At 37.1% G+C, this 72089-nt stretch overlaps 2 non-coding genes across 2 annotated transcripts; one reads left to right on the plus strand and one right to left on the minus strand.

Moving 5' to 3' along the window:
* The first annotated feature begins 18904 nt into the window (after positions 1-18904).
* LOC121212910 (small nucleolar RNA R71) lies at positions 18905-19011 on the plus strand. Its single transcript, XR_005908281.1, has one exon. It is a non-coding gene; the product is annotated as a small nucleolar RNA R71 (small nucleolar RNA).
* Positions 19012-29342: 10331 nt separating this feature from the next.
* On the minus strand, positions 29343-29449 carry LOC121213194 (small nucleolar RNA R71). Its single transcript, XR_005908565.1, has one exon. It is a non-coding gene; the product is annotated as a small nucleolar RNA R71 (small nucleolar RNA).
* Positions 29450-72089: the final 42640 nt, after the last annotated feature.

A 72089-nucleotide genomic window follows, 5' to 3' on the forward strand; every position in this document is an offset into this window, starting at 1 on the left:
AAGACTTTATCTCTGATCTGAAACTCTATATCTTTACGTCTCAAGTCCGCATATGATTTCTGACAATCCAACGCTGCTTTCAGACTTTCACGGATCACTTTCACTTTCTGTTCAGTTTCTCTGATCAAATCGACCCCGTGTATCTTATTTTCACTGAGCTCAATCCAGTACAATGGCGTATGACATTTACGACCATATAAATCCTCATAAGGTTCCATTTTGATGCTCAATTGGAAGCTATTATTATACGCAAATTCAATCAGAGGTAGGTATCATTTTCATGTACCTTCAAACTCGAGAATACAACATCTCATCATATCCTCAAGTATCTGAATGATTCGCTCAGACTGACCATCTGTTTGCGGATGGAAAAGAGTGCTGAAATGTAATTTCGTACCTAGTGCATCTTGTAGTTTCTTCTAAAACCGCGATGTAAACCTCGGATCTCTATCCGAAACAATAGAAATAGGTACCCTATGTAATCTCACAATATGAGAAACATACAATTGAGCCAGGTTATCAAGCGAGTAGTCTGTACGTATCAGAACAAAGTGAGCTGATTTAGTCAATATATACACAGCAACCCAGATCACATCTTTCTTGCTTGGTGTCAGTGGTAAACCAGATACAAAATCCATAGTAACTCTGTCCCACTTCCACTCAGGTATCATGATCAGCTGAAGCATTTTAGAAGGTACCTAATGTTCAGCTTTTACTTGTTGACAGATTAAATATCTTGCAACAAAGTCAGAAATGTCTCGTTTTATACCATGCCACCAGTAAAGCTGTTTCATATCATTATACATCTTTGTACAACCTGGGTGAATAGAAAACCGATTGCTGTAAGCTTTATTCAAAATTATTTGAATCAATTTTTAATTCCTCAAAACGCATATTCGGTTTCTAAATTTCAAACAGTCATCAGCATCAACTCTGAATTCTAAATCAGCATCTATCTCATATTGAGCTTGTTTTGCTAATAATTTATTACCGACCTTCTGGGAATCAAATATTTGTTGAACAAATAACGATCTAGCTTTCAATTCAGTTACTATCGAACCATCATCAGACATGGCCATATGCACATTCATTGCACGCAAAGTAAATAGTGATTTTTGGCTTAAAGCATCAGCAACAACATTAGCCTTTCCCAGGTGATAGTCAATCACAAGCTTGTAGTCTTTTAACAATTCTAACCATCAGCGTTGTCTCAAATTCAGATCTTTTTGAGTCATCAAGTATTTCAGGCTTTTGTGATCAGAATAAACATGACATTTCTCACCGAACAGATAGTGATGCCAAATTTTCAACACAAACACAATAGTTGCCAATTCTAGGTCATGTGTCGGATAGTTCTTTTCATAAGGCTTTAACTGTCTCGAGGCATAAGCTATAACTTTACCTTCCTGCATCAAAACACAGCCCAAACCATTTAAAGATGTATCACTATAGATAACAAATTCTTTACCCGATTCTGGTTGAATTAGCGCTGGAGCTTCGGTTAAAAGGGCTTTCAACTGATCAAAACTTTTCTGGCACTTCTTTGACCACTCGAACTTAACATCTTTCTGTAATAGCTTCATCATCAGAGCTGCAATCATAGAGAAACCCTTCACAAACCGTCTATAGTAACCAGCAAGTCCTAGAAAACTTCAGACTTCAAAAACATTCCTCAAAGGTTTCCAATCAATTATAGCTGAAATTTTGCTCGGATCAACCCAAATACCCGCTGCTGATACAAAATGGCCCAGAAAATTGACTTCGCTTAACTAGAACTCACATTTACTGAACTTCGCATACAACTGCTTATGTCTCAAATGTTCAGCATGTTCAGTTTCATCATAAGAGTAGATTAAAATGTCATCTATAAACATGACCTCAAACCGATCCAGATACGGTTTGAAGATCCTACTCATCAAATCCATGAAAATAGTAGGTGCATTAGTAAGTCCTAATGGCATAACCAGAAACTCATAGTGTCTGTACCTCATTTGGAAAGCAGTCTTTGGCACATCGGAGTCTTTAACTCACAACTAATAGTAGCCCGATCTCAAATATATCTTTGAAAACACTATAGCCCCTTTCAGTTGGTCAAACAGATCATCAATTTGTGGCAATGGATACTTATTCTTTATAGTCACCTTATTAAGCTTTCTATAGTCAATGTACATTCTCATAGTTTCGTCTTTCTTTCTCACAAACAACACAGGTGCGCCCCATGGAGAGAAACTCGATCGTGCGAAACCTCTATCTGTCAACTCTTGCAACTGAGCTTTCAATTCTTTTAATTCTGTAGGTGCCATTCTGTACGGAGCTATGGATATCAGAGTCGTCCCAGTCATTAACTCCATACCAAACTCTACCTCCCGAATAGGTGGCAAACTCAGTAATTCTTCAGGAAACACATCTAGATACTCACATACAATTGGCACTAATTTAATGTTTCTTTCGGCCACTTTACTGTCATGCACATAGGCAAAATAAGCTTCACAACCTTTTCTCACATATTTCTGAGTTAACATCGAAGAAATCACTACTGGTAAACCATTCAAATCACTAGATTCAATCCAAATGACCTCATGATCCTAGCTCCGTAGATCGATGGTCTTTCTCTTGCAGTTCACAACAGTATCATGTAAAGTCAACTAGTCCATACCCAGAATTATGTCGAACTCATCAAATGACAGCAACATCAAATCAGCCGAAAAGCAGAAATCTCGAATCATCAAAGGATAATTCTTACATACCTTATCAACCATAACACACCGGCCCAAGTGGTTTGACACTTTAATCACAAACACAGTAGACTCAACAGGTAGAGTCTTGATAAATACTAAAGTCTCACAGACATTAGAATAAGTCGAACCAGGATCAATCAATGCAATTACATTAGTATCATAAAGAGTCAATGTACCCTTAATGGCATCTACGGATGAAGCCTACTCGTATGCGCGTATAGCATAGGCTCTGGCAGGTGCACGAGCCTCAGATCTGACTGTTGTATCTTTAATTCCTCTTTGACTGCCACTCGCATTACCCGTATTTCTAGGGGGTCTACCCCGAGATATAGTATTACCAAATCTCGTGTTCTGCACTGAATTCTCTTCAGCTAACCATGGACAATTCTGCACTGGCTTCTCTTCAGCTAACCCTGGACAATCTCAAATATAATGATCTATCGATCCGTATTTAAAATAGGCCCGATCATGCAATCTGTAACTACCAGGATGTCATTTACCATAGTGTTTACACTCGAGTTGATTTGATCTTACTTTATCCACACTGGCTATTGAGGTAGCTTTCGAACTCACCGGTGGTTTGTTCTGGTCTTGTCGAGAATAACCTTAAGTAGCTTTTGAACGGCTGAAATCATCTCGAAACTTCTTTGGTGTTGACTGAACTGACTTACTAAATGATCTCTTATGCGAGTCTCTAGCTTCAAAATCAACTTTCCTTTTCTCTTTCTCAAGCTTTTCAGCTTTGCAGGATCACTCAACAAGTACCACAAACTCTTTTATCTCAAGTATGCCAACTAACAGTTTAATGTCTTCGTTTAGCCCATCTTCAAACCTTTTACACATTATAGCTTCGGTAGAAACACACTCTCTAGCATACCAACTGAGTCTAACAAATTTTCGCTCATATTCTGTCAAGGTCATCCGACCCTGTTTGTAACACCCCGCACCCGAGACCGCTGCCGGAGTCGGACACGAGGGGTTAACGGCTTAAACCACTCATTTTCACAGTCCATTTTAAAAATTTCCAAGCAGTTGGCTAACTGCGTCACTGTCACTTTAAAAAATAATATCTTAAGTTCAAAAACTCAAAAATCAGTTTCGTAATTTTTCCCTGAAACTAGACTCATATTTCCATCTACATATTTTTTTCTAAAATTTTTGGTCAGGCCAATTAATACAGTTTATTAGTTAAAGTATCCCCTATTACAGGGTGTGACTACACTGACCTTCATGCATTACGACCTGGATATCTCCCTGTACAGGGCTTCAATACTGATGCCGTTTCTTTCTATAGAAACTATACTCAAAAAGGAATCTATACATATATGGCATGACTTCTAAATGCCTCTGGTTAATTTATAATGAATTTCCAAAGTCAGATCAAGGGATCCAGAAACCGTTCTGGCCCTGTCTCACGAAAACTTTAACATCTCATAATATACTGTTCATATTAACGTTTCGTTACTATCTTATGAAAATAGATTCATCAAGGTTCGATTACATAATTTATTCACTATTTAATTCCATTCCTACTATTTTTAGTGATTTTTCACATCCACATCACTGCTGCTGCCAGCATCTATTTTTAAGGTAAACTTTACCTATTTCATGATCCTCCATGGATCAACTAGAGTTTGTCATACATATTCCAAAAGTGATCATGAATAACCATTCCCATGGCTAACCGTTACCAACATTTCCATACGTCTCGACGGACAACATACAAAATGATTATAATGCTATGGTCAAAGTATATTTAAGCCATTTTCGCATGGCTATCCAAATTTACACAAAACCGAAGGGTACATGACCAACAACAAAAGGGTAGTCCTATACATGCCATTTCAAAGTTCAACCAAAAGTATACCAAAAGGAGCTTTGATAGTGTGGGCGACTTCGACTTCAAAATCCCGAGTCCGATAGCTGAAGAACCAAAATCTATAAAACAGAGAATTAAAGAAACGGAGTAAGCATTAAATGCTTAGTAAGTTTTGAGCAAAGAATTTAGACACAACCAAAGTATAGCATTCATGTAGCTAAACTGATAATTTCATATGCACAAATTTTCAATATCATACTTACTTCACATTACCAACCCTTTTATTCATACACAACGATCAACTTAGCCAAAGGTCGGTAGCTCATTTATCAACTGAGCGAATACTTATTTGTAAGGGCTCAACTAATTCAAAGCACATACGAAACATACCTCAATGTTGGGATGTTACAAGCGTATTAACTGAAATTTTTACAGCAAGATCGTTCATTCCCGAATCACGTACCTTCGGAATTTAACCGGATATAGCTACTCGTTCAAATTCCTTCGGGACATAGCCCGGTTATAGTAACTCGCACAAATGCCTTCGGGACTTTTCTGACCACCCAAATTTAACATCTTTTTGAAGCAATCGCGTCATCGGAGTCTTAATCATCGAGAAGCCTTTCACAAATCGTCTATAATAGCCGATTAGTCCCATTAAACTACAGACTTCAGATACATTTCTCGAAGGCTTCCAATCTATAATAGTAGAAATTTTGCTCGAGTCAACTCGGATACCCTCGGCTGAAACTATAAGTCCCAGAAAACTAACCTCTCGTAACCAAAACTCACATTTGCTGAATTTTGCAAACAACTGTTTATTTCTTAAAGTTTGTAACAGGATTCTCAAATGCTCGGCATGCTCAGATTCATCACAAGAGTAAATCAAAATATCATCAATAAATACAACTATGAATCAGTCTAAGTATGGCCTAAAAATCCGGTTCATCAAGTCCATAAAAATAGCAAGTGCATTTGTTAGTCCGAAAGGCATAACAAGAAATTTGTAGTGTTCGTACCTTGTTCTAAATGCAGTCTTTGGCACATCTGAGTCTTTAACTCGCAACTGGTAATAACCCGATCTCAAATCAATTTTCGAAAACATTGTCGCCCCTTTTAACTGATCAAACAAATCATCTATTCATGCTAAAGGGTATTTATTCTTGATTGTCACTTTGTTGAGTTGTCTATAGTCTATACACATTCTCATCGTGCCATCTTTCTTTTTCACAAATAATTGCACCTGAGAGAGAGAAACTCAGTCTAGTAAAACTTTTTTCTATCAACTCTTGCAACTGAGTTTTCAATTCTTTTAACTCTATCGGAGCCATTTTGTACGAAGCTATTGATATCGACATTGTTCCCGGTACTAATTCAATACCAAACTCAACCTTTCTGATAGGTGGTAAACTCGTTAACTTTTTGGGAAATAGATCTGGATACTCTCGCATACAATTGATACTAATTCAATCTTTGTTTCTATCACTTTCGTATCAAGTACATAAGCAAGATAAGCTTCACATCCCTTTCTCACAAATCTCTAAGCTAACATAGACGAGATCACAACTGGCAAACTATTCAGATCATCAGATTCAATCCTAATAGTCTCATTATTCTTTCATTTCAGTTCAATTCTCTTTCGTGTACAATTCACTATAGTATCATGCACCGTTAGCAAATCCATACCCAAATATACATCAAATTCATCGAATGGCAACAACATCAGATTAGCCGAAAAATAGAAATCTCGATTCATTAATGGAAAATTCTTGCAGACTTTGTCAACCAAAACACATTTGCCTAAAGGGTTCGATACTCTAATCACAAATTCAGTAGACTCTACAGGCAAAGTCTTACTAGATACTAAATTCATACATATATAAGAATGAGTCAACCCTGGATCTATCAATGCCATCACATTAGTATCATAGAGAGTGAAAATACTAGTGATAACATCTGGAGTTGATGCCTCCTCCTGTGCACGAATAGCATAAGCTCGAGCAGGTGCTTGTGCCTCAGACCTCACAGAAGAATCTCTCATCACACCTCTACTACTAGATATATTTCCCGTATTTCTTGGCATTCTCCCTATCGTTGTCATATTTCTCGATCTTGCATGCTGAGTTTTATCATTTTCATTTAACTCAAGACATTCTCGGATAAAGTGATCTCGTGAACAACATCTGTAACAAGCTCTATTATTATATTCCATCCAACAATCTCTAAAATGTCGTCTTCCACACTTTTGACATTCGGGTTTAACATCTTCCACGTTGCGAACACTCGATACCGATGTAGATTGAGCTTTAAGAGTAGTGTATTACTTTTCGCGATCTTTATTGGAATATCCCGTTGAAGTAATCTGTCGATTAAAATAATCTCTGGGTTTCTTCGACGAGGAAGGATAAGGTTTACTCATCGATCTCTTCCTCAAGTCTCTTGCCTCTGAATCAACCTTTCTCTTTTCTTTGCTAAGTTTCTCGGCTTTACAAGCTCTATATACTAAAACAACAAAATCCTTCAGTTCTAAAATTCCAATGAGAAGTTTAATGTCTTCATTCAACCCATCTACAAATCACTTGCACAAGATTTCTTTAGTGAAAACATATTCCCGAGCATACTTGTTCAACCGTACAAATTCTCTTTCATACTCTGTCACAGTCATTCGACCCTATTTCAACTCTAGAAACTCTTTATACTTTTGATCAAGGAACAACTGACTTATTTATTTCTTTCAGAACTTCGTCTGAAAGAATTTCCAAGTCACGCACTTTCTCGGTACTATAGACACCAAGGTATTCCACCATTGATATGTTGTGTCTCTCAACAGTGAAACGATACACTTTAAATATTCAACTGGCGTGCACGAAACTTCATCAAACACTCAAATTGTATTTTCAAGCCAAAACTCGGCTCGCTCAAGATCATCATCAACATTAGCTTTAAACTCTTCAGCCTCGTGTTTTTGAATCTTGTCAACAGGAGGTTTATTCAATCTTAAAAGCTCAACTCCTTGAGGAGCTACTAGAATCAATTGGGGATTAGGAGGGGTGGAGGTTGTTGAGCAGTCAGGTTCGTATGAATATATTGAGTGAAACATTCGTTCATCATTTGGAAGAAGGCTTCTTTAGCCTCTCCTCCCTAACTACTCGTCATGGGCCTAGAATCAGATGGAGCTGTCCCTTGCACGGGAGCAGGCACATTACTCTCAACCTCACCGGCTATAGCTCGATTGGGATCCATTACAATATGAAAACACAGTTTAAAATGTCAGGAGTCATCACATTATCTCAATTTATATATATGGCATGTATAGCTAGACTCACGTACACTACATTAGTCCTAGAATCGACTAAACCGTAGCTCTTATACCAATAAATGTAACACCCCTAACCCGTATCCATCGCTGGAGTAGGGAAACAAGGTATTACCAATAATTCACAGCAAATAGCATACATTTATCAAACATAAAGCATTCATTCTTATAAATTATTCAACACAATCACATTGTCCCTTATAAGAGCCTTCGTGGCCTTAAACATGCTTTAGAAGTGGTTCGAGACAGAATTGATAACATATGAAAATTTTGGAAGCCTAGATAAAATTCAACCATACAGGGCTCACACGCCCGTGTGAACAGCTTGTGTGTCCACATGGCTCCAAACACACTCGTGTCTCTGGCCATGTGGAAAAGGGCATACATACTGACTTGGGTCACACGACCAACCACACGTCTCTGTGTTTAGCCTGTGTGCCCTTTGAAGTGGCCACACACGCCTGTGTACTAGGCTATGCCAAACCTGTAGGGTATACTGACTTATGCAACACGGCCAAGTCACACGCCTTTAGGGGGTATACTGACTTGTACTACAGGGCCAGTCACACGCCCGTGTGTGAGACCGTGTGGAGCACACTGATTTCAATTCAATTTCAAAACCAGGGGACACACGACCGTGTAACATGACCGTGTGTCACACAAAGCTGAGACACACGCCTGTGTCTCTGCCCGTGTGGACAAAAATAGGTTATTTACCGAGCCATTTTGTCACCCATTTTGCACATACTTATACAAGCCCAATTGGTACCATTTCAAGACACAAATATGCAACCAAAAGTCATCAACCAGTTCACAATCATACTATATCCATTTCAACCAATTCAATACTCAATTCAATGCCATTTACTTATTCAAGTACCTTAAACTCAACTTGTTTTACTAGACATAATTCACATATTTAATTCATATGGTTAAACCATTCCAACATGCATTATGAATTCAACTTCATTCACTCAATATAGGTCAATTACCTAACTCAAAACCAAGCCATTTACACAACTTAATACATTAACAAAATCATTATCACAAGCCAACTCAAATGGCCTAAAAACACATGTTCATCAAACATACTCAAAATGACTCAAGCTTATACATGCCATATACCATATATACATAACTTCAAAAGTACCAAAATAGATGTTCAATAGTGTGATGAAGTCTCTGATGATTCTCGAATCTGAGCTAGCTTCGATATCACTATAAAACGCGGACAAATACACAAATTAAACTAATAAGCTTAGTAAGCTCATATAATATAAACTTAACTAATCACAAATACAACATTCATCAATCAAAACATATTATCATGTACTTATGATTACTAACAAACCTTTCACCAGCTTATTCATAAGCTTATATACAAACTTTATAACTTCTTACATAACAAGTTTATACATACACGAAATGTCGTTGGGTTCTCAATGCCTCGCACACTAAGTGCCATACTCGATATCTCGCACACTAAGTGTTGTACATAGTTGAATCTATCTCAAATCACACACTAAGTGCCATATATAGCCGAAGCTATGTCGAGTTGCACACTAAGTGCCATATGTAGCTAAAGCTATGTCGAATAATACACTAAGTGCCACAAATATTCGATTTTTCATCGAATAAAAATATAGTGTAACACCCCTCACCCGTATTCAATGTCGGAATAGGGTTACGGAGCATTACCGGACTAGAAACACATATAACTATACTATTTTGAGACATTCAATTAAATCATACAATTAACATTCAATTCCAATCAATTTGTCCCTTATAATAGCCTACGACACCTTAAACATGCTTTACAATTGGTTCGGGACTAAACCGATAACATATGAAAATTTTGGAAACTTTGTAAAATTTTAAACTTACAAGGACCACTCGCCGTGTGAACAAGCCGTGTGCCTCACACGGCTAGTAGACACTCCCGTGTCTTAAGTCGTACGAAAACAGGGCATACATACTGACTTGCATCACACAGCCGAAGACACCCCGTATGCCAGGCCGTGGGAAAACTTGAGAATATACTGACTTATGCAACACGACCAAGTTACACACCCATGTACTAGGTCGTGTGCCAATTAGGGGTATACTAACTTGTACCACACGGCCATTCACACGCCCGTGTATGAGACTGTGTGGAGCATCCTAACTTCATTTTAATTCAACACCAGGGGACACACGGCTGTGTAACATAACTGTGTGTCATACACGGCTGAGACACACGCTCGTGTCTCTACTCGTGTGGACAAAAATGACTATTTGCAAAGCCATTTTGCCACCCTGTTTTCACATGCATGCACAAGCATAACATTTCATCAATTCATAACTCAATAGGCATCCATTCCAATACATTATATACATATATGGTACCAATTCAACATAGTATTCAAATACCTAATTAACATCATGCATTTTCCAATCATATGCCAACCACATATCAAAATAACATTTTCATAATTCCATTCCATCTACTATTTATCAAACATACCCTAATTGAACACTTATATACAACCACAACATTATACCAAATTTAGTTAAATCACATGGCTTAGACTTATACCACAAAATGTACCAGAATTCATTATCTCAAGTAACCATACTTATCATCTTTAATACTAGCCTATACATGCCATATTTACATATACACAATTTCAAAAGTACCAATCGGCAACTGGATAGTGCCACATGTAACTTCGACTTGTCCGAAACGAGTGAGCTATCGAACCTCTATAAAATATGGAAAAAGCCCGTATAATTTAGAATTAAACTTACCATTTATACAATTAAGGCAACAAATAAGGTATACTCAATTCAATTTCCAAATGCCTAAACACAAACATTCATCATCAAGTTAGCCACATAAATACATGTAACCATCCATTATTTCAATTCAATACTCAATCATATAAACAATAATCCATTTGCAAATAGTAGCTCATCCAAATAAACAGTATTTCATCCATATAAACAGTATTTATGCCGGTTGAACCTATTATAATATCGAGGGATACTCGAGTGATATACATTACGTAATAATTAGTAATCCGTCAATTCATTATCATTTTTTTTTCTGTTTCAAGCTATGAACAATAAGCTTCTCCTAAGCTAATGAACAATAAGCTCTATTGAGCTAAAGCGGTAAACTTTGGCGAGCTGAGAACAGTAAGCTCTTATGAGCTAAATCGGTAAGCTCCAACGAGCTAAAAATAGTAAGCTCTTACAAGCTGATATATCGGTAAGCTCATTCGACTGCAGTGAGTCCGCAACATATGCAGGATCTCGACCAAAATGGTAACTTTATTGACATGTCACTTGTATCGTACGAATTTATAAGGTTCAAACGGGGCTCGGTAACAATCAGTCTATATCAATAAAGCATTCTTATTCCAAGTATATCAATTAATCAATTATATACATACATTTCAAATAATTACAAGTATTTAAAAGTTCTATTCTAGTTATACAAACTTACCTTGTATCGCTCGGATACCAAAAATCGGCTAATTGCCAACTTTTCCTTTTCCCTGATCAAAATTCAATCTCGGCTTATCTTGATCTATATATTATTAAAATTAGTTTATTTAACCAACCATTTTTTTCAATTTAGTCCAAAACACATATTTTGGAAAATTTGCATATTTTCCCCTAAACTTTCACCTTATTTACAATTTAGTCCTTATCACATAAAATTGAAAATTCATGCAATTTAGTACCATCCAAGCCTAGTCAATTTTTAATAGAGTTCCTAGCAGTCCATTTCTTTTATTTATTCACACTTTTACCCATAAAATTTTACACTTTCATAATTTAATCCCTTTTTGACATTTTTGTCAAAAATCACTTTACAAAACTAATTTAACTACCAACAATTAATCAAAATCCATCATTAACTATCAATTACTCAAGCATTCAACAATGGCAACATGATAAATCTTTAGAAATTTCAAAATCTAAGGTACGGGCTAGCTAGAATACGAAGCAATAATCTAAAAAACGTAAAAATATTAAAAAAAAAGAGCTAAAATGAAACTTACAATTGAATATCCAAGTGACCAAACCCTAAAACACATACAATAGATTTCTTCTTCCTTAACATTTGGCTAAAAAGATGAATGAAGAAAGAAATTTGGTTTTGTTTTATTAATATTAACATTAATTACTAATTTACCTTTATAACCTTTAAAAATATTATAAATTACACCAATTTCCATGCTATCATCATCCACTAACCCAAAAATGGTCTATTTACCACTTAAGGACCTTTACTTTAATGTTCTATAGCTATTTAACATTTTTAGCTAATAGAACACAAGTTTTACGCTTTACGTGATTTAGTCATTTTTACCAAATTAAGTATTCAAATAGTAAAATTTCTTTACGAAACTTTCACACAATAATTCTATCATGCTGTAAACTTTAATAAAATAATAAAATAAATATTTTTACTTTGGATTTGTGGTTCCAAAACCATTGTTCCAATTTGACTCAAAAACAGGATGTTACAACTCTCCTCGTTAGGGATTTTTGTCCCCGAAAACCTTACCAGTAAATAGGTTAATGTACTATTTTCGCTTAGCTTCCTCAGTTCCCACGTAGCTTCGTCAATCCGTGTTTATGCCAAAGAACCTTTACCAGAGCTATGTGCTTATTTCTCAATTCTTTGATTTCACGAGCTAAAATCCTGATCGGTTCTTTGCTATAACTCAATATTTACCGGAGAAATTACATGTGACGGATCATATCTGTATCAACGTAGCATGGAAACGTGAAAGACATTATGAATCCTTTCAAGTTCTGATAAAGCAAGTCGATATGCCACTGGCCCTATTCGTTCAATAATCTCGTAGATCCAATGAATAGCAGATTCAACTTTCCTTTACGGTCGAATCGAAGAACCTTTTTCCATGGTGACACCTTTAAAAACACTTGGTCCCCGATTTGAAACTCAATTTCTTTACGTTTCAAATTTGCGTAGGATTTCTATCGTTGTGAAGCTACTTTTAAACTGTCGCGAATCATTTTCACTTTTTCTTCTGTTTCTCAGATCGGTTCAACCCCGTGAATCTTTTTCTCACTTAGTTCTGTAACACCCCTAACCCGTATCCATCGCCGGACTAGGGTTAAAGGTGTTACTAGACAAATCGAAACATTTCACAAATAATTCACAAACATCATTTAGACATATTCATACATCATTATAGAGTCCCTTACATAGGTCAACGAGACCTTAAACATGCTTTAAAAAGGGGTCGGGACTAAACCGAGCTCATACAAAATTTTTCAAAACTTAAACATTTTTCAAAGTTGTACAGGTCACATGCCAGTGTGTTTAGGGGTGTCAAAACAGGGCATACATACTGACTTGTCCACACGGCCATAAGACACGCCCGTGTGGTAGGTAGTGTGAAAATTAGGGACGCTACTGACTTGGGTCACAGCCGTTGTGTCTAGCCCGCGCTTGAAACTGACTTGGCCACACGGCCTAGCACATGCACGTGTGTGTGACTATGTGGTCTACCTAGGCTAATTTCGAAATGGCCATTGAGCAACATGGATGAGACACACGCCTGTGTCCCTGACCGTGTGGGAAAAAATAGGCCATTTACAAGGCCAATTTGCCACTTGATACATGATATTCGTGACAGGTATTAAATATTTATAATGAATCATTCTTGAAACTAACTATTATCACGATGAAGGCAAGTGTACCTATTGAACAGTAGTATAGCTTTAGCAATATTGGATTATCGAACCCAAAGGAACTAAAAGTACTAGTATTAACTTTCTTTTTTATTATCTAGCCTAAGAATAATAGGGTTTGTTTCAACTAACTAATTAACTAAACTAAGAAATCACAGAAAATAGAATTGGGGTATTACTTTTGGAAAAAAAATGATTGAATTAAGACAATACCAAAGGAAAAATCCACCTAGACTTCACTTGTTATTTGACTCTGGATCGGACGATTTATTCATTTAACTTGATCCATAGAAATACCTAAGTTATATTATTATCCTTCTCGAGACTAACAACGTCTAACCCTAGGTTGAATAATTGAAATCTCTTTCTAATTAATGCCCTAGGGTTGCATTAACTCGATCTATGGATCCCCGTATTAGGTTTCACCCTAATCCGGCAAAATCTTTTCACCCTATCTCTAGGTAGCAACGAACTCTGCTTAATTCTGACAAATATACTCTTAGATAGGGTTTATTCCTCCTTTGAATAAGAGCTTAACCTGAATCAATATCCTGGAATATCAAAACAAGAATTAAGAACACATAATTTAGAACAAGTCAAATATTCATCATACAATTCAGATAATAATAACAAGATCTATCTTAGGTTTCATTCCCCTTAGGTATTTAGGGGTTTTAGTTCATAACTAAAAAGGTAAACATCTCAGAAGAATAATGAATACAAAACATAAAGAAAAACCCAAAACTCTTGAAGGGAAATTAAGGGGAGATCTTTAGTCTTGATGATGAATTCGGCTTCTGAGATGGATCAATCGGCTTTCCTTGAGCAGTTCCCTACTTCCCTCTCTATGTTTCATTTTTCCTCCTCCTCTAGGGTGTATTTATAAGCTTTGGAATGCCTAAGAACCCTCAAAATTGGCCTTTTCCAAATTGGACTAAATGTGGGCTCGGTAGGGACACGCCCGTGTGCGATTTACTTCAGGCTGTGGTCAAGCCTGTTAAATAGGCACGGGCATGTGGTCCACCTGTGTGAGTCATGTTTCAATTCTACCAAATTGACACGGCCGTGGGGTCTGCCCATGTGAGGAGGTCCAGGCCGTGTTGATTTCGTATGTTAGCCCATTTTCTCCATTTTTGGCCCGTTTCTTGTTCCTTTCACTCTCGTATGCTCAGCTAAGTATAAAACATGAAATTAAGGCATTAGGAGCATGAAATTCACCAATTTTAAGGAAAAAATCATCCATAAAATGTGCTAAGAATGGGATAAAAATATGCATAAATTGCGGTTTATCAAATACCCCCACACTTAAGCATTTTCTTGTCCTCAAGCAAAATCCTCAACTCATAATCAAAATAAATTCTTCTCAACTTTTAATTTCTATTGATAATATCTCAAAATAATCCATAGGTAATCATACATTGAAAATTCAACTGAAAGAACATCAAAGTTTCAAACATTCCAAGTTGAGTATTTTATCATGAAAACATAGGTGTCTCCCCTCATCTAAGTAATTACCATTGATTCAAAATATCATAGAGTTTCACATCCTCACTAAGGATTCACTCAAATCACTCGAGGTGTTTAAGCACAATAAATGAAGTACTCAATAGTCAATAATGAAAAGTCATTACCATAGGCTTGCATTGAAATCAAATCTCCACCACTATATATTGAAATGAACATCAATCAAAAGGTCTTTAAAGGGTTGTAACGTGGCTTTGGTTAGGGGGTGTGGTCACAAGCTGTAAGAAAAGGTTAGAATCGAGGTTGAATTGAAAAGTTGCCTAACTAGAAAAAGTAATTAAACATCAATTTCATAGAACAGAGCTTTTTCTCAGAATATGGAATTTAACTCTTTAGCTCAGAAGATTACTACTACTAATATGTATACATGTTTTTTTTAAGAACAAGTCAAATTACAAAATAGAATAAAACATAGCTAAGCAACTATTCCAACTCAAATCTTGACAAAAATAGGGATAAAATTAATTTAGAGGATTTCAACAATAATGAGTTATGATTTAATATTGAGGGTAAATCAATGGATGGGTTGTTAGGCTCAAGGGGGTTCACTAGGGTTAATTGTGAAGGTAGGCTTTTATGGAGTGATGGGTTAAACCTAGATGCCTTTATCATTTTGACATATCAAATCAAATGGTGTGGTCTTGACATGCGTAATCAAGCAAGTTCTAGAATAACAATTCAATACTGATACACTCATAATGAAAGTGAGCATGAAAGAAATAATAGATGCTCTAAAGGCTCAAGATCTCACAAAAATTATGGTTTTTTGATGTTTAAACTTGTGGATTTCAATTCAAGATAATACCAAAACTTGGGGAAACAGCCTAAAAGTTTTTAATTCTTCAAAAATCAACTTATCATGCTTGATTCCCTAATGTCTTAAAGTTTAAACAATCTACGCATAAATGCCTATGTTTTAATTCAAGATATATCAATAAAAGTCATAAATCAATCAAAATTTATCCTAAACATGATATGAGAGCTTTTCAAGAGAACAAGGTAATCATTCAGGGATTTTTCTGATAGTGAAATGAATACCCCCATACTTAAGCTATACATTGCCCTCAATGTACGAAGATAGATATATAGAAAAGAATATAAAAATAAGATAGGGAGAGAAGTGAAACTTCTTGAGAGATGAATGAATTTCCTTGAACTAGCGTGTTAGGGAGGCTGTGTGGACTTTCAGCGACTAGGGTTAGGGATTTTGAGTGAGGGAGATGATGAATAGTGAAGGGTATTTATAGATTCTTGGACACACGAACAAGGAACACGCCCGTGTTCCTTAATTTTTGCCCATGTGATTCGTGAATTTTGAATTTGGGTTAGTCTGACAATTTCCCCACGCCCGTGTACCATGGGCGTGTTGGTGCACACGGTCGTGTCTGTCTCTGTTCGCTTCTCCCATGCCCGTGTATGAAGGTCCACCCCCGTGTTCTTTTGGAAGGTTCACCCACGGTTGCGTGGCACGGGCGTGTCGCACGCCCATGTTAATTTGACAGGTTCGGCCACAGTTTCCAAGCACGGGCATGTCGCACACTCGTTTTGTTTTGGCAGGTTCGCCCACGGCCATGTCGCATGGTTGTGGCGATTTATCGTAGCCCGTGTTGAGGAAATCATTGCCCTGTTTTTACAAGGCCCTAAGCACGCCTATGTGCTTGGCCGTGTCTGTGTGGTAAACTTATATTCAAGAGCTTCGTTAGTAAGTTAGGTGTTAAACACTAAAATTTAAAAAAGTTAATATAGTTAGTGCTCGGGTTGCCTCTCGAGAAGCGCTTATTTATAGTCTAAGCTCAACTTACCTTTCCATTGAATGGTCATGGTGGTTCGAGGAGTTTATACTCCTCATTCCTATTGTGAATCTCATCAAAATAAGGTTTTAGGCAGGTATTGTTTACCTTAAAAGTGTCGAACTTGGGATGATTTAGCTCGATTGTACCAAATGGGAAAATGCTAAGTACTGTAAGAGGGATCTCTTCATTCAGTTTGGAAGTGATAATGTGAGGATCTATGGCATCTAATAAAACTTTATCTCCAACCTTAAGTTGATTTGGAAAGGTATTGAGCTTGTTCTAGCGTAATTTTGGTTTATCGTGTGTTCTCGGTTTATGTGTTCACCATTCATTTAGCTCCTTGATTTGTAGCCTTCATTCTTCATGAATAGGTCCTCTACTATTGCTTTAAAATGGCTCATGTACTTTCTTCAAGCTCATTTGCTGCAAAGTAGGTTGCATCATATTGTCAGTTTTGGTAGAATGGTTTAGACAATCACCTTCAATTTTTTATGTGTTGCTGGAATTGCAAGCTTGAAGGGTGATTGTTTCATCTCCCACATGAAGTGTGAGCTCACCTGTGCCAACATCAATAATCGTTCTAGCAGTTGCTAAAAAGGGTCTTCTTAAAATCAAAGGAGTGTTACTATCCTCCTCTATGTCTAGAATAACGAAGTCAACGGAAAATATAAATTTATCGATTTTAACTAGCACATCTTCAATAATACCCCTAGGAAACCTTATAGTTTTATCTGCTAATTGAATGCTCATCCTAGTCTGTTTGGGTTTCCCAACACCTAATTGTTTAAACATCTTGTAAGGCATGACGTTAATACTAGCTCCTAAATCTGCTAATGCATTATTAACATCTAAACTGCCAATTAAGCAAGGAATTGTAAAACTCCCTGGATCTTTCAATTTGTTGGGTAATTTATTCTGTAGAATAGCTGAGTAAATTACGTTTAGTTTCACATGTGAAGCCTCGTCCAACTTTCGCTTATTTGCTAAAAGTTCCTTTAAAAATTTCATTGCATTTAGCATCTGTGATAAAGCTTCAATGAATGGTAAGTTAATATGTAATGTTTTTAAGAGTTTAAGGAATTTACCAAGCTGTTCATCTAAGAGGTCTTTCCTTGTCACATTAGGGTATGGCACACGAGGTTTGTACTCTGTACTTACCAGTTTCTGCTCATTGTGGTCTACCTCACCTTTACCTCTGCTTATCTCAGTTTCTTGCCTTGGCTCTATTTCAGGTGTGACTAACCCTTCCTCATCTTGATTAGTAATCGCGTTGAGTTGCTCCCTTGGGTTAGATTCTATGTTGCTTGGCAAGCTACCTTGTGGTCGTTTAGAAATCAACTTGGCAAGCTATCCAATTTGAGTTTTGAGACCTTGGATCGATGCTTATTGATTCTTAAGTGCTGTCTCGGTATTCTGAAAATGAATTTCTGACACCGATATAAACTTTGAGAGCATCTCTTCAAGTTTCGGCTTCTTTTCCTGTTGGTAAGGTGGTTTTTGAAAACCCGTAAGATGTTGTGGCCTTTGATTTCCTTGACCGCCCCATGAGAAACTTGGATGGTTCCTCTAACCTGTATTATAATTGTTACTGTATAGGTTATTTTGGGATCTAGAGTTATTGTTACCCATATATTGGACTTGTTCCTCCTCGATGCTAGGGTTAAAGGGTTGATATTCTGTGCATGCTCCTCCTCCATTCGAATAGCACCTCATCACTGGATGTACCTAAGTAGAACCACACAAACTGTCAATCTTTTTATTTAAGAGTTCTACTTGGTTAGATAGCATAGTAACAGCGTCGAGGTTGAAGACACTGGTTGCTTTCGTCGGCTTTGTTCTCATAACTTTCCACTGATAGTTACTCAATGACATCTCAATAAATTCGTAAGCCGCCTCAGGTGTCTTATTATTGATAGTTCCTCCAGCAGCTGCATCAATCATCTGACGAGTTGAAGGATTCAGGCCATTATGGAACGTTTGAACCTATAGCCAAAGCGGTAACCCATGGTGAAGGCACCTTCTCAAAAGGTCCTTGTATCTCTCCCATACATCGTTGACTGTTTCTAAATCCATCTGCACAAAAGAAGAGATATCATTACGTAATTTGGCTATTTTAGCCGGTGGAAAATATTTTAATAAAAAATTTTCAGTCATTTGTTCCCAAGTAGTGATTGACCCTCGTGGTAACGAGTTCAACCACTGTTTAGCCTTATTCCTTAACGAAAAGGGAAACAACCGAAGACGTATGGCATCATCAGAAACACCATTGATTTTAAATGTATTGCAAAGTTCTAGGAATTTTGCCAAGTGAGCGTTGGGATCCTCGTCCTACAAGCCATCAAACTAAACAAACTATTGTATCATTTGAATTGTGTTAGGTTTCAGTTCAAAATTATTTGCAGCAATAGCAGGTCTCACTATACTTAACTCAGTTCCTGTTAAATTAGGTTTGGCATAATCATACATAGTACGCGGAGCAGGATTCTAATTAACAACAATCGCAGGAGGTAGCGGATTTTCTTTGTTTTCAGCCATCTCCTTGGTTGTGGTTTGAATATCGTCCTCTTTCTTGTTCTCTGTGTATATTAAGCTTCGCCTTATTTCTCTTTGGTTTCTACGAACTGTGCAATCGATCTTACTATCAAAAAGTAATGGTCCTGACGTCTTTCTTCTAGTCATAAACTATAAGAACCTGCCAGAAAAAGGGAAAAGAAAGAATTAGTAATAAAAATTAGAATAAAATTTAAATTGAAGTAAAAGTAAATGGTGAAAGTAATAAAAATCGAGTGTTCCTAATATCTTAGTTCCCCAGCAACGATGCCAAAAACTTGATACGTGATATTTGTGACAGGTTTTAAATTTTTATAATGAATCGTTCTTGAAACTAACTATTATCACGATGAAGGCAAGTGTACCTATCGAACAGTAGTATAGCTTTAGCAAGATCGGATTATCGAACCCAAAGGAACTAAAAGTACTAGCATTAACTTTCTTTTTTACTATCTAGCCTAAGAATAATGGGGTTTGTTTCAACTAACTAATTAACTAAACTAAGAAATCACAGAAAATAGAATTGGGGTATTACTTTTGGAAAAAATGATTGAATTAAGACAATACCAAAGGAAAAATCCACCTAGACTTCACTTGTTATTTGACTCTGAATCGGACGATTTATTCATTTGACTTGATCCGTAGAAATCCCTAAGTTATATTATTATCCCTCTCAAGACTAACAATGTCTACCCCTAGGTTGAATAATTGAAATCTCTTTCTAATTAAATCCATAGGGTTGCATTAACTCGATCTATAGATCCCCTTATTAGGTTTCACCCTAATCCAGCAAAATCTTTTCACCCTATCTCTAGACGGCAATCAACTCCACTTAATTATGACAAATCTACTCTTAAATAGGGTTTATTCCTCCTCTGAATAAGAGCTTAACCTGAATCAATATCCTGGAATATCAAAACAAGAATTAAGAACACATAATTTAGAACAAGTCAAATATTTATCATACAATTCAGATAATAATAACAAGATCTATCTTAGGTTTCATTCCCCTTAGGTATTTAGGGGTTTTAGTTCATAACTAAAAAGGTAAACATCTCAAAAGAATAATAATACAAAACATAAAGAAAAACCCAAAACTTTTGAAGGGAAATTAAGGGGAGATCTTTAGTCTTGATGATGAATCCGACTTCTGAGATGGATCAATCGGCTTTCCTTGAGCAATTCCCTACTTCCCTCTCTGTGTGTCCTTTTTCCTCCTCCTCTAGGGTGTATTTATAGGCTTTGGAATTCCTAAGAACCCTCAAAATTGGCCTTTTCTAAATTGGACTAAACTTGGGCTCGGTAGGGACACGCCCGTGTGCGATTTACTTCAGGCCGTTGTCAAGCCTGTTAAATAGGCACGGGCATGTGGTCCACCTGTGTGAGTCGTGTTTTGATTCTGCCAAATTGACACGGCCGCGTGGTCTACCTACGTGAGGAGGTCCAGGCGTGTTGATTTCATATGTTGGCCCATTTTCTCCATTTTTGGCCCGTTTCTTGTTCCTTTCACTCTCGTATGCTTAGCTAAGTATAAAACATGAAATTAAGGCATTAGGAGCATCGAATTCACCAATTTTAAGGAAAAATCATCCATAAAATGTGCTAAGAATGGGTTAGAAATATGCATAAATTACGGTTTATCACCACCCATTAAGGATCTCCTTACAATCATCAAATAAACACAAATTGCACATCAAATTTCAACCATTTCATAATCAAAACATTCAACATTCATATCATATCATTATCAACCAACATCATGTTCATAACACATACCAATTCATGTCATTCTATAGGCCAAAAACATACCAAAACATATGGTTTATAACCTTAATACATACCATTTGCCAAATTCTTATCCAATTCTAAAATATGCACATACCAAAACTTACCAAATTGATCATTTCTTTTGGCCAACCAAATGCAGATCATAATGGCACATTTGCATCACATATCCTATATCAAAATCAAACCATAAGTTCAAACACAACTAGCCAGATCACATGGCATGATATATACATTACAAAACACATCCAAATACTTCTCGTATATACATGCCATACTCTTATATTCACAATGTCAAAAGGTACCAAAATAAGGTTTCGGTAGTGTGGTGATGATCCTCGACGATTTCCGAGCTCTCGATAGCTACGATATCTATAAAACAATGTAAACACACAAAGTAAGCTTTCAAAAGCTTAGTAAGCCATATACGAATAAACTTATCAATAAAAACATATAAGCATCATCTAATTACATATACTCCATAGTCAAATACTATCCAAAACCACATAATTCATATACATTTCTCATATACTCAATTCACTTGCATATATGGCATATTTTCTCATACTTATATCACGTATTATCATTTTCTCTTGTACTTACCTTTTATTCTTAAACATTGAACTACATTTCAAACATACTTGAATCGAATACACATTTCATATATTCATTCTTTGCTCAGAATGCCTGTTGAACCATTCGGAATCATAAGGATACGCGGATAGCTTGGAAAGCTCATACAATGCCAATGTCCCAGACGTGGTCTTACATGTAAACAAATATGATGCCACTACCCAAACAGGGTCTTACACGAAATCGAATACGATGCCAATGTCCCAGGCGTTGTCTTACACGATAACACATATCGGATCCTATGTCATGACATATGTATCCTAACTATTCCTAAGGTTCGTACGCGACTTTTTGGATGTCAAAACTTTGCCAATACTTTCTCGGATATCTCATGCTCAATTCATATAGTCATTCCTCAATGCTCAATAGCATATAAACACTAATAATTCAATTTAAAACAAATTTATTTGTATACCGACTTACCTTGTACGGGTATGAACAGAAATGAATAGCTATTCGACGACTTTTGACTTTCCCCCATCTAATTCCCTTTTCTTTGGTTCTTGGTCTATATAAATTCAAATTTAACTTATTCAAAATCACATTCATTCAAATCAATCCAAAAATACATATTTAGGGCATTTTACAAATTAGCCCTCACATTTTCACAATTTGACATTTTAGTCCCTAATTCACAAAATCACAAAATACACAAAATTTCCTTACACATATGCTTAGTCAAATTTTCATAGTGTTCATATAAGTCCACATATTTCATTTATTTTACATTTTAGTCCCTCAAATTATCATTTTCACAATTTAGCCCAAATTACTCAAATTCATTAAAAATTCAAAGACAAAATTTAGTAATCTAACACATATCTTCCATTTACTATCATCAAACTTCGTAAAACTCATAATTTCATCAATGGATCAACTCAAAATCATCAAAAACTTCCAAAATTTAGACATGGGCTAGATAGAATACAGTGAAACGATTACAAAAACGTAGAAATTATCAAAAACTGAACAAAATTCATACCTTAATCACCAAATCAATGTGTCGAACCCTAAAATTTTTACTTTCTTTCTCTTTTCTTTGGTGTTTTTCAGAAAAGATGAGTAAAATGAAGCAAAATTCAATTTTTGTTTAATTAACTATCATTAATTTAACAATTTACTTAAGTAACCTTTTTATTTTCATTTAAAATCCACTAACTCATGCCTAAATATGTCCATTCATAAATTAAATGGTATAATTGCAACATAAAGACCCCACATATATAAAGACATAGCAATTAAGCACTTTAAAAAAGAAAAGGCCACTTTTACATTTTATGCGATTAGGTCCTTTTCACAAATTAAGCACACAAATGGTCGAATTTTCATATGAAACTTTCACACATGCTAATTCACATATTATAAACACATAAAATAATATTAAAATATTTTTCTGACTCAGATTTGTGGTCTCAAAACTACTATTCCGACTAGGGTCTAAACCGGACTGTTACAATTCTCCCCTCCTTACGGATTTCCGTCCCCGAAAATCCTACCGTTGAGCAAATTCGGATATTGTTGTCTTATAGTATCTTTGGGCTCCCACGTAGCCTCTTCAATACCGATGCCACATTATTTTTACTAATGAAATTTTCTTATTTCACAATTTTTTAACATCATGAGCTAAAATACAGATCGGTTGTTTGTCGTAAGTCATATCAGACTGAATCTCAATCTCAGACGGAGGAATTACATGCGAAGGATTGGATCTGTATCGTCGAAGCATCGATACTTGAAATACATTGTGAATCTTTTCTAACTCTGGTGCAACAACAATCTATATGCAACCGGTCTGATATGCTCGATAGTCTTATATGTCACGATGAACCTCGGACTCAATTTGCGTTTTTTGCCAAATCGGAATACTTTCTTCCATGGTGAGACTTTCAAAAACACTTTATCACCAATTTCAAATTCAATGTCTTTTCATTTCAAATCTATATATGATTTCTGATGATCGGAAGCTACTTTCAAACTATCTCAGACCACTTTTACTTTCTGTTCAGTCTCTTTTATCAAGTCGATCCCGTGTATCTTATTTTCACTAAATTCTGTGCAATATAAAGGTGTACAACATTTTCTACCATATAAGGCTTCGTACGGTGCCATTTTGATTCTCGATTGAAAACTATTATTGTATGTGAATTCAATCAATGGCAAATATTGTTCCTACGTACCTTCAAACACAAGAATGCAACATCTCAACATATCCTCAAGAATCTGAATAATCTGTAACACCCTGAATTTAGGCCTAGAAGTTTTGGGCCTTGAGTATGGGAGCAGTTGAAAGCAGCTTATAAAATTTTGTTGTGCGTGTAAATTTCATTAATGAAGGCTTGTTTTAGTGGTTAAGTGTGCTGAAAAGTGTTAGGGAAGTCATGGGTTCAAATCTGGACTCTAGCAAAAATTTTGGTTTAAGATGAATCAAACCCTGGGTGTAGTAGGTAGGCCTTAAGAATATTGTTGGGGAAATTGTGCCACAAAAACCCTTGTGGTCTAGTGGCAAAGTAGCGCCACATAAGAGGCAGGAAGGTGGCGTCATAGAGTTGGCAAGGAGGTCCAGGGTTCGAAATTCATGGCAATCAAAGAGAATTTATTTTGCTATATTGGGACGGCAAGAGTTGGTCTTGGTTTTAAACTCTGGTGATGGAGGGATCCCACATCGGGAAGCTAACATAAGAGTGGATGCGAAGCTGGCTTTAAATAGAGAGAACCATGAGGAGAGTAAAGGTACCCTTCTTGGCTGATCCCTTTTGCTTTATGGCAAGCTCGTTTGGGTTGGGCATCGGCTAAGAGTGCTCGGAGCACGGATTAACTCCAGTCTCCTATCAGGTGTGTATTTCTCACTACTCTAGCTATAGGATGGCTACTTCGGGTCGCGATGGGCAGAAAGGGGCCATGTGGGCCCAATGGGCCTACGGGCCCAATTGGATAAGTTGTTTGATTGTGTAGGAAATATTGGACTAGGTTAGGTGAAACTCATATCTGTGGCTAGATTTGGACTAAAAGGGCCACACGAGCGTGTGGGCCCATTTGGGCCGAAAATGGGCTTTAGGCCCATTCGTATTGTTATCCCTATTTAGAATACCCTTGGTTTACAAAATTACCAAAATACCCTTGGTTTGTAAAATTATCGAAATACCTCTGATTTGTAAAATTACCGAAATACCCCCGATTTGTAAAATTACCGAAATACCTCTGATTTGCAAAATTACTGAAATACCCTGATTTGTAAAATTACTAAAATACCTTCAACTTGTACAATTACCAAAGTACCCCCGATTTACAAAATTATCGTTTTACCCTCGATTTACAAAATTACCGACACACCCTTATAGGGTAGACTTACTGAAATACCCTTGTAAGGTAGAATTACCGAAATACCCCTATAGGGTAGAATTACTGAAATAACCCTGTAGGATAGAATTATCGAAATACCCTTGTAGGGTAGAAATACTGAAATATCCCTGTAGGGTAGAATTACCGAGATACCCTCGTGGGGTAAAATTACCATTTTGCCCCTCGTGCGTAAATGACTAACTTGTGTGATGATTGGGTTGGTTGACGTGGATTTATGTTAGTTATCGTTAATTCGTTAGTCTAATGTGTTAGTGATCGATTGTAGGATTATCGCGTGGGAGATATCGTCATCAATCGTCATCAACCAGGTGTAAGGATGGTACGAGGGTGTAAGGATGGTACGAGGGTGTTATGGATGGCTCTGGGTTGGGATTTCTGCATTCATGATATATTTGTTCTGTATCTGCTATGGGCCTATGGGTTTCATTCAGATTTCTATAGGCCAAGGCCCAGATAAGTGTGACTCTGAGGTTTGATCTGTTTTGGGCTATGGTTGGGTTATGTTACACACTGAGTTTTCGTAAACTCACCCCGTTTATTAACCTTTCAGGTAATTTCCAGCCTTAGACGGATCGGAGCCGTGAGGGGGTCGGAGGAAGCCACACACACTGTTTATGTTACAGTTTTGATTATTACTTTTAAATATTTTTATGTGGGTTGTAGTAAAGCCGTTGTAATTTTCTAGATTTCAAATTTCGAATTTTATTTATTGTTCTTATGATTGCTAGCATTAGAACACGATTTTCCAAAGCAACTACTGTTGTTTCAAAACATCACGTATCCGCAATTATTTTTAAATTAAGCTTTTGCAACTACCAAGATTTTTACAAAGTTGTTAAGAATGTTATACAGCTAAGGTTTCCTAACAAGGTTTAAAAAGGGTATAAGTTTTTAATTATTAAGAAGGGTTTTTAATGGAAACATGGTTTTTGAAAAACACTTCAATGTGACACGCCAGATTCGAGCCAAACTTCGAGGCCAGGTTTGGGGTGTTACATAATCCGCTCAGATTGACCATTCGTTTGTGGGTGAAAAGCAGTACTGAAGTGCAATTTCGTACCCAAAGCATCTTGCAATTTCTTCCAAATTCGCGATGTGAATCTCGGATCTTTTTCTGACACAATAGATAATGGCACACCATCCAATCTCACAATATCAGAAATGTATAACTCAGCTAACTTATCAAGTGAGTAATCGGATCGTACCAGAATAAAATATGCCGATTTCATCAATCAGTCAACTACAACCCAGATTGCATCTTTCTTCCTCAGAGATAGGGCCAAACTAGAAACAAAGTCCTTTGTCACTCTATCCCATTTCCATTCTGGAATCATAATTGGTTGTAACGTTCCAGATGGGACTTGATGTTCAGCTTTAACTTGCTGACAAATTAAGCATTTCGCAACAAATTCAAAGATATCATGCTTCATACTAGGCCACCAATAAAGCTATTTCAGATCATTATACATTTTCGTACTACCTGGATGAACAGATAAACGACTATTGGGAGCTTCACTCAAAATCATCTGAATCAATTTTGGATTTCTTGGAACACAAATTCGATCTCAGAATCTCAGATAATTACCTTTATCAACTCTGAATTCCAAATCAGAATCTAGATCACACTGAGTTTGTTTTGTTATAATCTCATTATCAACTTTTTGAGTATCAATAATCTGTCGAATGAATGACGTTCTTGCTTTAATTCAGCTAAAACCAAACTATCAACGGATAGAACGAAATGAGCATTCATGGCACGTAATGCAAACAGTGATTTTTGACTCAAAGCATCAGCAACAACATTTGCTTTTCCCAGATGATAGTTAATAACAAGCTCATAATATTTTAACAATTCTAACCATCTTCTCTATCACAGATTCAAATCTTTCTAAGTCATCAGATAATTCAAACTTTTATGATTAGAATAAATGTGACATTTCTCACCGAATAGATAGTGGCACCAAATCTTCAAAGCAAACACAATAGCTGCCAACTGATAAACCGTAAATTATACATATTTTTACCCCATGTTTAATGCATTTTATAGATGATTTCTCATTAGAATTGATGAATTCGATGCTCTTAATGCTTTAATTTCATGTTTTGTACTCAGGAGAGCACTAAGAGTCAAAAGAAGCCAAAAACGAGCCAAAAAGGGACAAAACGGACCAAATTGAGAAGATGACACAGCCTAAGCCTTGCCACATGGGCAACTCACACGCCCGTGTCTTCCGAGGGTGTCGACCAAGGTTTTCACGATTCACACGGCTTGGCCATTGGCCCATACAGTCGTGTGAAATTTAACGGATCGAACATGGCCTGGCAATTACGTCACACGGTCGTGTCACACGGGTGTGTCCCTGCTGAGCCCAAGTTAATTCCAATTTGAAAAAGGCCACTTTGGAGGGTTTCTAGGCATTCCAAATCCTATAAATACACACTAGAGGAGAAGAAAAGGGGAGACGGAGAAGAGGGGTAAGGAATTACCCCAAGGAAGCCGATTGATCCATCTTAGAAACTGGATTCATTATCAAGACTGAAGATCTCTCCTCAATTCCCCTTCAGGAGTTTTGGGTTTTCTTTATGTTTTGTATTCTTTATTCTTCTAAGATGTTTTCTGATTTAGTTATGAACTGAACCCCTTAGATACCTAAGGGGAATGAAACCTAAGATGAATCTTGTTATTATTTTTTGAATCGTATGATAAATATTTAACTTATTCTTAATTATATGTTCTTAATTCTTGTTTTGATATCCCAGGATACTAATTCAAGACACGCTCTTATTCAGAGGAGGAATAGACCCTGTCTAAGAGTACATTTGCCATAATTAAGTGGAGTTGATTGTGTGCCTAGAAATAAGGTGACAAGATTTTGTCGAATTAGGGTGAAACCTAATAAAGGGATCCATAGATCGAGTTAATGCAACCCTAGAGTGTTAATTAGAGAAAAGTCTTGGTTATTCAATCCAGGGATTAGATGTTATTAGTCTTGAATAGGGATAATAACATAACTTAGGGATCTCTACGGAACAAGTTGAATGAATAAATCGTCTGATTCGGAGCCACAATAACAAGTAAAGTCTAGGTGGATTTTTCATTAGGTATTGTCTCAAGTCAATCGATTTTCCCAAAAGCAATTCCCCAATTCTTTTCTCCATGCGTTCTTAGTTTAAATAATTAGTTAATTAAAACAAGCCATTTTTTATTCTTAGGCTAGATAATAAAAAGATAGGTATTACTAGTACTTTTAATTCCCTTGGGTACGATATCTCGGTCTCGCCATTACTATACTATTGTTCGATAGGTGCGCTTGCCTTTTCGTTGTGATAATAGTTAGTCTAGGTTTGATCCTCATTATAAATATTTATTACTTGTTACGAATCACACGATCAAGTTTTTGGCTCCGTTGCTGGGGAACTGAAATATTAGGAACACTAAATTTTTATTACTTTAGCCATTTATTTTTCTTGCAATTTTATTTTATTTTATTATTGATTAATTTACTTTTTCTCTCTCTTGGCAGGTTTTTATAGTTTATGACTAGAAGAAACCTCTCAGGACCATTACTTTTTGACAAAGAAATCGATCTTACAATTCGTAAAAATCAAAGAGAAATAAGGCGTATCTTACGATACACGGAGAACGAACGAGAAGAAGATACTCAAACCCCAACTGACGAGATGGCTGAAAACTAAGGCAATCAGCTACCTCTTGCAATTGCTGCTAATCAAAATCCTGCTCCACATACTATGTATGATTATGCTAAACCTTCTTTAACAGGAACTGAATCTAGCATAGTTAGACCTGCTGTAGCTGCAAATACTTTTGAATTAAAACCTAGCACTATTCAGATAATACAGCAGTTTGTTCAGTTTGATGGTTTGTAGGATGAAGATCCCAACGCTCACTTAGCAAATTTCCTGGAATTTTGCGATACATTCAAAATTATGGCATTTCTGATGATGCCATTCATCTTCGGTTATTTCCCTTTTCACTGGCAAACAAAGCTAAACAGTGGTTGAACTCGTTACCACAAGCATCTATCACTACTTGGGAACAAATGACCGAGAAATTTTTACTAAAATATTTTCTACCGGCTAAAATGGCTAAATTATGTAATAATATCTCTTCTTTTGTACAGATGGATTTAGAAACACTTTAAGATGCATGGGAGAGATACAAGGACTTACTAAGAAGGTGCCCTCACCATGGGTTATCGCTTTGGCTTCAAGTACAAACATTCGACAATGGTCTAAATCCCTCGACTCAGCAAATGGTTGACGTAGCTGCTGGCGGAACCATCAACAATAAAACGTCGGAAGATGCCTATGAATTTATAGAGGAGATGTCACTGAATAACTATCAGTGGCAAGTTATGAGGACTAAGCCAACAAAAATAGCCGGCATTTATAACATCAATTCAGTCACCATGCTCTCTAATCAGGTAGAACTTCTCAATAAAAAGATTGACGGTTTACTTGGTTCTATGCAGGTACATCCAATAATAAGGTGTGACTCAAGTGGCAGAGGTGTACATACAAAATACCAACCCTTCAATCATACAACTGAAGAAGAACAAGTCAACTATACGGGTAATAATAACTTTAAATCTCAAAATAACCCATACAGTAATACTTATAAAGTAGGTTGGAGGAACCACCCAAATTTCTCCTGGGGTGGTCAAGGGAATCAAAAGACACAAAATCCTCAGGGTTTTCAACAGCCACCTTATCAACAAGAGAAGAAACCAAACTTGAAGAGATGCTTTCTAAATTCATCTCGGTGTCAGAAACCTGTTTCCAAAATACTGAGACAGCACTTAAGAATCAACAAGCATCGATCCAAGGACTCGAAACTCAGATAGGCTAGCTGTCCAAACTAATCTCTGAACTACCACAATGTAGCTTACCAAGTAATACTGAACCTAATCCGAGGGAACATATCAATGCAATTAGCACTCAAAATAAGGACGAACTTATTGCACCCGAGCCTGAAATACAACAAAACAATGCAATGAACAAAGGACGAGAAGAGGTAAACAATAATGACCCCAAATAGGTAAGTACGAATCATGAACCTCATGTGCCATATCCTAAAGTGATGATGAAATACTTGCCCTTTATTGAAGATGAAACAGGTAAACAATTCGGTAAGTTTGTCAAACTCTTAAAGAAATTACATATTAACTTACCCTTTATTGAAGTTCTTTCGTAGATGCCCAACTCAGCAAAATTCTTAAAGGAACTTCTAACAGTTAGATTTCCTAAGGGTATTATTGAAGATGTTCTCGTTAAAATTGATAAATTTATTCACCCAGTAGACTTTGTCGTCTTAGATATGGATGAGGATAACGAGGTACCTTTAATTTTAGGACAACCTTTTTTAGCAACTGCCAGAACCATCATTAATGTAGGCACAGGAGAGCTAACACTTCGTGCAGGTGACAACACAGTAACACTTCAAGCACACGACTCAATCAAAACCTCTAAAACTCTAGATAATGCTATAAAACCTGTCGATGATAAAACTAATACTCAATCGTCCTTGCAGGAACCTCCTTAAACCAAGAGAACGGAGACAGTGCACTACTATCATGTAGAGAAAAAAGACACCGATGAGGAATGAAGGCTTCAAATAGAGGAGCTAGATGAATGGCGAGCACACAAACTGAGAACATATGATAAACTTAAACTACACCAAAACAAGCCCGATACCTCTCTTAATCAACTTCAGGTTGGTGATAAAGTCTTACTGGATGCCACAGATCCCCATATTGTCACTACCCCACCAAATGAGGAAATCCCTCTTACGGTACTCAGTATTGTCCCATTCGGTACGGTTGAGGTGAGTCATCCCAAGTTCGGCACTTTTAAGGTAAACAATACCCGATTAAACCTTATTTTAAGATTGACAGCAGGAAAAAGGAATATGAACTCCTCAAACCACCATGATAAATCAACGGAGAGGTAAGTTGAGCTTAGACTATAAATAAGCGCTTCTCTGAAGGCAACCCGAGCACTAACTTATTTTGATACCTTTATTTTTAATTTCTAACACTTCGAATCTTTAACTTAGTCTTTGAAGCACAGGTTCCCAGCACCACATCGCTGGTAACACGGCTGTGCTTAAGGCCGTGTGCCCAACAAGGAGGGAAACACGGCCGTACGATACGGTCGTATGAAAACAGGGTAAATGATTTCCCCAAAACATGGGATGCGATAAATCCCCACGGCCATGCAACATGGCCATGGGTGAACTTCATACATACATGGGTGTGCGATTGGAAACTCACGGGCGTGCCAGGGACAAGGCTAAATTCTATTTCTTCGACACAGACATGAGACACGCCCGTACCGTTAAGCTGTGGATAACAATACACGGGCGTGGTACCTTAACATGGGTGGGAGAGAAGCGAACAACGCTAGGCATGGCTGTGCGATATGGCCATGTACCACACACGCCCAAGAACACAGGCGTGGGAGAATAGCCAAGCACGACCTAAAATTGCAAAATTCGAAACACACAGGCTCACCCTCATAAGTACACGGGCGTGGCCTTAGGCCGTGTGGCCCTTCCCTATATAAGCAAGTCACTGTTCATTTTCTTCTTCCTTTCAAAAGCCCTAGCCGAAATCTCCCATTCTCCACTCCCTGATCCCTATTCTCAGCCACCACTACCCTCTCATCCAGTTCATATGGCAGCTTCATATGCTAACATCTCTGAGCACCTCACCTGATTCGAGCTTCAGTGTTTTCAACAATTTGATAACGTTGATGCTACTCTACAATAGGGTTGTCAGCACCTTCCCATCTCATCGCCAATCCCGCCTCGTGAACCATCCAGCGATGAAGATGTTTAGAAATATTTATTTATTATTTTTTGTTTTTATTGATTATTGAAACTATTTCTATTATTTTTATTCGATTTTAGAATTTTATTTTTATTCTTTATTTTAGTTATTTCTTTTCGAATCCTTATACTTCCTAATATCTCCTAAAAAGTTCCTGATTTTATCACAGTTATATAGAACTCCTAAGCTCATCATCACATAGGAACAACAACTCCACCAGGGAAGGTTCCCCATGACTGCCATGTCCTGCTCGACCACGACCATAGCTACCACTAGATATAATATTCTTTTAGCGCAGGACTTATGGCCTAATGAACCTCTACGACTGCTGGAGTATCCTCCTCCACTCTCAAACAGATCACTCTCCAAAACTCTAAGTTCGAGGAATTCATCATACAGGAAGTTTCACTTCTCTCCCTATCTTATTTTTATTCTCTAACATCTATCATTGTACATTAAGGGCAATGTACATCTTAAGTGTGAGGGGTATTTATTTCACTATAAGAAAAAGATCCCTGAATAATCACCTTGTTCTCATGAAAAACTTGCATATCATATTTAGGATAAATTTTAATTAATTTATGATTTTGATTGATATATCTTGAATTAAAACATAGGGATTTATGCATTGATTATTTAAACTTTAAGACATTAGAGAATCAAGCATGAGAAGTTGATTTTTAAGAAATTAAATTATAGGTTGTTTCCCCAAGTCTAGGTATTATTTTGAATTAGAATTCATGAGTCTAAACATCAAAAAGCCATAATTTTTTGTGAGATTTTTGAGCCTTTTGAGCATCTATCCATCCTTTCATCTCACTTTTATTATTGCTTTGAGTGCGACAGTATTGAATTGTTATCATAGAACCTGCTTGATTATGCATGTCGAGACCACATCATTTGATTTGATATATCAAAATGATTAAGGCACTTAGGATTAACCCACTCATTCCATGAAAAGCCTACCTCCACGATTAACCCCTAGTAAACCCTCTTGAGCCTAACAAACCAGTTCTTGTATTACCCTTAATATTAACCTTTAACCCATTATTGTTGAAATCCCCTAAATTAATCCATATTTTTGTCGAGATTTGAGTTGAATGGATTGCCTAGCTATGTTTTGTTCTTGATATTTAGTCTATATTATTTAACTTGTTCTTAAAAAAAACACAACTATATATGCATATCTGTAATTTGATATTCTGAGAGAAGCTCTGTTGTACGCAAGTGAAGATTAACTCTTTTTCTAGTTAGGCAACTTTTCAATTCAATCTCGATTCTAACCCTTTCTTTCAGCTTGTGACCACACCCCTAACCAAGCCTCATTACAACTCTCTAAAGACCTTTTGATTGATGTATCATCTTAAAATTAAAGTGGTGGAGATTTGGTTTTCATGCAAGCCTATGGTGTAACACCCCGAACCCGAGACCGTCGCCGGAGTCGAATACGAGGTGTTGACAGACTTTTTAAAAATTTTTCCAGACACTGCCCAGTCTGAGTACTAGTCGCTTCAAAAATCATATCTTGAGTTTCACAACTCGAAAATCAGTTTTGTGATTTTTCCCTGAAACTAGACTCATGTCCCCACCTATATATTTTTTTCTAGAATTTTTGGTCTGGCCAATTAGTACAGTTTATTAGTCAAAGTCTCTCATGTTACAGGGGTCGACTACACTGACCTTTTCCCATTACGACTGGGATATCTCTCTGCACAGGGCTTCAATACTAATTCCATTTGTTTCTATGGAAACTAGACTCAGAGAGGAATCCATACATATATGGTATGACCCCTAATTATCTCTGGTCAATTTATAGTGAATTTCCAAAGGCGGAACAGTGAATCCAGAAACTGTTCTGGCCCTGTTCCACAAGAATCCGAATATCTCTTTCTGTACTGTTCCTATAATTGTTTCGTTACTTCCATGTGAAAGTAGATTCATCAAGGTTCGATTACATAATTTATTCACTATTTAATTCCACTCCTACGAATTTATGTGATTTTTCAATTCTACACCACTGTTGCTGTCAAAATCTGTTTTCAAGATAAACTTTACCTATTTTGTGGTTACCATGGACCAACTAGGGTTTTGCCATGCATAGGTCCACATGTGATCATATTTAGCCATTCCAATGGCTGATCATTAGCCCAACACTTCCATTTCAATCCATAGTCACATCGTGAAACCATATATATACATACATAAACACAAATGGTCTAATGCCATACTCCACATCTACAAGCCATTTTCGCATGGCTTTACACACATACATCACAAGAGAACTTAAACAACAGGGGGTAGTCCTATACATGCCATATCCAGAGTTCAACTAAAAGAGTACCAAAAGAGCTTGATAGTGTAGATGACTTCGACTTCGCTGATCCCGAATCCGATAGCTAACGAACAAAATCTATAAAACAGAGAGCCAAAGCAACCGGGTAAGCATTTTAAGCTTAGTAAGTCTCAAGTAATGAAATCGGCTTTGACTACAGTATTACATTCACATAACTAACTAAGTCACTTTATTAACACACATTCTCATAATCATACTTACTTCACACTCCATCAACATATATACACAAAGTATCAACCTTTCTAAAAGCCAAAAATTCGTTAGCCGATCTCACGAATACTATTTAAAACGAATCGACTTTTCCAATGCACATGCAACACACCTTATCGTTCGGGTTGGTCGAGCATATTTATTGAATTAGTTACAGCACAAAACGCTCACATTCAAACCCAAGTTTCTTCGGTATTTAACGAATACAACCGCAAACACCTTTGCCTTCGGGTCTTAACCCGGACATATCAACTTGCATAATTGCCTTCGGGTCTTAGCCCGGATATATCATCTCGCATAATTGCCTTCGGGTCATAGCCCGGACATATTAACTCGCATAATTGCCTTCGGGTCTTAGCCCGGATATATCAACTCGCATAATTGCCTTCGGGTCTTAGCCCGGATATATTAACTCGCATAATTGCCTTCGGGTCTTAGCCGGATATATCAACTCGCATAATTGCCTTCGGGTCTTAGCCCGGATATATTCCAATGCTCATGCACACATATATCAATAATCATAACACATCCATTTCATTTCTTCGTTACTAAGGCTCAAACACAAAACATTTATTAAACCTTTCAAATTTCGGCTCAGTAGCCGCACACAAAGAGCATAATTTCAATTGGCTTTATAACATAGTCTCTAAGCACATTCGACTATCCGTCATAGTATGACTATTCATTTCAATATAATTCAAGTAGGGTCATTACTCGAAGACTTACCTCAAATGTCGTCGAACGACTTCAACGGCTATTCAATTACTTTTCCTTCCCTTTATCGGATCTAGTTCCCCTTTGCTCTTGAGCTTAAGTTCAACAAAATTTAAAATAGTCATTAATCGACTATTCAAGTATTACTTTCAGAATAATATTATATATATTGATCCGACTTTCACACACATAGATTATAGCAAGCTTTATATTAATCAATAAATAATTCATCGGCAAACTTTCATTAATGTTTACAACAAAATCACATATTCACTACGAGCTGTTTTCCTGAGCAGTAGTTACTAAATTACTTATAACTGGAGCTACTAAACTCCAAATCACTTGCCGTTAATTTTCCCTGAATATAGACTCGTATATCTTCCATCCATAAAATTTTCAGAATTTTAGGCTTGGCCAATCAATACCAGATTTTTCTTAAAGTTTCCCCTGTTCACTGTTTGACTATTCTGACCACTCTTCACTACGAATCCAATTTCTCACTCTACAGAATTCAAAATGTGTTGTATTTGATCTCATTAGAAACTAGACTCATTAAGGAGTCTAAGCATATAAATTTTATCTTATAATCATTTTTGTACAATTTATAATGATTTTCTAAAAACAGAACAGGGAATCCAGCAGTCATTATGACTCAGCCCCACAATACTTCAAATATCTCAAGATCGGTAACTCTTTTGTTTTTATAGTTTCTTTTGTAAGAAAATAGACTCTTCAAGCTTTAATGACATAATTCACTCAGCTTCTAATTCAACTCCTACAATTTATGGCGATTTCCAAAATCACCTTACTGCTGCTGTCCCAAACAGATTATTACCAAATCAAATACTAACATTAGCATTTCACTTAATAGCTAGCTTACAAGCCTTGATTTAACATATAATTCACACATATCACATTCAGCTATATATATATACATTTATCATATTTATTATTAACAAAGTATGCTCATGACAAATTTACTCCCAATCGCATCTCAAAATTCATCAAGCTTAGAACACATTTACTAATTAAATTCGGTAGTTTAATCACTTTACTAACCACTTATACATATAATTCCATTCAACATTATAACCCATTATCACTCATTTAGCCGATTATAGAGAATTAAACATAATATCTCTAGGATATACTCTACATGGCCGAATACACTACATTAATTTCCAACATTATCTATGTAATTACCTATAGGTTCTTATACCTTAAATTCACACATTTAGCCTTTTAATGCCTATTGATCGATTGTACATATATACCGCCAAGACCGTACGTAATAATCTTACTTATACATAACACTACTCAAATTCTTCGAAAGCATACTAACAAAATATCATGTACTATGCCGAACCTTTAGGAAATCAAGCACCTAATTCATCCATTTCAAAACACCAAATCGGCATTTGCTCAAGGCATTAAGCAAGGTCTAGGTTCGGCTATTACACACATGAGTATTAGAAATTATAGTTTTTAACAAGATCAACTTCTTTCATCAACAATTTCTTCATCAAAACTTAAAGATAAAAATCAAATTCCTTCCTTATCTACCATAACCGAATGTTCAATTCAACCATCCAAATTCAAAGTTTTGGCATGGGCTAAGTAAGTAGCATGATGAGTAACCTAAAACAAACTAGAATTTCAAAAAAAATCTAACTTGATTCACTAACCTTCCTTAGGTTTCAATGGCCGAATGTTTGCTCCCCCTTCTCTCCCTCTTGGTTCGGCTAAGAAGAACAAAGTTAAGACTTTGTTTTCTTCCCATTCTTTCTATTATTCCTTATGTCTCCAATACCCCAATTTCCTATTATAAAATCTAATTCACAAATAAATTGCCCATCATCAATCCATCTTGGCCGGCCACTATAAGGGAATTGGGCAAATTTGACATGCAAGTCCACCTTTGTGTTGTCATGCACTAATAAGCCCTTTAAAATTAGCCTATCATATTTCACCATGTCTCATGTTGATCCCTAATTAATAATTCCTCATACAATTGGCAAAATTAGGGAATGAAATTTCCACATATGCATGTACACACATAATAAGCATAGAATATAACAATTAATTATTTTCTTAACTCGGTTTTGTGGTCCCGAAACCACTTCCCGACTAGGGTCAATTTAGGGCTGTCACAACTCTCCCCCACTTAAGAAATTTTCGTCCCCGAAAAACTTACCGGTAAATAGGTTTGGGTATCGTTCTTTCATCGAGCTCTCGGTCTCCCAAGTAGCTTCCTCGATCCCGTGTTTGAGCCATAACACCTTTACTAGCGGAACTCTTTTGTTTCGCAACTCTTTCACCTCACGAGCTAGGATACGCATCGGTTCTTCTTCATAGCTCATATCGACTTGAATTTCAACCTCTGATGGGCTAATTATATGCGATGGATCAGATCGATAGTGTCGAAGCATCGAAACATGAAAGACGTCATGAATCTTTTCAAGCTCCGGGGGCAAAATCAATCTATACGCAACCGGGCCAACTCGTTCGGAGATTTCGTACGGCCCAATGAATCTTGGGCTCAACTTGCCCTTACGGCCGAACCTGAGTATCTTTTTCCAAGGTGAAACCTTAAGGAACACTTTGTCTCCCACCTGATACTCGATGTCTTTTCGTTTCAAATCTGCGTACGATTTCTGACGATCCGTGGCTATCTTCAGACTTTCACGGATTACCTTTACTTTCTGTTCCGCATCTCTAATCAAATCAACTCCGAAAATTTTGCTTTCACCGAGCTCGGTCCAAAACAATGGTGTACGGCATTTACGACCATACAAAGCCTCGTAAGGTGCCATCTTAATACTTGATTGAAAACTATTGTTGTAAGCGAATTCAATCAAAGGTAAATACCGTTCCCATGAACTACTGAACTCGAGGATGCAACATCTCAACATATCCTCAAGTATCTGAATTATCCGCTCGGATTGACCATTGGTTTGGGGGTGAAAAGCAGTGCTAAAATGCAGCTTGGTACCCAGAGCTTCTTGCAATTTCTTCCAAAATCGTGAGGTGAATCTCGGATCTCTATCCGACACGATAGAAACAGGTACCCCATGTAATCTCACAATTTGATAAACGTACAATTCAGCTAGTTTCTCCAATGAAAAATCCGTACGTACGGGGATGAAATGAGCCGACTTAGTCAGTCTATCAACAATAACCCATATCGCATCCTTCTTACTTGCTGACAAAGGCAGTCCGGACACAAAGTCCATTGTGACTCGATCCCATTTCCACTCGGGTATCATGATCGGCTGGAGTAATCCCGAAGGCACTTGATGTTCCGCTTTCACTTGTTGACATATTAAACATCTCGAAACAAAGTCAGAGATGTCCCGTTTCATACCATGCCACCAAAATTGACGTTTCAAATCGTTGTACATTTTCGTACTCCCCGGGTGAACTGACATTCGGCTACAATGGGCTTCGTTCAGGATCATCGAAATGAGTTCCGAATTCCTTGGAACACACAAACGATTTCTGTACCTCAAACAATCATCATCATCAATTTGAAACTCCGATTCCTCGTTCGGAAAACACTCAGCCCGTTTTGCAACCAATTCATCATCAACTTTCTGAGCTTCACGAATTTGGTGAGTCAATAATGGTTTAGCTTTTAATTCAGCTACTAACACACTGTCTGGTAGAATAGACAAATGCACGTTCATCGCTCGTAAAGCAAACAATGACTTCCGGCTTAAGACGTCCGCAACCACGTTAGCCTTTCCCGGGTGGTAATCAATGACAAGCTCGTAATCTTTCAACAACTCAAGCCAACGTCTTTGTCGCAGATTCAAGTCTCGTTGAGTCATCAAATATTTGAGACTTTTGTGATCTGAAAATACATGGCACTTCTCACCAAACAGATAATGTCGCCATATTTTTAAAGCAAACACGATGGCAGCTAGTTCGAGATCATGGGTCGGATAATTCCTCTCGTGTGGCTTCAATTGTCTCGACGCATAGGCCACGACTCGACCTTCTTGCATCAATACGCAACCCAACCCAAGTAGGGATGCGTCACTATAGATGACAAACTCTTTACCCGATTCGGGTTGCACCAAAATTGGAGCTTCAGTCAAATGAGTTTTCAGTTGGTCGAAACTTTTCTGACTTTTCTCCGTCCACTCGAACTTAACATCCTTTTGAAGTAGCTTCGTCATTGGTGTGGCTATCATCGAGAAACCTTTCACAAATCATCGGTAATAACCGGCGAGCCCCAAAAAGCTCCGAACTTCAGTAACATTTCTCGGAGGTTTCCAGTCAAGTATGGCTGAAATTTTGTTCGGGTCAACTCGAATACCCGACGCGGATACCACATGACCCAAGAAGCTAACCTCTCTTAACCAGAACTCACACTTACTGAACTTAGCATATAACTGCTTATCCCGTAAAATCTGCAACACTAGTCTCAGGTGCTCAGCATGTTCGGTCTCATCTCTTGAATAGACCAAGATGTCATCAATGAACACAACTACGAACCGATCCAAATATGGTTTGAAGATCCGATTCATCAAATCCATAAATACTGCCGGGGCATTAGTGAGCCCAAACGGCATCACTAAGAATTCGTAGTGACCGTACCTCGTTCTGAAAGCAGTTTTGGGTACGTCTGAATCTCGAATCCGCAACTGATAATAACCCGATCTCAAATCTATTTTTGAGAACACTGAGGCCCCCTTTAGTTGATCAAACAAATCATCGATACGCGGTAGTGGGTATTTATTCTTTATCGTCACTTTATTCAGTTGACGATAGTCAATGCACAACCTCATGGTTCCGTCCTTCTTTTTCACGAACAATACTGGTGCACCCCAAGGTGAGAAACTTGGCCGAGCGAAACCTCTATCCGTCAATTCTTGCAGCTGAGCTTTCAACTCTTTTAACTCAGTTAGTGCCATACGATACGGAGCTATCGAAATCGGCGTAGTCCCAGGTACAAACTCAATACCAAACTCTATCTCCCGAACAGGTGGTAAACCCGGCAATTCTTCAGGAAAAACATCCGGGTATTCACAAACCACCGGCACAGATTCAGGTTTCTTTTCTAGTTCTTGGTCATCCAGTACATACGCAAGGTATGCTTCGCACCCTTTTCTCACATATTTCTGGGCCAACATTGAGGATATTACAGCGGGCAACCCATCCAAATCCGTAGACTCAACTCGGATTACTTCGTTATTTGCACACCTCAAATCAATAGTCTTGCTTTTGCAATTCACAACCGCATCATGCACGGTCAACCAATCCAACCCAAGGATAACATCAAATTCATCAAACGGCAAAAGCATCAAGTCCGCTGGAAAACAGGAACCTCGAATTGCTAGGGGACATTTCTTACACACTTTGTCGACAAGCACGTAACGACCCAAGGGATTTGACACCCGAATTACAAACTCAGTAGACTCAATAGGTAAAGTCTTACTGGATGCTAAGGTTTCACATATGTACGAATGAGTAGAACCGGGGTCAATCAAAGCAATTACATTAGTATCAAAGAGAGTAAAAGTACCGGTAATAACATCAGGCGAAGAAGCATCCTCGCGGGCACGTATAGCATATGCTCTAGCAGGTGCACTAGCCTCGGATCTGGTCGTAGCATCTCTAGATCCTCTCTGACCACCACTAGCATTGCCCATATTTCTAGATGGTCTACCTCGAGCAGTGGTAGCACCCGGTTTCCCACTCTGATTTACATTCTGTTCGGACAGCCTCGGGCAATCTTTAATGAAGTGGTCCACTGATCCGCACTTGTAACAGGAGCGGCCATGGAATCTACAACTCCCCAAATGCCATTTACCGCAATGTCGACATTCCGTTCGGCCTCGACGTTCATTCCCAACACTGGCGACTGAAGTGCCTCGTGTACCCACAGGGGGTCGATCACGATCTCGTCTAAAAAGGCCCGAAGTGCTTTTAGACCGGCCCACATCATCTCGAAATTTCTTCGATGCCTGTTGATGAGACTTTCCCGAGAATCTTTTACGAAACTCCCCGGTTCCCACATCAACTTTTTGTTTTTCCTTTCTAAGCTCTTCGGCTTTACAAGCTCGCTCGACAAGTACTACGAACTCTCGTATCTCAAGAATGCCAACGAACATTTTTATATCTTCATTCAGCCCATCTTCGAAGCGTTTACACATAACAGCCTCGGACGAAACACATTCCCGAGCGTATCTACTAAGTCTAACAAATTTTCGCTCGTAATCAGTAACTGACATAGAACCTTGCTTAAGCTCAAGAAATTCCTTCCGTTTTTGATCAACAAATCTCTGACTGATATACTTTTTCCGAAACTCAGTTTGGAAAAACTCCCAAGTTACTTGCTCCCGGGGCACGACAGAAGTCAGAGTACTCCACCAATAGTAGGCAGAATCACGTAGCAAGGAGATAGCACACTTTAGACATTCATCGGGTGTACAAGATAGCTCATCGAGTACCCGGATAGTGTTGTCCAACCAAAATTCAGCTTGCTCGGCATCGTCGCTATCCGTAGCTTTAAATTCAGTAGCCCCATGTTTTCGGATTCGGTCAACTGGGGGCTTATTTGACCTTATTTGGTCAGTTACCGGAGGTATTGTAGGTGCGGGGGTGGTGTTTGTCGGGAATGGAGGTTGTGGAACAGCCGTATTAGTTCGAATGTATTGGTTGAACCAATCATTCATCACGCTATAGAAAGCTTGTCTAGCTTCATCGTTCGGGTTACTCGCATTAGGTTGAGAGTCCACCGGCGCTGTCCCTTGTGCGGGAGCAGTCGCTACACTCTCAAGATCATCAGCTACCGCTCGGTTGGGATCGGGATCCATTACTATAAATAAACACATTTGCAAATGTCAGAAATCACCACACTATCAATTAATCACATAAAATGGCATGTATAGCTAGACCCCAACACATTACGGTAGTCCTAGAATCGACTAAACCGTAGCTCTGATACCACTAAATTGTAACACCCCGAACCCGAGACCGTCGCCGGAGTCGAATACGAGGTGTTGACAGACTTTTTAAAAATTTTTCCAGACACTGCCCAGTCTGAGTACTAGTCGCTTCAAAAATCATATCTTGAGTTTCACAACTCGAAAATAAGTTTTGTGATTTTTCCCTGAAACTAGACTCATGTCCCCACCTATATATTTTTTTCTAGAATTTTTGGTCTGGCCAATTAGTACAGTTTATTAGTCAAAGTCTCTCATGTTACAGGGGTCGACTACACTGACCTTTTCCCATTACGACTGGGATATCTCTCTGCACAGGGCTTCAATACCAATTCAGTTTGTTTCTATGGAAACTAGACTCAGAGAGGAATCCATACATATATGGTATGACCCCTAATTATCTCTGGTCAATTTATAGTGAATTTCCAAAGGCGGAACAGTGAATCCAGAAACTGTTCTGGCCCTGTTCCACAAGAACCCGAATATCTCTTTTTGTACTGTTCCTATAATTGTTTCGTTACTTCCATATGAAAGTAGATTCATCAAGGTTCGATTACATAATTTATTCACTATTTAATTCCACTCCTACGAATTTATGTGATTTTTCAATTCTACACCACTGTTGCTGTCAAAATCTGTTTTCAAGATAAACTTTACCTATTTTGTGGTTACCATGGACCAACTAGGGTTTTGCCATACATAGGTCCACATGTGATCATATTTAGCCATTCCAATGGCTGATCATTAGCCCAACACTTCCATTTCAATCCATAGTCACATCGTGAAACCATATATATACATACATAAACACAAATGGTCTAATGCCATACTCCACATCTACAAGCCATTTTCGCATGGCTTTACACACATACATCACAAGAGAACTTAAACAACAGGGGGTAGTCCTATACATGTCATATCCAGAGTTCAACTAAAAGAGTACCAAAAGAGCTTGATAGTGTAGATGACTTCGACTTCGCTGATCCCGAATCCGATAGCTAACGAACAAAATCTATAAAACAGAGAGCCAAAGCAACCGGGTAAGCATTTTAAGCTTAGTAAGTCTCAAGTAATGAAATCGGCTTTGACTACAGTATTACATTCACATAACTAACTAAGTCACTTTATTAACACACATTCTCATAATCATACTTACTTCACACTCCATCAACATATATACACAAAGTATCAACCTTTCTAAAAGCCGAAAATTCGTTAGCCGATCGCACGAATACTATTTAAAACGAATCGACTTTTCCAATGCACATGCAACACACCTTATCGTTCGGGTTGGTCGAGCATATTTATTGAATTAGTTACAGCACAAAACGCTCACATTCAAACCCAAGTTTCTTCGGTATTTAACCGAATACAACCGCAAACACCTTTGCCTTCGGGTCTTAACCCGGACATATCAACTTGCATAATTGCCTTCGGGTCTTAGCCCGGATATATCATCTCGCATAATTGCCTTCGGGTCATAGCCCGGACATATTAACTCGCATAATTGCCTTCGGGTCTTAGCCCGGATATATCAACTTGCATAATTGCCTTCGGGTCTTAGCCCGGATATATTAACTCGCATAATTGCCTTCGGGTCTTAGCCCGGATATATCAACTCGCATAATTGCCTTCGGGTCTTAGCCCGGATATATTCCAATGCTCATGCACACATATATCAATAATCATAACACATCCATTTCATTTCTTCGTTACTAAGGCTCAAACACAAAACATTTATTAAACCTTTCAAATTTCGGCTCAGTAGCCGCACACAAAGAGCATAATTTCAATTGGCTTTATAACATAGTCTCTAAGCACATTCGACTATCCGTCATAGTATGACTATTCATTTCAATATAATTCAAGTAGGGTCATTACTCGAAGACTTACCTCAAATGTCGTCGAACGACTTCAACGGCTATTCAATTACTTTTTCCTTCCCTTTATCGGATCTAGTTCCCCTTTGCTCTTGAGCTTAAGTTCAACAAAATTTAAAATAGTCATTAATCGACTATTCAAGTATTACTTTCAGAATAATATTATATATATTGATCCGACTTTCACACACATAGATTATAGCAAGCTTTATATTAATCAATAAATAATTCATCGGCAAACTTTCATTAATGTTTACAACAAAATCACATATTCACTACGAGCTGTTTTCCTGAGCAGTAGTTACTAAATTACTTATAACTGGAGCTACTAAACTCCAAATCACTTGCCGTTAATTTTCCCTGAATATAGACTCGTATATCTTCCATCCATAAAATTTTCAGAATTTTAGGCTTGGCCAATCAATACCAGATTTTTCTTAAAGTTTCCCCTGTTCACTGTTTGACTATTCTGACCACTCTTCACTACGAATCCAATTTCTCACTCTACAGAATTCAAAATGTGTTGTATTTGATCTCATTAGAAACTAGACTCATTAAGGAGTCTAAGCATATAAATTTTATCTTATAATCATTTTTGTACAATTTATAATGATTTTCTAAAAACAGAACAGGGAATCCAGCAGTCATTATGACTCAGCCCCACAATACTTCAAATATCTCAAGATCGGTAACTCTTTTGTTTTTATAGTTTCTTTTGTAAGAAAATAGACTCTTCAAGCTTTAATGACATAATTCACTCAGCTTCTAATTCAACTCCTACAATTTATGGCGATTTTCCAAAATCACCTTACTGCTGCTGTCCCCAAACAGATTATTACCAAATCAAATACTAACATTAGCATTTCACCTTAATAGCTAGCTTACCAAGCCTTGATTTAACATATAATTCACACATATCACATTCAGCTATATATATATACATTTATCATATTTATTATTAACAAAGTATGCTCATGACAAATTTACTCCCAATCGCATCTCAAAATTCATCAAGCTTAGAACACATTTACTAATTAAATTCGGTAGTTTAATCACTTTACTAACCACTTATACATATAATTCCATTCAACATTATAACCCATTATCACTCATTTAGCCGATTAAAGAGAATTAAACATAATATCTCTAGGATATACTCTACATGGCCGAATACACTACATTAATTTCCAACATTATCTATGTAATTACCTATAGGTTCTTATACCTTAAATTCACACATTTAGCCTTTTAATGCCTATTGATCGATTGTACATATATACCGCCAAGACCGTACGTAATAATCTTACTTATACATAACACTACTCAAATTCTTCGAAAGCATACTAACAAAATATCATGTACTATGCCGAACCTTTAGGAAATCAAGCACCTAATTCATCCATTTCAAAACACCAAATCGGCATTTGCTCAAGGCATTAAGCAAGGTCTAGGTTCGGCTATTACACACATGAGTATTAGAAATTATAGTTTTTAACAAGATCAACTTCTTTCATCAACAATTTCTTCATCAAAACTTAAAGATAAAAATCAAATTCCTTCCTTATCTACCATAACCGAATGTTCAATTCAACCATCCAAATTCAAAGTTTTGGCATGGGCTAAGTAAGTAGCATGATGAGTAACCTAAAACAAACTAGAATTTCAAAAAAAATCTAACTTGATTCACTAACTTTCCTTAGGTTTCAATGGCCGAATGTTTGCTCCCCCTTCTCTCCCTCTTGGTTCGGCTAAGAAGAACAAAGTTAAGACTTTGTTTTCTTCCCATTCTTTCTATTATTCCTTATGTCTCCAATACCCCAATTTCCTATTATAAAATCTAATTCACAAATAAATTGCCCATCATCAATCCATCTTGGCCGGCCACTATAAGGGAATTGGGCAAATTTGACATGCAAGTCCACCTTTGTGTTGTCATGCACTAATAAGCCCTTTAAAATTAGCCTATCATATTTCACCATGTCTCATGTTGATCCCTAATTAATAATTCCTCATACAATTGGCAAAATTAGGGAATGAAATTTCCACATATGCATGTACACACATAATAAGCATAGAATATAACAATTAATTATTTTCTTAACTCGGTTTTGTGGTCCCGAAACCACTTCCCGACTAGGGTCAATTTAGGGCTGTCACATATGGTAATGACTTTCCATTATTGACTATCGAGTGCTTCCTTTATTCTCCTTAAAACACCTTGAGTGATTTGAGTGAATCTTTAGTGAGGATGTAAAACTATGTGATATTCTGAATTAAAGGTAATTACTTAGATGAGGGAAGACACCTATATTTTTGAGATAAAATGCTCAACTTGGAATGATTGAAACTTTTATGTTCTTTTAGTTAAATTCTCAATGTATGATTACCTATGGATTAATTTGAGATATTATTGCTAGAAATTATAAGTTGAGAAGGATTTATTTTGATTATGAGTTGAGAATTTTGCTTGAGGACAAGCAAATGCTTAAGTGTGGGGGTATTGGATAAAATGTAAATTATACATATTTTTACCCCTTGTTTAATGCATTTTATAGATGATTTCTCATTAGAATTGATGAATTCAATGCTTCTAATGCTTTAATTCCATGTTTTGTACTCAGTAAAGCACCAAGAGTCTAAATGAACCAAAAACGAGCCAAAAAGGGACAAAATGGACCAATCGAGAAGATGACACAGCCTAAGCCTTGCCATGCGGTCAGCTCACACGCCCGTGTCTTACTAGGGTGTCGACCAAGGCTTTCACAATTCCTGGCCATTGACCTACACAGCTGTGTGAAATTTAACGGATTGAACACGGCCTAGCAATCACATCACACGGTCGTGTCACACGGGCGTGTCCCTGATGAGCCCAAGTTAAGTCCAATTCAGAAAATGCCATTTTGGAGGGTTTCTAGGAATTCCAAAGCCTATAAATACGCACCAGAGGTGGAGAAAAGGGGAGACAGAGAAGAAGGGTAAGGAATTACCCCAAGGAAGCCGATTGATCCATCTCAGAAACTGGATTCATTATCAAGACTGAAGATCTCCCCTCAATTCCCCTTCAGGAGATTTGAAATTTCTTTATGTTTTGTATTCTTTATTCTTCTGAGAAGTTTTCTTATTTAGTTATGAACTAAACCCCTTAGATACCTAAGGGGAATGAAACCTAAGACGAATCTTGTTATTATTTTCTGAATCGTATGATAAATATTTAACTTGTTCTTAATTATGTGTTCTTAATTCTTGTTTTGATATCCCAAGATATTGATTCAAGACACACTCTTATTTAGAAGAGGAATAGATCCTGTCTAAGAGTACATTTGCCAGAATTAAGCAGAGTTGATTCCGCGCCTAAAAATAGGGTGACAAGATTTCGTCGGATTAGGGTGAAACCTAATAAGGGGATCCATAGATCGAGTTAATGCAACCCTAGAGTGTTAATTAGAGAAAAGTCTTGGTTTTTCAATCTAGGGATTAGACATTATTAGTCTTGAATAGGGATAATAACATAACTTAGGGATCTCTACGGAACAAGTTGGATGAATAAATCATCCAATTCGGAGCCAGAATAACAAGTAAAATCTAGGTGGATTTTTCCTTATGTATTGTCTCAAGTCAATCGATTTTCCCAAAAGCAGTTCCCCAATTTTTTTTCTCTGTGCGTTCTTAGTTTAAATAATTAGTTAATTAAAACAAATTCTTTTATTCTTAGGCTAGATAATAAAAAGATAGTTATTACTAGTACTTTTGGTTCCTTTGGGTACGATATCCTGATCTTGCCATTACTATATATTGTTCGATAGTTGCGCTTGCCTTTTCGTTGTGATAATAGTTAGTCTAGGTTTGATCTTCATTATAAATATTTATTACTTGTTACGAATCATGCAATCACCAACTCAAGATCATGCGTTGGATAATTCTTTTCGTGCGGCTTTAACTGTCTCGAAGCATAAGCAATGACTTTGCCTTCCTGCATCAAAACACATCCCAGACCATTCAAAAAAGCATCACTATAAATCAAAAATTCTTTACCCAATTCGGGTTGTACTAACACTAGAGCTTTAATCAATAGGGCTTTCAATTGATTAAAGTTTTCCTGACACTTTTCAGACTATTCAAATTTCACATCTTTCTAAAGCAGTTTCGTTAATGGAGTTGCAATCATAGAAAAGCCTTTTACGAACTGTCTATAATAGTCGGTAAGTCCCAAAAAAATGTGAACTGTGGAGACATTTCTCGGAGGCTTCCAATTCAAAATAGCTAAAATTTTTCTCGGATCAACTCGGATACCTGATGTTGATACAATATGGCCCAGAAAACCAACTTCTCATAACAAGAATTCACATTTGCAAAACTTCGCATATAATTACTTATCACGCAAAGTCTGTAATACTTTTCTCAGATGCTCGGCATGTTCAGATTCATTACACAAATAAATCAATATGTCATCAATGAATACGACAACAAATCAATCTAAATACAGTCTGAAAATTTTGTTCATAAAATCCATAGAGATAGCAGGTGCATTAGTCTATCCGAAAGGCATAACTAAGAACTCATAGTGGTCATACCTCGTTTTGACTGCAGTTTTTGGAATGTCTGAGTCTTTTACACGCAACTGATAATAGCCTGATCTCAAATCTATCTCCGAAAATATGGTAGCTCATTTCAATTGATCAAAAAAATCATCAATTCAAGGCAGAGGGTATTTATTCTTGATAGTCACTTTATTCAACTGACGATAATCAATGCACATTCTCATCGTACCATCTTTTTTTTCACAAACATAACTAGTGCACCCCAAGGGGAAAAACTCGGTCTAGCAAACCCTCTATTGGTCAACTCTTAGAACTGAGACTTTAATTCTTTTAACTCGATCAGAGCCATTTTATACAGAGCTATTGAAATCGGAGTAGTCCCGGGTACTAATTCAATGCCAAATTCAACTTTTCGAATCGGAGGTAATCCCGAAAGTTCTTCAAGAAACACATCAAGGAATTCACAGACAACAGGCACTGATTCAACTCTCTTTTAAATCACAACCGGTAACCCTTTTCTCACAATACTCAGAGCTTTCATTGACGAAATCACAGCCAGTAACCCTTTTAAATCACTAGATTCAATTCAAACTATTTCATCATTCGTACATCTCAAATCAACAGTTTTTCATTTGAAATTCACAATAGCATCATGCAAAATTAGACAATCCATACCCAAAATTATATCAAACTCGTAAAAGGCAATAACTTCAGATCGGCCGAAAAACAAATGTCTCGAAACATTAACAGACAGTTCTTGCATACTTTGTCAACTAAAACACTTTTACCTAAGGGGTTCGATACTTTAATCATGAATTCAGTAAACTCTACAAGCAAAGTCTTACTGGATACTAAATTCATGCATATATACGAATGTGTTGATCCAGGATCTATCAAAGCAATCACAGAAGTATCATAAAGTGTGAAATACCAGTTATAACATCTGGAGACGAAGCTTCCTCACGAGCTCGAATGGCGTAGGCTCTGGCAGGTGCACGAGCCTCTTATTGAACAATAGTATCTTTAGTTCTTTTCTGGCTACAACTCACATTACTCGTATTTCTAGGAGGTCTACCACGAGATGCACTGCCACTTGCCTTTGGATTTTGCATAATCTCTTACTCGACAGACTTGGGGTAATCACGGATAAAATGGTCTAAAGATTCACATTTGAAACAAGCCCTATCATACAGTATACAATTTTCAGGATGTCTTTTACCATAATGTTTACACTCGGGTTGATCAAATATGATATTTCTAACACTAGGAATGGAAGTAGTTGGAGCTCTGAAGCTAGAATACGATCTAGCACGATCTCTACCCGGATGTCCCATATTAGCCTTTAAACGGCTATAATCATCTCGTGACTTCTTTGATACAGATTGAAATGGCTTGCTCAATGATCTCTTTTGCACTTCTCTAGCTTCTGAATTAGCTTTCCTTTTCTCTTTCCCAAGCTCTTCAGCTTTACGTGCTCATTTAACAAGCACTACAAATTCTTTGATATCAAGAATCTCTACTAACAAAAAAATATCTTCATTCATACCATCTTCAAATCTTTTACACATTATTGCCTCAGTAGATACACATTCTCGAGCATACTGACTCGGTCTTACAAATTCTCACTCAAACAGGCATACGACATTGCTTAAGTTCAAGAAACTCTTTACGTTTCTGATCTATGAATCTTTGACTGATGTATTTCTTTCAAAATTCAGCTTAGAAGAAATACCAAGGAACTCGTTCCCTCAGAACCACGGGTATTAAAGTCTTCCACCAATGATAGGTCGTATCTCTCAGAAGCAAACGACACACTTTAGGCATTCATCTGGATCTAATGACAATTCATCAAATACTCTTATCGTATTCTCTAGCTAGAACTTGGCTCTCTCAGAATCATCGCTAGTGGTAGCTCCGAACTCTTCGGCCCCATATTTTCTAATTTTATCAACCGGAGGCTTATTCAACTGATGCGAGTTAACTTGTGTCATAACAGGAAGTTACGAAGTTGTTGAACAGTCAAATTAGTTCTAATGTATTGGGTGAACCAATCATTCATCATGGCTACTCGTAACCGGTCTAGAATCGAATGACTTGTCCCTTGCACGGGAGCAGGCGCATTACTTTCGACATCATCAGCTACTGCTCGTTTGGGATCCATTTACTATATAAAAACACATTTTCATTGTCAGAATTCATCACGCTATCGTATTTCATAAATATTGCATGTATAGCTAGACTCACATACGTTACTTTAGTCCTAGAATCGACTAAACCGTAGCTCTGGTACCAACCAAATGTAACACCCCTAACCTGTATCCATCGCCGGATTAGGGTTAAAGGCATTACCAGAAAAATAAGAACATTTCACAAATAATTCACAAACATCATTCTGACATATTCATACATCATTACAGAGTCCCTTACATAGGTCAACGAGACCTTAAACATGCGTTAGAAAGGGGCCGGGACTAAACCAAGCTTATACAAAATTTTTCAATACTTAAACATTTTTCAAAGTTGTACAGGTCACACGCTCGTGTGAACAGGCCGTGTGCCTCACACGATGTTAGACACACCCGTGTGTCTAGGCCATGTCAAAACAGGGCATACATACTAACTTGTCCACATAGCCAGAAGACACGCCGGTGTGCCAGGCTGTGTGAAAATTAGGGAGCCTACTAACTTGGGTCACACGGTCAGTCACACGTCCATGTGTCTAGCCCATGCTCGAAACTGACTTGGCCGCACAGCTTAGCACTCATCCATGTGGTCTGCCCAGGCTCATTTCAAAATGGCCATTGAGCAACACGGCTGAGGCACACGCCCGTGTCCCTTCCCATGTGAAATAGGCCATTTACAAGGCCAATTTCCACCCATTAAGGATCCTCCCTACGATCACCAAATAAACACCAATTGCATATAAAATTTCAACCATTTCACAATCAAAACAGTCAACATTCATATCATATCATTATCAACCAACATTATGTTCATAACACGTACCAATTCATGTCATTCTATAGGCCAAAACCATACCAAAACATATGGTTTATAACCTTAATACATACCATTCGCCAAATTCTTATCCAATTCTAAAATATGCACATACCAAAACTTACCAAATTGATCATTTCTTTTGGCCAACCAAATGCACATCATCATGGTACATTTACATCACATATCATATATCAAAATCAAACCATATGTTCAAACACAACTAGCCATATCACATGGCATGATATATACATTACAAAACATATCCAAATACTTTTAGCCTATACATGCCAAACTCTTATATTCACAATGTCAAAAGGTACCAAATTAATGTTCGATAGTGTGGTGATGATCCTTGACGATCCCCGAGCTCCCGGTAGCTACGATATCTATAAAAAAATGCAAACACACACAAAGTAAGCTTTCAAAAGCTTAGTAATCCATATAAAAATAAACTTATCAATAAAAACATATAAGCATCTTCTAATTACATATACTCTATAGTCAAATACAATCACAAACCACATAATTCATATACATTTCTCATATACTCAATTCACTTGCACATATGGCATATTTTCTTATACTTATATCTCATATTATCATTTCTTCATGAATTTACCTTTTATTCTCAAACATTGAACTACATTTCAAACGTACCTGAATCGAATACACATTTCATATATTCATTCTTTTCTCGAAATGCCCATTGAATCATTCAGAATCATAAGGATACGCGGATTGCATGGAAAGCTCGTACAATGCCAATGTCTCAGACGTCGTCTTACATGTAAACAAATATCAATGCCATTTTCCTAGACAGGGTTTTACACGAAATCAAATACGATATCGATGTCTCAGACATGATCTTAGACATAAATCATATGTCGATGCCAACGTTCCAGACATGATCTTACAGGATACACATATCGGATCCTATATCATGACATATGTATCCTAACTATTCCTAAGGTTCGTAGAGGTCTTTTCGGACGTCGAAACTTTGTCCATACTTTCTCAGCTATCTCTTGCTCAATTCATATAGTCATTCCTCAATGTTCAATAGCATATAAATATTACTAATTCAATTTAAAACACATTTATTTGTAAATCGACTTACCTCGTACGGGTATGAACAGAAACGAATAGCTATTCAACTACTTTTGACTTTCCCCGATCTAATTCTGTTTTCTTTGGTTCTTGATCTATATAAATTCAAATTTAACTTATTCAAACTCACATTCATTCAAGTCAATCCAAAAACACATATTTAGGGCATTTTACAAATTAGCCTCACATTTTCACAATTTGACATTTTAGTCCGTAATTCACAAAATCACAAAATACACAAAATTTCCTTACACATATGCTTAGCCAAATTTTCATAGTATCCATATAAGTCCACATATTTCATTTATTTCACATTTTAGTCCTTTAAAATATCATTTTCACAATTTAGCCCAAATTACTCAAATTCATCAAAAAATCAAAGACAAAACTTAGTAATCTAACACATATCTTCCATTTCCTATCATCAAACTTCATAAAACTCATAATTTCATCAATGGCTCGACTCAAAATCATCAACAATTTCCAAAATTCAGACATGGGCTAGATAGAGTACAGTGCAACGATTACAAAAACGTAGAAATCATTAGAAACTGAACAAAATCCATACCTTAATCACCAAATCAATGTGCCGAACCCTAAATCTTTTTTTTTTCTCTTTTTTTGTCTTTTTCTTCAAAGATGAGTAAAATGAAGCAAAAGTCATATTTTGTTTAATGAACTATCGTTAATTTAACAAATTACTTAAGTAACCTTTTTATTTTCATTTAAAATCCACTAACTTATGCCTAAATATGTCCATTCATAAATTCAATGGTATAATTGCATCATAAGGACCGCACATATATAAAGACATAGCGATTAAGCACTTTAACAATACAAGGCCACTTTTACATTTTACACAGTTAGATCCTTTTCACAAATTAAGCACACAAATGATCAAATTTTCATATGAAACTTTCACACATGCTAATTCACATATTATGAACACAGAAAATAATATTAAAATATTTTTTTAACTTAGATTTGTGGTCCCGAAACCACTATTCCGACAAGAGTCTAAATCAGACTGTTACAAGTTCAGTCCAGTATAGCGGAGTTCGACATTTGTAACCATATAAAGCTTCGTACGGTGCCATCTTAATACTCATTTGAAAAATTGTTGTTATACGCGAACTCAATCAATGGCAAGTATTTTTCCAAACTACCTTCAAACTCTAAAATACAACAACTCAACATGTCTTTGAGAATCTGAATAACTCTCTTGGTTTGACCGTCAATCTGAGAATGAAAAGTAGTACTGAATTTCAATTTCGTACCTAGAGCTTTTTGTAATTTCTTCCAAAATCGTGACGTAAATCTCGGATCTTTATCAGAAATAATGAATAGTAACACTCCGTGTAATCGAACAATCTCAAAAATGTACAATTTAGCTAATCTGTAAAGTGAGTAATCTCTACGTACAGATATGAAATGAGTAGATTTTGTTAGTCGATCAACGACAACCCAGATAGCATCTTTCTTTTTCAGAGTTAGGGGCAATCCCGACACAAAATCCATTGTAATTCTATCCCATTTTCACTCAGTAATCATCACATGTTGTAGTAAACCCAATGGTAATTGATGTTCGGCTTTAACTTGCTGACAAATCACACATTTAGAAAAAAAACTCTGATATATCTCTTTTCATGCCTTGCCACCAATAAAACTATTTCAAATCGTTGTACATTTTAGTACTTCATAGATGAATAGGTAAGCAACTATGGTGTGCTTCATGCAAAATCTTCTAAATGAGTTCTGAATTTCTCAGTATGCAAATTCTATTTCAGAACCTTAAACAATCATCGGTTCGAATCTGAAATTCTAAATAAGGGATATTCTCACATTGAATTCGTTTAATTTGCAATTCGCAGTCATCTTTCTGAGCTTCACAGATTTGTTGAACAAATATCGGTTTAGTTTTTAATTAAGCTAAAATTGACCCATCATCACAAATCATCAACTGGGTAGTCATTACTATTAATGCAAACAAAGATTTTCTGCTCAAGGCATCAGCAACAACATTAGCTTTTCCCGGGTGGTAATCAATGACAAACTTATAATCTTTCAATAACTCAAGCTATGTTTGTTGTCGCAAATTCAAATCCTTTTGTGACATCAAATATTTTAAGCTTTTGTAAACCGTATAAATATGGAATTTCTCACCGTATAAGTAATATAGCCAAATTTTCAATGCGAACACAATAGCAGCCAATTCTAATCTATGCGTCGGATAATTCTTTTCATACGGTTTCAATTGTCGAGAAGCATAAGCTATAACTTTTCCTTCTTCCATCAAGACACATCCCAGACCGTTTAATGACGTGTCACTATAAATCACAAACTCTTTCCGATATTCTGGTTAAACAAAAACTGGTACTTCAGTTAACAGTACTTTCAACTGCTCAAAACTCTGCTGACATTTCTCTGACCATTCAAATTTCACATCTTTTTGAAGTAGTCGAGTCATCAATATTGCAATCATCGAGAATCCTTTCACAAATCTTCGGTAATAGCCTGCTAAGCCCAGAAAACTATGGACTTCAGACACATTTCTCAGAGGTTCCAATCAACAATAGCAAAGATCTTACTCGGGTCAACTCTAATGCCTTCAGCTAAAACAATATGCCCTAGAAAACCAACCTTTCAAAACCAAAACTCACATTTGCTGAACTTTACAAATAATTGCTTATCACGTAGAGTTTGTAACATATCTCTCAAGTGCTCGGTATGTTCAGATTCATCTCGTGAATAAATCAGAATGTTGTCAATGAATACAACAACAAATATGTCTATATTGGTCTGAATATCTAGTTCATCAAGTCCATAAAAATTGCAGGAGCATTAGTTAATCCGAAAGGCATAACCAAGAATTCATAATGTCAATACCTTGTTCTGAACACGATTTTCGACACATCTGACTCTTTAACTCGCAACTGATAATAACCCAATCTCAAATCAATCATTGAAAATACTGTAGCCTCTTTCAACTGATCAAATAAATCATCAATCCACGGTAGAAGGTACTTGTTCTTTATAGTCACTTTATTCAACTATCTGTAGTAGAAAAACATTCTCATCGTGCCATATTTTTTTTCACAAACAATACCGGTGCACCCTAGGGTGAATAACTCGGTCGTGTAAAACCTCTGTCTGTCAATTCTTGCAACTAAGCTTTCAACTCTTTTAATTTTGTCGGAGCCATTTTGTACGGAGCTATCGATATTGGTGTTGTTCCCGATACTAATTCAATACCAAATTTGAATTCTCTAATCGGTGGCAATACCAATAATTCTTCTGGAAATACATCCAAAAACTCACAGACAACAGGTACTGATTCAATCTTTGATTCAAACACCTTAGTATCCAATACATAAGCAAAATATGCATCATAGCCCTTTTTTCATATATTTCTGAGCTAACATTGACGATATTATAGTAGGTAATTCACTCAAATCCTCATATTCAATCTGAAGAATTTCATTATTTTGACATTTCAATTTGATGATCTTTCGTCTACAATTCACTATGGCATCATGCATAGTCATCCAATCCATACCTAGAATCACATCAAACTCATCGAACGGTAGAAGCATCAAATCAGCCCGAAAACAGCAACCTCAAGTCATCAAAGGACAATCCTTACAAATTTTATCAACTAAAACAAACTTGTCTAAGGGGTTCGATACTTTAATTACAAACTCTGTAGACTCAACATATAGACTATTTTTAAATACTAAATTCATACAGATATATGAATGAGCTAATCCAGGATCTATCAATGCAACTATATCAGTATCAAAAAGAGAAAAAGTACTGGTAATAACGTCTGGCGATGATGCCTCCTCCCGTGCACGGATAGCGTAAGCTCTAGCAAGTGCTCTGCCTCAGATCTCACAGAAGAATCTCTCGTAGCACCTCAATTACCACTCGTATTTCCCATGTTTTAAGGCGGACTCCCTCTAGTATCCATATTACTACTTTTGCCGGTTGATCTCTTTCAGCTACAAACTTTTCCGGACAGTCCCAGAGATAATGATCAAGAGATCCACATTTAAAACAAGCTCCGCTTACTAATCTACATTCACCATAATGTCTCTTATTGCAATGCTTAAATTCAGGTCCAACATTTCTAACACTACCCACACTGGCAACAGATGTCGTCTGAGGTTTAAAGCTGAAATGTCTCACATCTCTATCTCTAATCAAAATCCCCATGGAAGAAGTAGAACGAGGATGATATTCTCTAAATTCCTTTGATGCTGACTGATGTGATTTACCCGCAAATCTCTTTCTAAAATCTCTAGCCTCGGAATCGGCTTTTCTTTTCTCTTTGCAAAGCTCTTCAGCTTTACAAGCTTTGTCAAATAGGAAGACAAACTCTTTCAGTTCAAGAATTCCAACTAGAAGTCTGATTTCTTCATTCAATCCATCCTCGAACCTTTTACACATTATAGCTTCAGAAGATACACATTCACGAGCATATTTGCTGAGTCGTACAAACTCTCTTTCATATTCTATTACCGACATACGACCCTATTTCAATTCAAGAAATTCTTTTCTTTTCTGATCAATGAAACTTTGGCTGATGTATTTCTTTCTGATTTCAACTTGAAAGAACTCCCAAGTAACTCTTTCTCGTGGAACTACGAATATCAAGGTGGAATATGTCTCTCAACAGTAATACAACACATTTTAAACATTCTTCAGGTGTGTATGATAGTTCATCAAATACCCGAATCATGTTCTCAAGCCAAAACTTGGCTCTTTCAGGGTCGTCGTTAACAGTGGCTCTAAATTCCTCAGCCCCGTGTTTTCATATCTTATCAACAAGTGGTTTATTCAATTTCAAAGGATCCATACCTTGAGGAATTATAGGGATCGGTTGGGGAATAGGTGAGGGTAGAGGTTGCTGAACAACTAGGTTCGTACGAATGTACTGTGTGAATCACTCATTCATTATTTGAAAGAAGGCTTCTTTAGCCTCACCCCCTTGACTATTAGACACGGGTTTAGATTTAGAAGGCGCTGTCCCTTGAGTAGGAGCTGGCACATTACTCTTTACATCATCCGCTATAGCTCATTCGGGATCCATTACTATATAAAATCACATTTAAAAAATGTCTGAAGTCATCACACTATCACAGTTTTAGTTATGGCATATATAGCTAGACTCACATACACTATGCTAGTCCTAGAATTGACTAAATCGTAGCTCTGATACCAATAAATGCAACACCAATCACCCATATTCAATGCCAAAATAGGGTTATATAGCATTACTAGACTAGAAACACATATAAGTGTACTATTTTCATATATTCGATTAAATCATACAATCAACATTCAATTCCAATCAATTTGTCCCTTATAATAGCTTACGAGGCCTTAAACATGCTTTAAAAGTGGAACAGCTGTGTAACATAATCATGTGTCACACACAGCCGAGACACACGCTCGTGTCTCTACCCGTGCGGACAAAAACAGGCTATTTACAAAACCATTTTACCACCCTATTTTCACATGCATGCACAAGCATAACATTTCAACAATTCATAACTCAATAGGCATCCATTCCAATACAGTATATACATATATGATACCAATTCAACATAGTATTTAAATACCTAATTAACATCATGCAATTTCCAATCATATGCCAACCATATATCAAAATAACATTTGCATAAATTCATTCCATCTATTACTTATCAAACATACCCTAATTGAACACTTACATACAACCACAACATTATACCAAATTTAGCCAAATCACATGGCTTAGACTTATACCATAAAATGTACCAAAATTCATTATCTCAAGTAACCATACTTATCATCTTTAATACTAACCTATACAAGCCATATTTACATATACATAATTTCAAAAGTACTAATCGTCAACTGGATAGTGTGACGTGTAACTTTGACTTGTCCGAAATGAGCGAGCTATCGAACCTCTATAAAACATGGAAAAAGAAACAGAGTAAGCTTTATAGCTTAGTAAGCCCATATAATTTAGAATTAAACTTACCATTTATACAATTAAGGCAAAAATAAGCTATACTCAATTCAATTTCCAAATGCCTAAACACAAACATTCATCATCAAGTTAGCCACATAAATACATGTAACCATCCATTATTTCAACTAAATACTCAATCATATAAAAAATAATCCATTTGCAAATAGTAGCTCATCCACATAAACAATATTTCATCTATATAAATAATATTTATGCCCGTTGAACCTATTAGAATATCGAGGGATACTTGAGTGATATACATTACGTAATAATCAGTAATTTATCAATCCATTATCATTTTTCCGCTCTTTCAAGCTATGAACAGTAAGCTCTTCCTTAGCTGATGAATAGTAAGCTATATTGAGCTAAAATAGTAAGCTCTAATGAGCTGAGAACAGTAAGCTCTTATGAGTTGAAACGGTAAGCTCCATCGAGCTGAAAACAGTAAGCTCTTAAGAGCTAATATATCGGTAAGCTCATTCGAGTTGCAATGAGTCTGCAACACATGCAAGATCTCGACCAAAACGGTAACCCTAGTGACATGTCACTTATCCTACGAATTCATACAGTTCATCAGTCTATATCAATAAAGCATTCTTATTCCAAGTATATCAATTAATCAATTATATACATACATTTCAAATAATTACAAGTATTTAAAAGTTCTATTCTAATTATACGAACTTACCTCGTATCGTTCGGATAGCAAATATCGGCTAATTGTCAACTTTTATTCTGTTTATTTAAAAGTTTATTTAATCAACCATTTATTTAGTTTAGTCTAAAACACATATTTTGGCAAATTTACACATTTGCCCCTAAACTTTCACCCTTTTTACAATTTAGTCCTTATCACACAAAATTACAAATTCATGCAATTTAGTACCACCCAAGCTTAGTCAAATTTTAATAGAGTCCCTAGCAGCCCATATCTTTTATTTATTCACACTTTTACACATAAAATTTTACATTTTCATAATTTAATCCCTTTTTGACATTTTTGTCAAGAATCACTTTACAAAACTAGTTTAACTATCAACAATTATTCAAAATCCATCATTAACTATCAAATTACTCAAGAATTAAACAATGGAAACATGATAAATCTTTAGAAATTTCAAAATCTAAGGTACGGGCTAGTTAGAATACGAAGCAAGGATCTCAAAAATGTAAAAATCATTAAAAATCGAGCTAAAATATACTTACAATTGAAGATCCAAGTGACCGAACCCTAAAACACATAAAATAGCTTTCTTCTTCCTTAACATTCGGCTAAAAAGATGAATGAATAAAGATATTTGGTTTTTTTATTAGTATTATCATTAATTACTAATTTACCTTTATAACCTTTAAAAATATTATAAATTACACCAATTGCCATGCTATCATCATCCACTAACCATAAATGGTCTATTTACCACTTAAGGACCTTTACTTTAGTGTTCTATAGCTATTTAACACTTTTAGCTAATAGAACACAAGTTTTACGCTTTACGCGATTTAGTCCTTTTTACTGAATTAAGCATTTAAACAATAAAATTTCCTTACAAAACTTTTACACAATAATTCTATCATGTTGTAAACTTTAATAAAATAATAAAATAAATATTTTAACTTCAAATTTGTGGTCTTGAAACCACTGTTCTGATTTGACTCAAAAACGAGCTGTTACATGTAGTCCCATATATACAATTTATGCAATATCAAAGCACTAAAGGCATAATTATTATAGTGCTTAATACATACAAACTTACCTCGGATGCTAAATCAGTGAATCGAGTCAATTAGTCAATAACTTTATCTTTTCCCCGATCCAAGTCTATATTCCACTTTTCTCGATCTAATTATATTCAAAATTAACTTATTCAATCATTTATTCATTCAATTTAGTCAAAAATACATTTTAAAACACATTTACACTTTTGCCCCACAAATTTCACATTTTTCTCAATTTAGTCTTTATTTCAAAAATCACAAATTAATGAAACTCAAGATTAACTGATGCTAGCTGAATTACCATAATTCCCCTTGTAGCCTGTAATTTGCATTTATTCACACTTTTAACCACTAACTTTACAGATTCTCAATTTAATCCCTATTTTGCATTTTCACTAAAAATCACTTTACAAAATTTGTTTATATATCAACAAGCATTCAAAATCTATCATCAAACAAAAAAATACTCATATATTCAACAATGGAAACTTTTAAAATCTTTAACATTTTCGCAAAATAGTCCTTGGGCTAGCTAGTACTAGATGCAACGATCACAAAAACATAGAAATCAATGAATACGAGACAAAATTTATTCACCAATTAAGCTTTCAAAGTAGCTGAAACCTAGCTCATTCCCATGGCTTTTAATCTTTTAATTTTTGGTGAAAGAATTGGTAATGGAAGATGATACAAAATTTTGTTTTATTTTAATTAACCTTTAATTTCCAAATTACATAAATAACCTTATTATTTAAACATAAACATAACTTAAAAAATGTCCAAGAATGTCCTCTTACATTATAAATGGACTGATTACAACATAAGGACCTCAACTTTAATAATCCATAACTATTTAATACCATTAACTATTTGAACAACACTTTTGCACTTTACGCGATTTAGTCCTTTTTACTGAATTAAGCATTTAAACAGTAAAATTTCTTTACGAAACTTTCACGTAATTAATCTATCATGCTATAGACCTTATCAAAATAATAAATAAATATTTTGACTTCAGATTTGTGGTCCCAAAACTACTGTTCTAATTTGACTAAAAACGGCCTGTTACAGTATTGAGATATGATTATGTATAAGATTGCGTGACATATTGCATATACATTGGGTTGGGATTTTGTGGTTGACAGAGGACTTTCGTAGAGTACCGTTGATATATTAAGCCCGCATTATTCGTAGTCAATGCACTGCACCTGGAGTACCGAGGGGAATGGCAATTTATCGTATTTTTACTGGCAACTTGTAACACCCCAAACCTGGCCCAGACGTTATAGCCAGATCTGACGTGTCACATGGACTTACGACTTAGTATACATTCGCTGGTTTAAGTGATTGGGGTGGTCTTTGTAAAAACAGCAGTTGAATGAAAAGCCAGTTTATCAATCTTTACGCTATCCATTTGTTGTGCTTGTTGAGTCTTGAAAACGTTCATTAATTTTGAAAACCCGCGCAGCCTAACACTAGCAGTTTTGTCATAGTATAAATATAATTAGAAAGTAAAACCATAGCGAAAAAAAAGAAATTTAAATAGCGGCCTTATTACAACTTAAAACCAAAAATTAAATCAGAATATAAAAATAATAAAAATAAACTAACTTAGAAAAACCAACTTTGCAGATGATGTGGCCATTCCGAATCCCTCACAGCTCCAAGCCCACTATGGTTGGGGATTTCCTGCAGAGATGAAAATAAAGGGTGAGTTCGGTAAACTCAATGTGTAACATAACCCAACCATAGCCCAAAACAGATCAAACCTCAGAGTCAGACCTATCTGGGCCTTGGCCCAGTACAGAAATCAGAATGAAACCCATAGGCCCATAGCAGATACAGAACAAATATATCATGAATGCAGAAATCCCAACCCAGAGCCATCCATAACACCCCCGTACCAGCCTTACACCATGTGGGGAGACTACTCGACCCACCCAACCGCTACACACCACAGAAATTGCAGCGAGGCTGGCAGATATTGTGACGAAGTCACCAGATACAGATATTGTGGCTAGGCCATCAGAACAGATATATATATGTGGCGAAGCCACCATATTGCAGCGAGGCTGCCAGATATGGTGACGAAGTCACCAGAACAGATATATGTGGCGAGGCCACCAGATTGCAGCGAGGCTGCCAGAACGCTTCCTCCATCAATATAAACCCATGTCCCATGCAACAGAAATAATATGTCATGCCATACGTATACAGAAATAGAACATCATGCTTTTTCAGAAAAAAATAACCCTAGGGGTAAAATCATAATTTTGCATGCATAAAGGTATTTCAGTATTATTACCTATTGCTACAGTTTCATGCTCATTCTAACGTTTACCAAGTAATCAGAAGTACTTACCTTGTCTTTTTACCAAAGTGGGCCCATTGACCCATTGGCCCGTTTTAGGCCCATTAAGCCGAAAAATACCATTATGCATGAATATGCACACTCCGCACTCTAATCATCCAAATGCACCACATTCATTAACAACTGTCTCACGAGAGCTCGCACGCTCGTGAGTTCACAAAATACCAACGTTTCGGTACTTCGGCTTTTACCGATTCAGTCTAAGGGAGGGTGTCGTTTACACACCTGGTTGATGACGATCTCTCCCACGCGATAACCCTACAATCGATCACTAACACATTAGACTTACGAATTAACGATAACTAACATAAATCCACGTCAACTAACCCAATCATCACACAAGTTAGTCATTTACGCACGAGGGGCAAAATAGTCATTTAACACCCTAGGGGCAAAATGGTAATTTTACCCCACAAGGGTATCTCGAAAATTCTACCCTACAAGAGTATTTCGGTAATTCTACCTTACAAGGGTATTTTGGTAATTCTACCCTACAGGGGTTTTTCGATAATACTACCTTATAAGGGTATTTCAGCAATTCTACAACTTATCCACTTAGGTTTACGGACCCATTGGGACCACATGGCCCATTTCAGCCCATCGCGGCCCGAAATAGCTGTCCTACTGCTAGTGTAATGAGAAATACACAGCTGTTAGGAGACTGCAGTTAATCCGAGCTCTAAACACTCTTAGCTGACGCCCAACCCAAGCGAACACGTCACAAAACGAAAGGGATCAGCCAAGAAGGGTATGCCTACCCTCCTCATGGTTTGCTCTATTTAAAGCCAGCTCTCCATCTACGCTTATGTTAGCTTCCCGATGTGGGATCCCTCCATCACCAGAGTTTAAAACCAACACCAACTCTTACCGTCCCAACATAGCAAAGTAATCAACCTTTGCGTGCCAAGGGATTTGAACCAAAGTCCTCTCGCATGCCAACTCATGCCACCACCACTAGGCCATAAACTCATTTGTGTCATAAATCCAACACATTAAACTTTAAAGCGCACCTACTTGCTTCCAGATTTATTGAAAAGAAAAACCAAAATATATTGCAAGAGCCAAGACTTGAACTTTGGACCTCTTGCTTCCTCTATGGTGTCACTTCCTTGTCCCCTAAGTGGCACCACCTTGCAACTACACCACACTCCTTTTTGTGTCATCTTTTACCCCTTTACTCTTAAAAGCCCAAATGCCAATTGCATCACCAGTTCATAAAATTAAAATTTCGAAGACTACCACGGATTTTACTTAAGTTTAGGCCTTCCAAAGGCCCACTAACCTACTAAAATATATATATTAGCCAACCAGAACACACACAAATTTTAAAAATCACAGAAACACAGAAAAACTGAAAATTGAGGCGTTACAACTCTACCCTCCTTAAAGAAATTTCGTCCTCGAAATTTTACCTGAATCAAACAGATAAGGATATTGTTGACGCATCGCCACTTCTGGCTACCAAGTAGCTTCCTCTCTGCCATGATTACGCCATAGCACCTTTACTAGCGGAACTGATTTCCTCCTCAAAATCTTAACATCTCGATCCAAAATCTGCATAGGCTCTTCCTCAAAAGTCAAGTCTGTTTGGACCTCGATCTCTACAACCGGCACAACATGAGTAGGGTCAGAACGATACCGCCTTAACATGGAGACGTGAAAGACATCATGAATCCTATCCAACTCTGGAGGTAGCTCCAACTGATAAGCCACTGGACCCACTAGCTTAAGAATCCAATAAGGCCCAATGAACCGCGGACTTAACTTACCTTTCCTCCCAAACCTTAATATTTTCTTCCAAGTTGAAACCTTCAAGAAGACCATATCACCCACAGAGTACTCAATCGCGCAGTCATAATCCTTAAGCAACTCTATCCATCTCCGCTGCCTAAGGTTCAGCTCCTTCTGAGTCAGCAAGTACTTAAGACTCTTATGATCTGTGTATAAAATACACCTTTCTCCGTACAGGTAATGTCTCCAAATATTAAGCTCAAAGATTACCGCTGCCAACTCCAGATCATGAGTAGGATAGTTAACTTCATGTGGTTTAAGCTGTCGCAATGCATAAGCAACCACTTTACCCTCTTGCATCAGCACACAGCCCAACCCTACATGTGATGCATCACTGCATAAAGTAAAATCTTTTCCAGACTCCGGCTGAATCAATACAGGTGCCTCAATCAGAACTTTCTTCAGCTTCTTAAAAGATTCTTGTTGTTTCTTAGTCCAAACAAATGGTACTCCCTTCCTTATAAGCTTTGTCAAAGGCGTTGCCATCACAGAAAATACTTTCACAAACCTTCTATAGTACCCAGCTAAACCCAGAAAACTTTGAATTTTCGACACTGACCTCGGTGGCTTCCATTCTAGAATTGCTTCAATCTTTCGAGGGTCCACCTTGATCCCTTCAGCAGAGACAACATGCCCCAAGAAAGTTATCTCTCTCAACCAGAACTCACACTTACTGAATTTTGCATAAAGCTCCTTCTCCCTCAGCACTTGCACCACAATACGAAGATGTTCATCATGCTTCTCCTCAGTTTCAGAATAAACCAGAATATCGTCGATAAAGACGACCACGAATCGATCCAAGTATGGCTGGAACACTCGATTCATTAGATCCATAAATGCCGCACGTGCGTTCGTCAACCCAAATGGCATAACCAAGAACTCATAGTGACCATACCAAGTTCTAAATGCCATCTTGTGAATATCCACCTCCTTAACCCTCAATTGATGATACCCAGATCGAAGGTCAATCTTGGAAAATACTGAAGCTCCTCTAATTTGGTCGAATAAATCATCGATTCTCGGTAGTGGGTACTTGTTCCTAATCATCAGTTTGTTCAACTACCGATAATCGATGTACATCTGCATTGACCCATCTTTCTTCTTTACGAATAGTACTGGTGCTCCCCACGGAGACACACTTGGTCTAATGAAGCCTCTATCCAATAACTCTTGAATTTGGGCTTTCAGCTCCACCAACTCCTTCAGTGCCATCCTATAAGGTGAAATGGACACCGATGCCGTTCCAGGAAACAAGTCGATTCCAAACTCAACCTCTCGGTTCGGGGGCAAACCCGAAAGTTCCTCTGGAAAAACATCTTGAAAATCCTTGACGATTCTAACTTTATCCACTATCAGATCCTCAGTTTTTGATTGGCTTACAAATGCCAAATAAGCCTCACATCTCTTTCGAATCCACTTCTCAGCTCTCAATGCCGACACCACATTAGACAGATAATCCCTACGCTCGCCTATCACCAAAACCTCCTAATCCTTTGTGGTCTTTAACATTATTCGCTTAGCAGCACAATCCAGAGTAGCCCTATGCTTAACAAGCCAATCCATTCCTAAAATGAGATCGAATTCTCCGAAAGGTAGCTCTATCAGATCTCCAGAGAAAACTTTTCCTTGAGTTTCTATAGGCACATCTCTATACAGTTTATCTACCCTAACCGAGTGACCTAAAGGACTTAGTACAGATACCCCACTCACAGTCTCCTCAGAGCGCACACCCAGTGACCCAGATATAGCGCAAGCAACATATGAATGGGTAGATCCAACATCTATCAACGCTGTGTATGGCATACTGGAAATCAGAAACGTACCAGTTATGACGTCAGGTGCATCACCCTCCTCTCGGCGACGAGCTGCATACACCAACGCCGGCTGACGAGCCTCAGCAAATCTAGCATCCTTGCCAGGCGCTCCTCTTCCTTGATCATTTCATTACCACCTTTGCCTTGCCCACGTCCTCTCGAAAACTATGGTCCACCCCTCATTGGTTAAGCGACCCTCTACTCTAAAACTTGAACCTGTTCTGGTTCCTCAGGACGATCCTTAACCCTATGCTCCATAGATCCGCATCAGAAACAAGCACCAGAACATTTTCGACACTTACCCATATGCATCTTCCCACAATTCTTACAACCCTGCGGTTTAACAGCATTCATCGATACTGCTCAAACTGGCTCCATTACCCTTGCTCTCTTAACATTCCTGTTCATACTACCTGAAAGTCCTGAATCTCTCCTAAAATAGTTTCGATCTTTCTAACGATTCTGTCTTTCTGTATGCTTCACCTCGTCAGCTATCTTAGCTTTCTCCACTAAAGCAGTGAAGTTACGCTCCCTCTGTGAAGCAATCAGTACTCTAAGTTCATCTTTCAGACCATCCTCGAAACGTATGCTACGCTCATACTTTGTAGCGACAATCCCAGAAGCATACCAGCTCAGTCTCAGAAACTCAGACTCATACTCAGCCACTGACTTACTCCCTTGGACCAGGTTCAGAAATTCTTTCCGGCGAGCGTCCACGTAACTAGCCCCAACATACTTTCCTTTGAAGGCTGTCTTAAATAGCTCCCAAGTCACACCGTCAGCAGGAGTTCCATCTTTCACCGCGAGCCACCACTGATAAGCCTCATCCCTGAGTAACGATATGGGTCCCTTCAGCTTCTGCTCCACAGAGCAGTCCAGATCATCCATAATCCACTTTGTGGCTTCTAACCAATACTCAGCCAGATTCGGAGCTACACCAGATACGCCCCTAAATAACTTTGCTCCATTGGCCCAGAGCTGCTCAGAAATAGACCCCTGAATTTCGTTTCCCGTACTTGCCCCAACAACCCTTTCCAAAACTCGAAGCATTGCCTGGGACAGAGTATCGTCCCCGGCACCTCGATCATGAGACTCTACCTCCGTTGCCAGTTGTACCGGTGCATCTGCTGCCGGCACATGTCCTGAAGACGAAGATTCAACCTGAGCATTACCTTGGCCACGTCCACGGCCTCTTTTACAAGCTGCTCGTGTACTCAATTCATATTATCTGGTTAAGAATTTTATGAATCAGTTTAATATTTCAGTGTTAATTACAGATTTCTTATGAATAATAGTAATTCATAGTTTGAGTTTGTTTCCTTTTGCGGTAGCCTAGCTACAGTTTACCCTAACTAAAATACCATGATAAGGTTTTGTAAAAGCATATAAAAGATGCCTTAGAAACAATGAGAAAGGCTCAGAAAACTTACAGACTTGGGCCGAAGATTCAGTGTGCCACCTTCTAAAAAAAACCTAATTTCAGAAAACTGAATTTAATCTTTAAAATCATATATTTGTAAAGAGAAAATATTGGAAACATTCTCCAAAACAATTTATAATCAAGTTCCAGAAAAATGATTTTCGAAAACCTTTATTTAGTGTTTCTTTACAAACTCCCGTTTTTAGACTAGTTCCACAACTGAGTTGCTACAACTTGGCTTTGATACCACTAAATGTAACACCCCAAACTTGGCCGAGACGTTATGGCCATATCTGACATGTCACATGGACTTACGACTTAGTATGCATTCGCTATTTTAAGTGATTGAGGTGGTCTTTGTAAAAATAGCGGTTGAATGAAAAGTCGGTTTATCAATCTTTAGGCTATCCATTTGTTGTGCTTGTTGAGTCTTTAAAACGTTCATTAATTTTGAAAACCTGCGTAGCCTAACACTAGCAGTTTCGTCATAGTATAAATATAATCAGAAAGTAAAACCATAGCGGAAAAAAAATTTAAATAGTGACCTTATTACAACTTAAAACCCAAAATTAAATCAGAATATAAAAATAATAAAAATAAACTAACTTAGAAAAACCAACTTTGCAGATGATGTGGCCACTCCGAAACCCTCACAGCTCCAAGCCCACTATGGTTGGGGATTTCCTGCAGAGATGGCCTTGGCCCAGTACAGAAATCAGAATGAAACCCATAGGCCGATAGCAGATACAGAACAAATATATCATGAATACAGAAATCCCAACCCAGAGCCATCCATAACACCCCCGTACCAGCCTTACACCATGTGGGGAGACTACTCGACCCACCCAACCGCTACACACCGCAGAAATTGCAGCGAGGCTGGCAGATATTGTGACGAAGTCACCAGATACAGATATTGTGGCTAGGCCACCAGAACAGATATATATATGTGGCGAAGCCACCATATTGCAGCGAGGCTGCCAGATATTGTGACGAAGTCACCAGAACAGATATATGTGGCGAGGTCACCAGATTGTAGTGAGGCTGCCAGAATGCTTCCTCCATCAATATAAACCCATGTCCCATACAACAGACAGAATATGTCATGCCATACGTATACAGAAACAGAACATCATGCTTTTTCAGAAAAAAATAACCCTAGGGGGTAAAATCGTAATTTTGCATGCATAACGGTATTTCAGTAATTATTACCTATTGCTTAGGTTTCATGCTCATTCTAACATTTACCAAGTAATTAGAAGTACTTACCACGTCTTTTTACCAAAGTGGGCCCGTTGGCCCATTGGCCCGTTTTTGGCCCATTAAGCCCAAAAATACCATTATGCACGAAAATGCACACTCCGCACTCAAATCATCCAAATGTACCATATTCATTAACAACTGTCTCACGAGTGCTTGCACGCTCGTGAGCTCACAAAATACCAACGTTTCGGTATTTCAGCTTTTACCGATTCAGTCTAAGGGAGGGTGTCGTTTACACACCTGGTTGACGACGATATCTCCCATGCGATAACCCTACAATCGATCACTAACACATTAGACTTACGAATTAACGATAACTAACATAAATCCACATCAACTAACCCAATCATCACACAAGTTATTCATTTACGCACGAGGGGCAAAATAGTCATTTAACACCCTAGGGGCAAAATGGTAATTTTACCCCACAAGGGTATCTCGGTAATTGTACCCTACAGGGGTATTTTGGTAATTCTACCTTACAATGGTATTTCGGTAATTCTATCCTACAGGGGTATTTCAGTAATTCTACCTTACAAGGGTATTTCGGTAATTCTACAACTTATCCACTTGGGCCTACGGACCCATTAGGACCACATGGCCTATTTCAGCCCATCGCGGGCCGAAATAGCCGTCCTACTACTAGAGTAATGAGAAATACACACCTGTTAGGAGACTGCAGTTAATCCGCGCTCCAAACACTCTTAGCTGACGCCCAACCCAAACGAACACATCACAAAGCTGAAGGGATCAGCCAAGAAGGGTATGCGTACTCTCCTCATGGTTTGCTCTATTTAAAACCAGCTCTCCATCTACTTTAGCTTCCCGATATGGGATCCCTCCATCACCAGAGTTTAAAACCAATACCAACTCTTACCGTCCCAACATAGCGAAATAATCAACCTTTGCGTGCCAAGGGATTCGAACCAAAGTCCTCTCATATGCCAACTCACGCCACCACCACTAGGCCATAAACTCATTTGTGTCATAAATCCAACACATTAAACTTTAAAGCGCACCTACTTGCTTCCAGATTTATTGAAAAGAAAAACCAAAATATATTGCAATAGCCAAGACTTGAACCTTGGACCCCTTGCTTCCTCTATGGCGTCACTTCCTTGTCCCCTAAGTGGCGCCACCTTGCCACTACACCACACTCCTTTTTTGTTTCATCTTTTACCCCTTTACTCTTAAAAGCCCAAACGCCAATTGCATCACCTATTCATAAAATTGAATTCCGAAGACTACCACGGATTTTACTTAAGTTTCGACCTTCCAAAGGCCCACTAACCTACTAAAATATATATATTAACCAACCAGAACACACACAAATTTTAAAAATCAGAGAAACACAGAAAACCCGAAAATTGGGGCGTTACACAACTTGTTTGCATTTTTACTAGCGAGATTTTCTACATTTTGTTATAGGTAGTTTTAACCACAACGAGCTTAAGCCCATAATGTTTTAGAGTTCGAATGACAGGTTCTAGGGAACCCGTGGTGTGTAGCAAATGGTATGGGTAGGAACCTTTTTGCATTGCATCATGATCACAACATACTCAAATGTTATTAATTTATGTTACGTATTGTATTGTGATGTATTGAATGGTATCGAAATTAAAGATTGTTGCTCGAATGAATGATGTCCCATGCTCACACACCATTTGACATCAATTTGATAATGGTTATGTAATGATATGAAATTCTTATAATGGTTCTATTTTCTTCTGTCAAAGCTAATCTACTTCACTGTATTTGATATTTATGTTTGTTTAATAATTGTTTGACTCACACTGAGCTTTTCATAAGCTCACCCCCAATAGTGTTTAACTTTTCAGGTAAACCTCGAAATTAGGACTAGACTTAGCATTCAGAGAATCACCTTGGGCCTCAGACTATTCTTAATAAATATTATTAAGTCTTTATTGGTTTTGGCGTCTAATTTGTAATTATCTCTGGTCCATGGCTTGGTAACTTTTCTTTTGGGGATTTTTCGCATGTATGGATTACTCAAGCATAATAACTGGATAATGCATGATAGTGGGCTTAAGTAAAATTTGATATTGTTCCCTAGTTTCTGCTACATTACAAAGGAACAGTTTTTGAAAAAGAAATCGATACGACAATTAAGTTTCCAAAATGACTGAAAAATGATTTTTCTACTGCATTAGTTTAATATCAGGTTTTTTTCTTAAAAAAGAGCGACAAGCAAATGATTTTTCTAAAACAACACTATCAACAATAAAATAAATTCTAAGTATACACGACCGAATGAATGAACCCTTTTAAGCTAACTCAAAGTACGGTTACGGTTTTCTTTAAATTGAGTTTATGTTAGGTATTCAAAAGAAACATAAGTTAACTTAGCCATTTCAATGGCTAATGTAGCCTTCTCAATCTAGCCATAATATCTAGGCCAGGTTTGAAAGGTTATAGGTTTATAAAAAAACTTTGATCAAATGGTGAATGTTATGTTGACATTGAAAAGCATGCACTCTATGACTGACGCTAGCATTTTTCCACACTTAGAATAAAATTTTAAAATAATGTTAGCATGTGAGCAACTTATCAGTAAAAAGAGTTTGTGAGCATAATGTTGTTGATGGATGGTTACGTGTAATGATTGATGCTGCTAAAACTTATTGCAAAATTTGCCATAGCAATAATTGTGCTTTACATGAAACAAGACTCGGGATGAGTGATGGATTAAGTTTGGAGGTGCATAAAATCTAATTTATATAGGGTTTTTCTAGTAGCTTTTACTACCTTTTTACTCAAAAATAATACTATTCCTAGTATTTATTAATTAATTTAGTCAAGTTTTCTTAAACCTTGATAATGGACATGAATTTA

Source organism: Gossypium hirsutum, chromosome A13 (genome assembly GCF_007990345.1).
Source record: "Gossypium hirsutum isolate 1008001.06 chromosome A13, Gossypium_hirsutum_v2.1, whole genome shotgun sequence".
NCBI lineage: Eukaryota > Viridiplantae > Streptophyta > Magnoliopsida > Malvales > Malvaceae > Gossypium > Gossypium hirsutum.